This window comes from Papaver somniferum, chromosome 11, assembly GCF_003573695.1.
Source record: "Papaver somniferum cultivar HN1 chromosome 11, ASM357369v1, whole genome shotgun sequence".
Taxonomy (NCBI): domain Eukaryota; kingdom Viridiplantae; phylum Streptophyta; class Magnoliopsida; order Ranunculales; family Papaveraceae; genus Papaver; species Papaver somniferum.
In genome coordinates this window covers 110,262,567-110,334,655 of record NC_039368.1, presented here as the reverse complement: position 1 = coordinate 110,334,655, position 72,089 = coordinate 110,262,567, and the positions used below count along the sequence as shown (strand labels likewise).

General features: G+C 36.6%; 2 protein-coding genes across 7 annotated transcripts; both read left to right on the top strand.

Annotated features, from left to right (window-relative positions):
- The first annotated feature begins 23,755 nt into the window (after positions 1-23,755).
- Positions 23,756-27,810, top strand: LOC113323632 (protein STRUBBELIG-RECEPTOR FAMILY 2-like). 6 transcript variants are annotated; one of them, XM_026571954.1, is made up of 12 exons: positions 23,756-23,866; positions 24,816-24,925; positions 25,100-25,232; positions 25,312-25,383; positions 25,471-25,536; positions 25,615-25,683; positions 25,782-25,853; positions 25,962-26,033; positions 26,115-26,180; positions 26,301-26,363; positions 26,853-27,015; positions 27,273-27,810. In XM_026571954.1, exons 2-12 carry the CDS (start codon positions 24,832-24,834, stop codon positions 27,411-27,413), a joined length of 1,011 nt encoding a protein of 336 aa, XP_026427739.1. In that variant the 5' UTR covers positions 23,756-23,866; positions 24,816-24,831; the 3' UTR covers positions 27,414-27,810. The 6 variants fall into 6 exon arrangements, with proteins under 6 accessions (XP_026427739.1, XP_026427736.1, XP_026427740.1 ...); XM_026571951.1 differs by having other exon boundaries at positions 23,831-23,866; positions 24,820-24,925; XM_026571955.1 differs by lacking the exon at positions 23,756-23,866 and adding an exon at positions 23,873-24,184 and having other exon boundaries at positions 24,820-24,925.
- Positions 27,811-28,132: 322 nt separating this feature from the next.
- LOC113324902 (aspartic proteinase nepenthesin-2-like) lies at positions 28,133-29,332 on the top strand. Its single transcript, XM_026573178.1, has one exon. It carries the CDS (start codon positions 28,133-28,135, stop codon positions 29,330-29,332), a length of 1,200 nt encoding a protein of 399 aa, XP_026428963.1.
- Positions 29,333-72,089: the final 42,757 nt, after the last annotated feature.

Here is a 72,089-nt window from a genome sequence, read left to right as displayed (position 1 = left end):
ATTGGCTGGATACCCGGATTGAAGGAAAACAAAGCTGCGGGTTTTGGTTGGTTTTGTTTCTGGAAGTTTCATGGAAGAAAAAGGAAATAAGATATTCTGGGAGATTTATTTCTATCATAAGATCGATTCTGAGTGATATAGACAACTCAGATATGCGTAGAGAATCAACAAGAGAATGGAAAAGTCTGACACTTTCTGTCGAAGAAAAGAATAGATTAACTCGGGATATTAGGGTTTCAGTGGTGTATAAAAGGCACAATCAAGTTCCAGGGAACACACGTAAACTTTGGGGGAATTTTGGATAGTGAGAATAGGTGAAAAAATAACTGGGAAAATCTCTTTGCAGCTGTTGAAGACAAAGAACACGAAGTACTTAAGACCAACAGTAACTGTCGTAAGATACATTGATTGCAACATAAATCTTTTATCGTTTTCTCTGTAGTAGTGTATTTACAACACCTATATCCATTACAAATTTCAGTATTAGCACTTTTCACCTCTTTTAATCAACGCTTGAGCCATAAACATGTATTTTGAGCACACGATTAATATGAGGAGCTAAATCCCTTGGTTGAGGCGACGAAGGAAGCTATTTTTCCAAGATTTGTGTGGTAATTTTTAATTCATTATTGCAATTCTTGTTATGATTATTTTTCTTGATTAAAAAATGATTTATTGATTTTTGTTAAGCAATTGTGATTTCTTTTGATAGAGCATGCTTAGCCTAGGTTTTGTACAATAGTTATTTCAAAAAATCTAATTATTGAAATATATGAGAATCACTTGAATGTATGAGTTGCATGATTATTATTGATTGAACCACATGAAAATTGGAAAATAGTGGAATCCTAAGTCTCAGTGTTCTTACATTCTTGATAATAGCTTTCAATTGTGTTTCTTTATTTTAGTTTTAGAAATTTAAGTTTAAAATCAAAATCTCTACAAGTTCGAGAATCGAATCTTATTTACCACCACTTCTACAACACATCAAGCGCTCTATGCTTATTAAGGGAGCGAGTATTAGGCACAACTCTGGAATTTTTATGCGAAGACCTTATATACAGAAAAGCAAGTATTAGGAACAACTCTGGAATTTTTATGTTAAGACCTTATATACCAAGTTGATTGAAAATGCTGGTTTAGTTAACTTTCTTCATTACTTCATCTAGAAATCCGCGGTCCCTCCTAAGATTAACCTATAACCTATTGATGTGGTGTCTGGATCACATCAAGCTAAATTCGGTAGATGTTTTACAACATAAAGGAGTTCAACTGTATAGCTCTTGTTCTTTATGTGGTAATGACGTCGAGACTCTGGACCATTTATTCCTTCATTGCAAGATTGCCTTCAAATTTTGTGCATATAAGATGGAATGGCGGTATTACGGATCTCAGAAATTTTTGGTGTTCATGAGCCCCTAAGAGAACGGGAGAAAAGAAACCATTGATTTAATATCACCAACAACAAATATATTTATTACTAGGAATTGTTCAATTCACATGCATAAAAAGTGTAGGGTGCATTGCATATATTAACTGACTATGTAGATATATAATATTATCTCAGACGTTCTGGTATGCTCATATTTTATTGCAGTTTTTTGTTTTTTTGATCGATTATTTCAGTATGATTTAACATGGCCTGTTTACTTTTGCAACCATTTCTACTCCAAACAAGCTCTCTCTTTTTTGGTGCTGCTACTAATGCTGGAATCCCAGTTCTTATCAATCTTGGTGATACACCTCGACACTTCGACATTCATATATGTGCTAGTGAGGAAGTTATATCCAGATTCACGCCTATGTGTATCTCTTTAAATCAGTGAACCTCTTACTTTGATTGAATATTAGGGACTTCCCTTTCCAGTGTCAGTGTAGGTGTAACTTCAGGTGCTTCTACCCAAGATGAGGTAATTTTTTTCACAGTAAACTTGATTCCATTTTCAAGAGTACCTTATGTCATAGCTATGTACATAAAATGGCATTACCCTATGGAAATATGATGACATTTTGTGTGTCATGATATATGTGCTTGTATGGTTTGATTTGATGGCCCTGTGGCCGTACCTGCTAGTGTTTCTTGGTGGTGTGAACATTATCGATTTTATAGTATACTCGTTCTTATGTTTTCGAATGAACGTCTTCATTGTTATATCTGCAGAAAAGATGGCATGAAGCTGATAATGTTATGCATTGGTTCATTGCATCCAATCATTGTGCCAAGTGCATAAAAATAATCGAGGTACCTTGTACCATCTAAGTTTGTTGTTCAAGTTAGAGTATGGTTGGCTAGAGGCTAGTCGAAACTTGGGCAATTCCTGTAGTGTGCCAACAACGTTCACACTTGCACTATTTTCTTGTTGATCTAATCAGTAAAGCTAGGACCACTAGCACTATGTTCCTGTTGATCTAATCAGTAAAGATACGACTACTGTGAAGATCTTTGTACAATAATGTTGTAAAATGTTGCAAGGATGAGTGATTGTATTATCGGGTCAGGGTTCAATTTAATTTGTAATACTGGAATTTCGAGAATACCAATAAAAATCTTGCAACTATATTTTTTTCTAATTATGATAATATATTTTGCAACGGATATAAGAGTTCCTTAAATTATTATATACGTTGCATTATGTCTAATTAAAGCAACAGATGAAGCAACGTGTATAAACATTGCCTATAATTTGTGACGTCGTGTAGGCAACGTACATAAGCGTTGCTTAAATTATTAGCAACGAAAATAAACATGGTGAATTGGTTTTTTTGGTGTAATGGTAGACTAGAAATCAAGACTTATAGTTTTGATCACTGACATTGACAAACAAGCTTGAGATAGCAACGCTTGCGAGTTCGACCGAGCAGTGCTCTAACAATCTCCCCCCTTTTCAATTTTAGTGACAAAAGTATCAATACATATGGATTACAAAATAAATAAACTTTGTAGCTTCTCATGCAAATGCTTGATCTCCTTGGTTCTTCAACATTACTCGAAATCTTCATCACTTCCAAGTACTACAATTATTATAAATGTGTTCAACTCAGCATCATAGTTGTTGAAGATCCGTAGCTATAACAATGAGAAAACAGTTGCTCTCAATCATTGTTTTACAGTGTAATAGTATTATTACACAACATCAAAGTTCAATTGTATCACAACTTTGATAACAATACTATGGTGATATGTATCACTCCCCCTTAGTTAATACTTCATCTCACAATAAGAACCACTCCCCCTTACATAATGATCCATAAACCATATGTATTTGTAGTGTGAACTACACATTAATTCTCCCACTTTTTGTTAATATAAGTTGGCAAAGGTACGAAAACTAGTGGGGTCCTCATGAAATTTTCATAGAGATACTTCATGACAAAAATAGAACAACATACCAACTTGTTTCAATGATTTCACATAGTCGAAACTTAGTGTATTAATCAAGGAGTTTATAAAGATACAAGATAACTCCTACAATATTCCACAGCCGCACTCCCCACAAAGATTTAGCAATTAAGCACAAGTTCAATTAAGAACTCTCCCCCATAAAATGTCATTCCCGAAAGAACAACAAGAGCGACCTTACTATTATAAGAAAAGAAGGATTTCGTTGGACTTTAACAAATCACATGAAACATGAATTTGTATCCAAAAATCTCAATTAAATTAAACACAAGGAAAATGATCAATTCAATTGGCCATGCTCAACATAAGAGAACTTAAGGAGCCGCACAGTACATACACAAAGATGTGGATCAGGGAAAGACCAATACTACAGAATAATCAAAGATTCATTCAATTTTTCATCACTATTTGCACAATCACATATAATAGACTTAATCTTGGCAAACAAAAGTTCATCCTATCTTCCATTAATATTTGCATAATGACATAATATGCTTCACTTTTGTAGTCAAAAGTTCATTCTATCTTTTATCAATATTTTCATTTAAATATTTTCATGTCGACACATAATGGACTTAACTTTTGATCTCATATGGGACAGTCAAGGTTCACGAACCTAAACAACATATCCCATAACAATTTGCAATATATGAAACCATAAAGATTAATACTGCAAAAATCATCTTTCAAATAATTTAGAATATAAATAAATAAATCTAAAAACATTGCAAGATGAAAATGTTGGCAATAGCTATGTGTACTCACAATAATGGATATTCCAAACCCTAGTTATCTTTTTTTAAAACACAAGAATAAATTTTCATAAGAAGTTTTTCTAGATATTGAGACCTCTAAAAAATTCCTTGTCGTCCCTGAACTCCTTGTCGTCAACAGCCATGGGAACATAAGGTTCATGAAGAAAGGAGTCAATTCCAACAAACCTTTTGAACTGATGCCGAACCAATGCCTTCTGAATTTCAAGAGTTCTCAAAACAATATCCTTTATTTGCTGAATCTACTTCCTTGTTTCCTTCAACTCTTCAAGAAAACCAGAAAACTTCTGAGAATTTGAAGGAACAACTCTTAGCTTCCTCACATTCCTTCTTTTTCATTTCAAAGTTGGAGGTAACGGAGATTTATCTTTTTTCTTTATGATTGATGGATTAACAATCATATTAACATCTTTTCCATCAGAAGACATAATTCTTGGAGTATCCATATGTACGGAATTGTGAGAAGAAATCACAAGATAATCTCAACAAGCAGTCTTATGATAAAAAGAGTTTCAAGAGGAGGAAAAAGGAATGTAGGGTTACGAAACCTTTAAACACACAAGTTCATGCACGCACAACTCACAACCCTAAAGAGGGTAGAATCGTCGAGAATAACCCTCTTTTTATTGATTAAACAGAGAAGTCCCTTCCAATATCAATTAGATATGAAAAGAAGAACGAATTCCATATTTGCAAAGCATGGAAAAACTAACAAGAGAAAAGCAAAAACTAAAAAAATTCTCTTTACCTAAAGCCCGAGGTGTGCACAATTTTGTCTCTTTTGATCAGGCACATGAGACAAGATGCACCAACCAACACAATCAAGTTGTGCTGGGGTGAACAATAATCTGTCCACCATAACCCTTTTGAAAGGAATTCATAGAACCCTGTTTCACATAATGTTTAAACCATAATTTTTTTTTCTAGTGATCTAGTCTTTTCTTTGGAAACTAACTTCTTCGAAGAAGACATGAGTTTACATACCTCTGATGATTTTTGAACAAGTTTGAGCTTGTTTGCTAATCGATTCGCTCTTCGTTAAAGTTTGTTGACGTATCTTATTTTGTGTTTGTACTTGAAAAACTTTGAGAGAACAATAAGAGCATGTCAACATGGAAGATAGTTCAGACGCCCGAGATTTGTAAGCATCTAGACACATAGTGGAACCTGAAATATCAGACAAAGAGTTTCCAACAGAAATGTCAATTTTCTCTTTCAGAACGGTTGAGGTTTCTTATGAAAGAATATCAAGATTGATGTATGTATTGCTACAATTATCAAAATCAATATTTTCACAAAGAAGTGCAACACTTGACTTTTCATCCTCATTAGAATCATAGTGATCAGACATTTCATCAAGAGTTGTAGCAAGACGGCCTTTGTTCCCAGTGTATTTTCTGCGATTCAGACACTCATTTGTAAAATGACCAAATTATTTACACTCACTGTGGCATATCCTCGTCATCCGTTTCGTCAATATCCTTGTTTTTAGGAGGAACACGATTATGAGGTTTAACTGATGACTTAGGTTTATCTCTGGAGAACCGTTTACTTCTCTTCAAAAGAAGATCTCTAAACTGTCTATGATCAAGGAGACTGACTTGTCAAGATCTTCATCTGATGAATCAGTCCCAGAAAGATCGTCTTCAGAGACGCAAACACTTTTACTTTTTTCAAGCAATTTAGTGTTCTTTTGTTCTTTCAAACCAACATCCTTTCCAGATTTGGATGTATGCTCATGATCAAAGATCTTTGAATTCCCAACCATTGAATTTCTAGAAAGAGTTGCAAGGTTATTTCCCTCAATGATGCATGCTTCATAGAATCGTATCTAGATGGCAGGATCTGAGAATTTTCATTACAATGTCATTTTCAGGAATAGTCTTACCCAATGCAAAAGATGCTCAGACACTTTGTAATTAAACTCATCAAATGAATCTTCATCTGCCATACGAAGGTTTTCCAAATCATAATTTAGGTTTTAAAGCCTAGCTTTTTTCACAGGTATTCCCTTCAAATACGGTTTCTAAGATATCCTAAGCATCTTTAGATTTCGTGCAAGTAGTCACATGATGTTGGAGATCTGGGGTAATGGCATGGATGATAGCATTTAACCCGTCAAAATTTTTCTTTGCAGCAAGAACTTCTATAGGATCATACTCACCAATATCCTCTGGAGTAGTTACACCATTCACTGTAACTAAGGGAGGATCATAGCCGTTAACAACCCTAATCCAGGATTGAAAAATAATGCGCTTAAAGAAAGGCACGCATAACAATTTTACACCATAAGTAATTTGAGTCATCGAAGACTGGTGGTACGTTTATAGAGATAGCACTTTTGTCCATATTCAGATCGCTACAAACACAGACTTATAAGGTCTTAAATGTGTTTGCCTGCTCTGATACCAATCGAAAAAGTGGGGGTCTAACAACCACACCCAATATTTTCGTTCGGCAATCTGAGAGGACAAACTCCAATATACTTTCTAGAGAATCAACTAGACAGTCAGGATCAATCTATAGAAAAGTATATCAAAGAGCGATATCTTTATTTCTCAATTCAATCCGCAATCAAACAAATAAGAATTTGCGAGAGCGATTGAATAATAGAAATAACTTGAACGGTACCAAAGACCAATGTTCAAGGGTCAATCAGTTTATATCAAAAACCAAAGGTTGGATTATCTAATTGATTGATCCTAACGCACAACCTATGATATTTCTATTATATAACAAACTATAATGCGGAAAAGAAATAACACAGACACCAGAAGTTTTGTTAACGAGGAAACCGCAAATGCAGAAAAACTCTGGGACCTAGTCCAACTTTGAACATCACACTGTATTAAGCCGCTACAGACACTAGCCTACTACCAATGAACTTCGGACTGGAATGTAGTTGAGCCCTAACTAATCTCACACTGATCAAGGTGCAGTTGCGCTCCTTACGTCTCTGAACCCTAGGAGGATTCTACACACTTGATTCCCTTAGCTGATCTCACCCACAACCAAGAGTTGCTACGACCCAAAGTCGAAGACCTGATAAACAAATATGTCTGACACAGAAAAGTTTATTGGAATAGATAAATCTGTCTCCCGCAGAAAGACCTACAAGTTTTGTTCCGTCTTTTGATAAATCAAGGTGCACATGAACTAATTGATAAACCAAACTTATATTCTCGAAGAACATCCTAGTATTATCAATTACCTTACAATAATATTAATCGTATGGAAGTGAGACAAGATATTGTGGAATCACAAATGATGAGACGAAGATGTTTGTGACTACTTTTTATCTTGCCTATCGGAGATTAAATCTCGAGCAAATCTTAGAGAAGATAATACTAAATACGATAGAATACAACAAGATCAGAACACGCAACTAGAGAGAAAATATTTGGGTATAGCCTCACAATCCCAATGAAGTCTTTAAGACGTTAACCTAGTATCACACAGAAAGTGTGGGGATTAGGTTTCCCAGTTGCTAGAGTTTTTCCTTATGTAGTCTTCAAATTAGGGTTTGCAATCAATGTTACCTTGGTAACAAAGCATTCAATATTCACTGTTAGATGAAAATTTGATTAGACTCAAGCTAATATCTTTCAACCGTTAGATCGAACTTAGCTTGTTACACACAAATGGAAAGTGACTTCATTTATATATGGTAACCATACCTAAACGTGTGCACCTTGTTGGATCAACAATAGTTAACCGAAGTTAGCCATATGAACACTTTCATGTCAACCTTGTTCGTCTTAACACAACTAGTTCAAATCACTCAAATGAAATTAATTATAGAGTTGTTCAATTGTTTATATTCTCATAGAAGTATACAAGATACAATTGAAGCAAAATCGATTTTGATTCACTCGAATCAACTTATGAACATTGTAGCCATGGTTTGCAAAAGATTGCATTCCTTAATTTATAAATGTATTAGTTCATCAACAGACCAATTTTAGAACATAACATACTCAAGTATGCAAACAGGTACGCATACCTAAGTGGCCGGACTTAGTTTGGGTTCACCAGTACGCGAACGCATACCACCAAAATCAGTTGAATTCTCGAACTTGATCTTACGCTGGTACACATACGGGTATGCATACCACCAAACTCAGTTGAATTCTCGAACTTGATCTTACGCCGGTACACATACGGGTATGCATACTAAGTTTCGGACTTTCAACTAACCAACCAGTACGCGTACTGGTATTTATACTATGGTTCCCGGACTTGGAATAACTTGCAATAGTTATTATACAAGTACGCATACTATGCTATATCCAATCATGGTTAATTGTTCTAAACTCCCATTGCAATCATTGAAACATTCTTAGAAGACGACAATAGCCGTCTCACACAAACTATTAACTTCAACGTAATTTTCAAGTGATCAATAGATCAATACATTCCGAGTCTACATCAAATGATTGTCTCACACAAATCATGTAAGATGTTACCTGGAGATTTTCACATGATCATCTTTTGACTTTCGTCAAGAATATAAGATGAACTTGTTTAAAGCGAAAGCTTACCAGCACATATTTCGAGAAATATGTAAGCGAGTTAAACTCAGCTCGAAATATCAAATGTGTATAATCGAAGTCTATATAGCTATATGACTTTCGTCTCAAATAGAATATATAGTAGAAATATACTTTTGAGTGATAGATGAGTTCAAGTCTCCACATAACTTTGGTTGATGAAGATCCACAAGCTCCCCTTAGTAGTTATTCTTCTTCAATCGATGAACACCGTGAACTCTAAAGCTCAACTACACCTTCTATCCTAATCCGAGACTTAACTATAAGTAGACTAGAAATCAAAACTTATAGTTTTGGAAACTAAACTTGACAAACAAGCTTGAGATAGAAACACTTGCGAGTTCGATCGAGCAGTGCTCTAACAGTTATGCTTCGTAATTCAATAAATTCCTTGACACTTTGATAATAATGTCATGACCAAGTCTAACCACAAGAGTATTATTTATATACATCTTCGCATGTTATGTTTTCAATGTAATCCGACTTGAAAGATACGTTGGGAATGAAAACAAGATCAAGTCAATATTACTAACCTCAAGAGGAAGGATGATGTCGTCGTTGCAGTCGTTAGTTCTTCACATTCTTCAGGTCTTCAGAGTAATACTTGTACATCTCAATATTCCTAAACTTTCTATTCTAACCTAAACGAAGTTGACTCTAATATTTAATCAAGCGACTCTAGATGAGTTTTGATACTACCAACGCTTGGTGGGTTTAACCGAGCTATGCTCTAACAAAAAAAAAAACTTGTTGTTTTTGAAATGAAGAAAATATTATGAAATAAATAAGGAAAATATTATATAGGAGAGAGTATTAAGGTAATATAATTTTAAGTTGATAAAGTTTATAGAGGTTGAGGAGTATATTATAATGTTGCAGGGGTATATTCGAAGGTGTCCAAATCCGGGGGCATCTAATAATATACCTGTTTAAAAACCTCTTTACTATCGACCTAATTGACATGTCTTATCATCAACATAGGTTCAGTCGTAAACGCTTGCATGTTCATAAACCCTTGTATATCTGAAGAAGAAAATAACTTCTTTCTGATGATTCCCTCTAAGCATGAAATTCTTGATGTCCTAAAAAAATGGAACCCAATAAATCTCCAGGATCCGATGGGTCTCCAGCTAGCTACTTTAAAAATAACTAGGATATAGTAGGACGCGAGTAGTTTCCGTTATATAACAAAATTTCTTTTTCAAGTCCATGCATCCAGACATAAAGAACACTCATCTTTTCCTAATTCATAAGTCTAAACACCAGAAAGATCATAGTCAACTCAGACCATCCAATAAATCTCCAGGATCCGATGGGTTTCGACCTAGATTTTTTTAACATAACCGGGATACAGTAGGAACCAAGTAGTTTCTTTTACACCAAAATTTGTCTCTTCTAAATTCAGGCATCCATACATAAAGAACACTCATATTTTCCTAATCCTTAAGTCTAAACACCTAAAAGAACATAATCAAGTCAAATCTATTGGTCTCTGCAACACTACTTATAAACTAATAGCAAAAATCCTGTCCAAAAAATAAACCTTTATTAGGTAAAAAAATTTCCCCGTTTCAAGCTGTTTTGGTCTCTTCGAGGAAAATTTTAGACATTATCATACTAGCACGTAGAATTGTTCATTCTTTTAAAAAGGAAAAAGCCGTAATTCGAGGTCTAGGAGTTAAAATGGACATATTTAAAACCCTGTGTAGGATTAACTGATAATTTATTTTAAATTCCCATAAAGCTTTTGGCCTTAATCAACCATCATATAGTTTGGTGAAATAACGCATTTCAACTTCTTTTAAATAAAATCTCATGTGGAACTTATAAACCTACAACAGTCCTGAGACAAGGGGATCCCTTATCCCATCTATTCGTCATTTATATGGAGATATGTTTCAGACTCCACCTCTCATGAGAAAATAATAAAATCATTTATGATATCGACATCTTTTAAAAAAGTATAGTCTTATCCTTAATCATGGTGTCCTGGGCTTTGGAGGGGTGTGGACTAGAGCATCCAAAGCCCACTAAAAATAGGACTAAACACTAAAAATGGGAATAGTTCAAGTTTTTCACGGAGGGGGCCAATTTTCACGGAGGCGCGATCTATGGCGATTTGGAGGCGATCAAATAGTTATTGGTTTTCATCTGATCAAACCATCTATTTTTTATTCTTCCTCTTTGTTTTCTTTCCCGTTGCTTTTTATCCTCCTGTCAAGCTACCTTTTGATACCACTTTTGACTGCAGCACATCAGCATTTCCTCTTTTAGGGTTTATAACTTCGGTGCTCTATAATGCCTAGTGTTGTTCCTGTCACAGTTACTAGTTATGATGCTAATGTCCGAGTTGGAGAATTTCTCTTTCATAGGTTAGGAGTGGTCACTCAATAAGGGGTTGGAGATCAGCTTGTTGCTAGGCTTCCGACTAATTTCTTACTTGATGATAATTCTTCCGAGTCATTGTAAATGAAAATATTAAATAGACAATAAAAAAGTTTCAAATTTTTTTAAAAAAAAAACTAAAAAAAAGAAGCAAACGCACTATAATTTCGAAAAAACATTGATGTGATTTTCAATGATGTTGTAGTAATAAGATTCGTTCAAGACTTGTGAAAGCAGATTTTAGACTTAATTTTAAATAAAAAAATATAGGAAACTTAAATAAAAGTAATATGAAAAATATGGAAAAGACTGGGGTTATGGATTCCACTAATTACCAATATCAAAGTGATTTATATTCTCTAATTATAATTATACAAATTCTTCATTCAAATTGATTCTTAATATTGCAAAAGTTGATTTTTTAGAAATAACAATTGTAAATCGAAAGTATGGGACATCAAAACCCTAGGCTAGCATGCTCCATCAATTGAAATAACAATTGTTTAACAAAAACCATTTTATCTATTTATTTATCAAGGAAAATAATCATATAATAATTGCATAAATTAAATAAAATAGAGATTACCACATTTCATTGGAGAAATAGCTTCGTCCGTCGCCCCAGAGGATGGGTTTAGCTCATTATTGTGTAAACTTGCTCAAAATATTGATTCATGCTCAAAATTTGTTTAAAAAGATGAAATGGAGAGAAAATAATGAAAATTTGGTGTTTGCAACGTTTATAATTGTTGCAAAACATTGTTACAAATAACGATAAAAAAGAACTGTTGTTGTTGTATCTCTGCGACCCTCGTCTGATATCGTTGTCACTGTAGCATATAAGACTGCCCTGTGTGCGTCTTATGTTCTTCGTGTTCTTGGTGCCGCAGCAGAAAAGTTTTCTCTGCAACACGATCAATCTCCTCTCTTGTTACTCTAAACTCTCCCTTTTGACCCCAAACTCTCGACCTCCTTCTATGTGATCCTAGGAACCTATTTATACATCATTGCGACATTGAATCTCCCAAAATCTCTTTATTTAATCCCATTATTTCTTTTATTCGCGAAAATATATTGTTTCCAAAAATCGTTTTCCTACCCATCTGCAGTTGTATTTCTTTCTTTCTATACCTTCTTCACGCTCCAGAATATCGATCAACTCTTCCAAGCACGTGCAGTACACGTTTAAATTCCTCACAACTCGTGCAAGCTCATGTTTTTCCTCCAACTCCCTGTTTGGATTAAACCAAGTTATCCAGCCAAATTTGATCGAAACAAACACCCATACTCGCTCTGTTTGGACATATCACAACTACCCATGAAGTTTCAACGATTGAATCACACAAAAACTCCTTCAAACATTCGATCGAAATTTTGCCAGTGAAGTGAAATGTTTTCCCGCCAAAATTGTTTTTTTTTTTTTTTTTTTTTAATTTGAGAAGAAGACTTCCTCCCCCTAATCCTGTACGGGTTTTCCTTTAGCACTTGCCTTATGGGGTGCAAATAGTAATTTTTGGGCGTAAATAGTAATTTTTCTGGGGTTTCTCCGGCACATTTTTGGGGTGCTTCCGGTGCATTTCTGGGGTGCCTTTAGTACTTTATCCTGGGGTGTAAAACACCACTTTTCGAGCCAATTTTGCCGCAAGAGCTTATTTCTCTATAAATACCTACAAAGACATAAAATAAAATAAATACAAAATCGAGCACTAATAATACATACAATTGAGACATATTAGACACATAAATGCGTCTATCAACACCCCCAAACTTATTATTTGCTAGTCCTCGAGCAAATCAAAACTACAAAATAAAAATGACTACACTTAACACGTGCAGCAAGCCATTAAACCGCTAGGTGGTCCTAGCGGCGGAGTGTTGTCTCCGGAGGGTTTACCAGAGGTGTACCCACAAAACCTTTACTCCATACCCTAGCTATCTACGCAGAACCTTGGAAGGCACTAAAGAATCTCCTTGGTTGGCATACTCTCATTGACTACAGGAAGAAGCACCCTGATGCGAAATTCCAATTGATGTACACGAGTTTGCACTCAGCATACTAAAATTCATATATAAGTGACAGATCTCTACTCAGATAGTTTCTGTACATCATAACCCGAGTCAACCAATCACATGGAAAGATTAAGAAGATGGATAAAGAGATGGTTAAAAGTGAACGGTGTTTCCCATATCTGTCTGAAGGCCTCTGCCAAGGTGAACCTATCCTAATGGAATGAGATACCGGTCTGACTAATATCAACACAACTGGCATATACAAGGGCACCAGTGGTCGATAAACCTAACTCTAGGTCAACACAATTGGCATATACTAGGGCACCAGTGGTCGACTTTATTGAATTTATTCTGGTTGGTCTGATGGTCTGGTCTCGATTTTTTTTTTGTATCTCAATCACTCTATTTCACCTAGCAATGGTAACAACTTGAGTCGTGTGCCCAACCAAATCACTTAAGAAATAAAAACAAAAGGGATTAGGATTCAACGAGTTTTGGCGAAACTACCATGTTTTTTTTTTAATTCTAACACCTGAGCTCCGTGCTTTTATGAATAGACTCTTTAGATGTTTCCATCTGATCAGATTGGTTCCTCAACTCCTACAACCAAGATGTTCCCATCCACTTAGATTGGTTAGTGCCAACCTTAATAAGCATAAATTTCTAGGCTCTGGAGTTTATTTATTGCAACTAAAAGCTAACAAAAAGTTTCTTCCCCACTCCCAAACTTAAATCTAACATTGTCCTCAATGTTTCTAATGAAAAAGCAATACCAAACAATAAAGTAACATGAGGAATTAGTAAAGAGAGTAGTCGGGAAGATAGTACCTGGGTGAAGAGAGAAATCAAAAACTAATATACAACATACAATCGCCTCCATGGTCAATCAAGGGTAAACAGGATCCTCCAGAGGGACCTCCTCAATATCACCTGTAGGAAAGGACTCTAAAAAGGGTTTCAATATCTGACCGTTAACCTTCAAAGAACTACTACCATCCGGTGTCTCGGTCTCAACAGCTCCATGAGGAAAGACAGTGCGAACAATAAAAGGACCCATCCACCAAGAACGTAACTTCCCAGGGAAAAGATGCAAGCGGGTATCATACAGAAGAACTTTTTGACCTGGAGAAAATGACTTTCTTAAGATATTTCTATCATGCACAAGTTTCATTTTGTTCTTATACTCCTTAGCACTATCGTATGCATCTCTACGAATCTCTTCCAACTCATTGAGCTGGAGTTTCCTATGGGCTCCTTCCTTGTCGAGTGAAAAATTTAGCTGCTTAACAGCCCAATAAGCTCTATGTTCTAACTCAACAGGTAAGTGACATGCCTTGCCATAAACAAGCCGATAAGGCGACATTCCAATGGGGGTCTTAAACGCAGTACGGTAAGCCCATATGGCATCAGTAAGGCTAGACGACCAGTCTTTCCCATTAGGATTAACTGTTTTCTCTAATATACGTTTTATCTCCCTATTGGAAACTTCTACCTGACCACTAGTCTGTGGATGATACGGGGTAGCTACCTTATGTGTAATACTATATTTCTTCATCAAAATCCTAAAAGGTCCATTACAAAAGTGCGACCCTCCATCACTAATTATAGCTCGCGGTGTACCAAAACTTGTAAGTATATTATTTTCCAAGAACTCAATCACAACCCTATGGTCATTGGTTTTACACGCAGCCGCCTCAATCCACTTAGAGACATAGTCTACATCGACAAGGATGTATAAGTTACCAAAAGAATTAGGAAACAGACCCATAAAGACAATACCCCACACGTCAAAGACCTCCACAACTAAAATAGGGTTCAAGGGCATCATGTTCCTACGGGAAATGGTTCCTAATTTCTGGCAACGTTCACAAGTCACACAGTAACTGTGGGAGTCTTTAAACAACGAAGGCCAATAGAATCCACACTGCAATATCTTAGCAGCAGTTTTCTTAGCACTAAAGTGACCCCCACAAGCATGATCATGACAAAAGGAAATAATACTAGACTGGTCACTCTCAGGTATATATCTCCTAATAATCTGGTCTGGACAATACTTAAACAAATAAGGATCATCCCAAAAGAAGTGCTTAACCTCAGCTAAAAACCTAGAACGATCTTGTTTACCCCAATTTTGGGGCATTCGACCAGTAACAAGATAGTTCACTATATTCGCATATCAAGGTAATTGGGTAACAAAGAACAATTGTTCATCAGGAAAGCTATCCTTTATAGGAAGGGAATTATCAGGGGAACTAACAACTAGCCTAGACAAGTGGTCTGCTACAACATTTTCGGCACCCTTTTTGTCTCTAATGTCTGGAGAAAACTCTTGAAACAAAAGGATCCACCTAATCAATCTAGGTTTTGTATCCTTCTTAGACAAAAGATATTTCAAAGCAACATGATCAGATGGTCTTTCACCTATTTCATTATTTCCTCTAGGGTTGGGTTGAGTCTGACTATGAAACTTACCTCTTTCTCTTAAAGACTCATTTATCTGACTAACCTGGGTTTTCAACTCGGAAATAGCCTGAGAGTTAGCCTGACCTATTCTCTTATTTTATTCTAAACCTTGAGCAACATATTGCTGAAACTGCACAGTGTTACGAGTTAACAAAGCAAGAGGCTCTTCTAAACTCATAATCTTATTATCCGAAGGGTTCTGAAAACTGTGCCGGCGATGAAGGATTCTTAGTATATCCAAAACCTGGGGGAACCTGAGCATTACTGACTGACCTTGATTCTGGCCCTTGGACCAAGAAAGGTTTGGATGGTTTCTCCAGCCAGGGTTATAGGTTTCTGAATATGGGTCAAACTTCTGTCGGTTATCAAACCTAGTGTTGTTATAAAGAACATTGGCTTTCTCTTCAACAACATGGCCTTCCCGAAAAGGCTCATTTCTTCCACTACTACCACTAGAATGACCTAATTCTAAGGCTTCTAACCTTTTGGCTATAACTGCTATTTTGGCATCTGACTCATGAGATCCTTCTACCCTATTAACATTTCCTCTACTTAGAAGAATTATTTTCTGGGTTTCCCTACTATTTTCCCATTGTTGGGTCTTATCGGCGATTTCATTCAAAAATGTCATCGCTTCATTAACAGTTTTATTCTCAAACCCACATGTGCATAAGGACTCAACCATGGTTGTTGTTGAATAATCTAAACCCTCGTAAAAGATCTGAACTAACCCAAACTTCTCCAAACCATGATGAGGACATTGAGATATCAAGTCATTGAACCTTTCTAAGTACCTATATAAAGATTCTCCCTCTTGTTGGGAAAAAGTACATATTTGTGTCCTAATAGACGATGTTTTATGCCTTGGGAAAAACTTATGTATAAAGGCAGAAGTAAGTTGGTCATAGGTTTCAATTGACTCAGAGTCCAAACTATACAGCCAAGATTTGGCTTTATCTTTTAAGGAAAAGGGGAATAACCTAAGTTTCAACGCATCATCACTTAGATTTTTAATTTTCAGAGTACTACAAACCTCTTCAAATTCCCTAACATGAAAATAGGGGTTCTCATTATCCTTCCCTAAAAACAATGGGAGCATCTGTAAAGTCCCAGGTTTCAGTTCATACTTTGCCTCGGTTTCAGCTAACTTGATACAAGACGGACGAGAGGTCCTAGTTGGGTTTAGCAAAGCTTTCAAAGTTTCCATTTCTGGCACTACCAAAGGACTAGGAGTATTAGGGGTAGTTTCTCAAAACTGAAGTTTCCAAAAACGGGGCTCTCAAAAATTGATGTGATTTTCAATGATGTTGTAGTAATAAGATTCGTTCAAGACTTGTGAAAGCATATTTTAGACTTAATTTTAAATAAAAAAATATAGGAAACTTAAATAAAAGTGATATGAAAAATATGGAAAAGACTGGGGCTATGGATTCCACTAATTACCAATATCAAAGTGATTTATATTCTCTAATTTTAATCATGCAATTCCTTCATTCAAATTGATTCTTAACATTGCAAAAGTTGATTTTTTAGAAATAACAACTGTAAATCAAAAGTATGGGACATCAAAACCCTAGGCTAGCATGCTCCATCAATTGAAATAACAATTGTTTAACAAAAACCATTTTATCTATTTATTTATCAAGGAAAATAATCATATAATAATTGCATAAATTAAATAAAATAAAGATTACCACATTTCATTGGAGAAAATAATGAAAATCGTGTGTTTGCAACGTTTATAATTGTTGCAAAACACTGTTACAAAGAACGATAAAAAAGAACTGCTGTTGTTGTATCTCTGCGACCCTCGTCTGATATCGTTGTCACTGTAGCATATAAGACTGCTCTGTGTGCGTCTTATGTTCTTCGCGTTCTTGGTGCAGCAGCAAAAACGTTTTCTCTGCAACACGATCAATCTCCTCTCTTGTTACTCTAAACTCTCCCTTTTGACCCCAAACTCTCGACCTCCTTCTATGTGATCCTAGGAACCTATTTATATATCATTGCGACATTGAATCTCCCAAAATCTCTTTATTTAATCCCATTATTTCTTTTATTCTCGAAAATATATTGTTTCCAAAAATCGTTTTCCTACGCGTCTACAGCTGTATTTCTTTCCTTATATACCTTCTTCACGCTCCAGAATATCGATCAACTCTTCCAAGCACGTGCAGTACACGTTTAAATTCCTCACAACTCGTGCAAGCTCATGTTTTTCCTCCAACTCCCTATTTGGATTAAACCAAGTTATCCAGCCAAATTTAATCGAAACAAACACACATACTAGCTCTGTTAGGACATATCACAACTACCCATGAAGTTTCAGCGATTGAATGACACAAAAACTCCTCCAAACATTCGATCGAAATTCTACCAGTGAAGTGAAATGTTTTCCCGCCAAAATTGGTTTTATTTTTTATTTTTTTTGAATTTGAGAAGAAGACTTACTCCCCCTAATCCTGTACGGGTTTCCCTTTAGCACTTGCCTTATGGGGTGCAAATAGTAATTTTTGGGCGTAAATAGTAATTTTTCTGGGGTTTCTCCGGCACATTTTTGGGGTACTTCCGGTGCATTTCTGGGGTGCCTTTAGTACTTTATCCTAGGGTGTAAAACACCACTTTTCGAGCCAATTTTGCCTCAAGAGCTTATTTCTCTATAAATACCTACAAAGACATAAAATAACAAAATAAATATAAAATCGAGCATTAACAATACATACAATTGAGACATATTAGACACATAAATGCGTCTATCAAATATGAATACCTCCAACCCAAACCATGTTTGGCCTCATCCCTTAGCAGTTCCAGCCATCGAAGTTAAAGCCTTCCTTCAAATAAACATACAGAGGAAAAAAAAAACCCTTAAAAACAAAGTTTCATTAAGTTTAGGAATGAGTGATTTTATGAGTCTAGCTTTCTTATGTTAGTTTGGTTAGTTTGTGCTATTTTTGTTAATATTTATTGTACTATAGACTAAACCAAGACAACTGCAAGGTATGTAAGCATCTTGTAATTCTCTTTGATTATCTTAACATCCATGCATGCTGATAAAGAAAATTGTTGGTTAGGTTTCATTGTAAATTTTGAAAAATTGTTAGTTACGTATGCAAGCTTCTTTCAATGTTTACATTAAGATGATAAAAGGAATCTATTTGTTAGGTTTCATTGTAAATTTTGAACCTTTAGTTTTGACAACCACTTCCCAAAATCAACTACGAGTTGGTGATTTGAGGATTTGAGAAGGATTAATCAAGAAATTGTAGCAGTAGTCTTCTCTTTTGATAATGTTTTAGGGTTTGACTGATTTGCATCTGTTATTTGACATACATAGGTTGCAGGAGAACCCCCTATAATTATATATTTCCTCTAAACAATTATCCTCTCTTTAACTTTGTTGTTACTAAATCAAGACTATTTTATAATTATAGATTCTTATCTGTAAGAAATTGAGGCTGTATTGTGAAGTTTATGCTGGATAATGGAGCAAATTTCTTGTTTTATTCTTTGAATTGAGGATATCTTCTGTTATGAAGAAACCCTAAAACATACACGTTTCATCTCCATTGACTCAACTTTATTATTTCTCTTATTCTTGTCTACTCTAGTTACTTTTGTCTTCTTTAATCTTGCTTCCTTACTTAATTACTCGCACTTTAGGCAGGTTCTGGTAATAATGGCTAAATTATATTTGAGGATTTCAATTTATTGAGTTTTCCTAACTAGACTATCTCACTATGTAATTCCTCTCAGTATTTTTCTGGATTAGCTAAACTCTCGGGTATTTCTGTGGGAGACAAATTTATTCATTTTATAGACTTTTCTGTGTGAGATAGATTTGTGTATCAAGTTTTCGACTTTGGGTCTTAGCAACTCTTAGTTGTGGATGAGATCAGCTAAGGGAATCAAGTACGTAGTATCCTGCTGGGATCAGAGACATAAGGAACGCAACTGTACCTTGAATCAGTGTGAGATTTATTAGGGTTCAACTACAGTCCAGTCCAAAGTTCATTGGTAGCAGGCTAGTGTTTGTAGCGGCTTAATACAATGTGGTGTTCAAACCGGACTAGGTCCCGGGGTTTTTCTGCATTTGCGGTTTTCCTCGTTAAAAAAATTATGGTGTCTATGTTATTTCTTTTCCGCATTATATTTCGTTATATAATTGAAATATCACAGGTTGTGCGTTGAATCGATCAACTGGAAAATCCAACCTTTGGTTGTTGATTGAAATTGATTGATCTTTGAACATTAGTCTTTGGTACTGTTCAAGTTACTCCTCTTATATTCAATCGGGCTCATAGATTTTTATTTGATGATTGCAGATTGAATTAAGAGTTAGAGATATAAACTCTTTGATATACTTTTCTCTAGATTGAGTCTGACTGTCTAGTTGATTCTCTAGAAAGTATATTGGAGTAAGTCCTCTCAAATTGCCAAACGAATTTTTGGGTGTGGTTGTTAGACCCCCGCATTTTCATAAACCATGAATTTGAATGTTAAAATATGCATATTGAAACTTGTACTCGGATGGAAGTTTCTTAGGGTCAAATGGTTCCATCAGAAGTAGATCATTACTGATATTCCACGTAGCTCCATCTATAACAACAGTAAGATCACAACGGAGTTCAAATCTGACCATGTACATAGCCATGCCGAAATCCGTGACTGAGAATGCTCCAGAAGGTCTCCGTCTTCTTTTAAGAAGATCATACAAAATTCCTAAGCCATATTATCTGTCATTGATGAATTTGATTATGATGCAGAACTTCAAATCTTCCTTTGGTTCAGAACAGTCATCTGTAATCTCAATAGCAAGAGATTCTTCTTCAGTTTCAAGCAGATGTGACATCCTGCCTATTAGTTCATCATAATCATGAGGATTCGATGAGGATGGGGATCCCGCAATAAATGTGAGGGGGGATCACACAGAGGAAGAACATGCAAAATAGAAAGAGAATAGAAGAATAGAAAGAGCAAGAAGAAAAAAAGATAAAAAAAATTAATCCAGAGAATAAGAGAAAACTTGGTTGAAAGCAGACACACTCAAGGAATAATCATTGGGAAACGAAGAGAAAATCGTATAGTAACAAAAATATAATCACTCTACGGTAAAGAGATAATCGTCGACTCGGAATATGTTAATGTTAACACAAGTATGTTGAACAAAGTTTCGGGATCGGGTACCGAAAGAGAAGAAGGAGATGCATATCTGGTACTGTGGTGGTATTGGACATGCTCTAGGGGAATAATATCTTTCTTTCCCATGACGACTAGAAACTGGCAAATAAAAAATTTCACTTCGAATTTTGAACCTCAATATCCTGCTGCTCATGGTGTTTCACGATTAATATTGGAAATGAATGGAGAAGTAGTATAATGTGCGAAACCACATATTGGATCACTACATAGAGAGACTGGTACAAAAGTTATCTTCGGGATTTACCTTATTTTGATTGTTCAGAGGGCGATCGCGGACTCACTGAATGAAATCTTATGTTTATTTCGGAGGTGTTGACTCGCAGCGAGGCAGAAATGACTAAGTGACATATTAGATATGACGACGACAACAACATGTCTTAGAAGGAGATAAGAGGTAGATCCAAGGACCCACTAAGAAGACACAAACGTATCTAAACCACATCCTCGAGCGGCAGTCAAACAGGGACGTGAATGTGAGATGCCAACAGAATGATTGGCATGACAGAGGCTGAGTCTGCTTTCTTCCTCTCAGCTTACGTCGAGTACCTCACCCTAACAGGTAAATGCCTTCATCCCTCTCCTCGCACCTACGTACGAGTACATAAAGTCCTTAACAGTCTTCGGGTTGGGTGTGGCCGACCTAGCGGTCTAGTGATGAGGTCTCACCCCTTACGGGTCCCTCTCCTTGACACATACTTAAGTCTAGTACTAATGTAATGTAATCTGATACCTAATGTAATAGATAAAGTTAAGTGGTAATTTTTGTTTAACTAAGATTCAAGCTGTTGTTGCTTCTATGACTCAATTTCAACTGGGGTGTCTCAAAATTCCAGAAAAATCAGCAAGGAAACTTGAGGCATTGCAAAGAGATTATTGGTGCAATAAAGCTTCGAAAAAAGGTTGTAAATTTATAGGATGTAAAGAATTAAGTAAGCCTAAAAGAATGGGCGGTTTGGGTTTTAAGAATACTAGAATTTTCAATGAAGCCTTCTTAACTAAGTTGGCTTGGAGAATGCTTTATGAGACAGAAGCTAAATGTGTTCAATTGTTGCAAGCTAGATATTTCAGAAATATGGATCCTCTTTATGGGCATAACAAGAAGAAAGGTACTTGGATATGGCAGGGAATTCACAAGGATTGCATTGGATAAGAAAGTTTCACATCTGGGAGATAGGTGATAGGTCTAGAGTTGAAGTTGTTGAAGCTCATTGGATTGGTACATAGTCTCTTCAATAGATTATGAATTCTACAAATGTAACTCAGGCTAATCTCGAGGTTTCTTCTCTTATTGATCACCAGAACAGGGTTTGGAGGGAAGATATTCTTCAACAGATGTTTAATCGGGATCTGATTTCTGGAATAGCCACAATTAAAATCCCTCCTCAACCCGCAGTAGATAATTTGAGATGGTCTCTTATTAAAAGTGGTTCTTTTTCAGTGCAATCTACTTATAATGTTATTTTAAAGCAGAGTACTCAGCAGATGTTTACTAGAGAGCAAAAAAGAATATAGATTCTTATTTGGCATTTGGATATTCCTTTTAAATGTTAACTGTTTATCTGGAAGATAACTAGAAACATTTTGCCAGTGGCAGCAAGGGTTCAAATACTAGTTGCAGTAAACAATAATAATTGTGTAATGTGTGATGCTCAACTAGAGACTAAAAATCATTTGTTTCTTCGTTGTCCTTTTGCTCAACAAGTGTGATCTTATGTCTCTCAAGATATCTTTCAAGATGCTAATAATTATCATAGTCTACAAGACTGAATTCAAGCTTGGATTGAAAAAGATCACCTAGTTTGCAGGAATAGGAAAGGCTTACTAAATTTAGCAATGGTCACTATGTGGTAGTTATGAAAAGTTAGATGTGCATCCTATGGCTGTCTCTCATCAAATTTTTAAATTTTGTCACCAGTCTCATATAAATATTCATGATAACATGCATCAGGCCATTCAGCCTAGTTTTAATAGCATTAGATATTGGCATCCTCCGTATGTGGGCTGGATTAAAATGAATGTAGATGCTTCCGTTATTCCTAATTCTAATCTTGCTGGTGTTTCTTTTGTACTCGCAATCATTCAGGAGCTTTTCAAGAAGCCATGACCTTCACAATGGAAGTTCGAGACATTGACCAGGCTGAAGCTCTTGCGGTCTTACATGCTGTCATTTGGATTTCTCAGAGGAGTTTTAGCAAGATTATTCTAGAAGGGAACAACATGAGCTTAATGGAAGCCATTCAATCTGGCTCAATGAAAGGAATAAAGTGGGAAGATCAGTCTTTGGTTAGTGAATGTTGTAGTTTGCTCAAATTGTTATCTCAATTTCAGACCCAATTTCAACCTAGAACTTGTAATAAGGAGACAGATAGGTTAGCTAAGTGGGTGATGAAATATCCTCATAATAATCATTGGGTTTCTATTCCTCCAAAATTATTATACCCACTCTTTTGCAAGAACAGTTTAATGTTTGCTGGAGTGGTTTTCTAGAGGAGTTTAATTTAGTCTCTGTTGTTGTTTTGTTTTCTCTGTTGGTTCTTGTTATGCTTCAGTCTTTGTAAGTTGGCGCGGTTAGTGGAAGCTTGTTTTTTGTTATTGTTTTTAATTTCAGCCTGTTGAACTGGTTAGATGGTGTCCTTGTAGTTGTATTTTCTGAATTAAATAAATTATGGTATTCCTATTGAACTAGTCAGATGGTGTTCTTGTAGTTATATTTTCTGAATTAAATAAATTATGTTTCTTTAAAAAAAAATAAAAAAAATCTTTCACTAATAATTTTTTTTTATTCAGAAAGGGGTTGGTACTAAGCTTGTTGCTCTGGTGCCAAAAACCTATGGAGTTTGAATTTCTTTCATTAAAGGATAATTTTTGTATTTACATAGAAGAAAAAATAAATCTTTAACTACTAAAGGAGGGTTCCAATATTTTAGGAGCAGTACCAATCTATATGAGAAAATGGTACCCCCAGGCATGTTTGGCATCAGCCCTGCCTTGCCCCTTATTAGCAGTTCCAGCCATCGAAGTTAAAGCCTATTTATCTCTTAAAAGTTAAAGACCTACCGAAGATGCCTGTGTTTCCTTTGAAGGTAGAAATTTGGCGTTTATGAAATATATATGTATTTTATCATTGTTTTCATCTTTGAAAGTTAAAGACCTACGGGATGTATCCATTCTTGTTATGTTAATGAAATCAAGATGTTTCCTTGAAAAAGAAAGAAATTTGGCGTTTAAATACAAAGTTTCATCGGGTTAAGGAATGAGTGATTTTTTTAGTCTAGCTTTCTTATGTTAGTTTGGTTAGTTTCCTGCATTAAGTTTGTGCTATTTTGGTTAATATTTGGTTTACAAGCCAAACTATATAAACCAAGTTCAGAAATTTGAGAACCAAACAAATCAACTGCAAGGTATGTAAGCTTCTTGTAATTCTCTTTGATTATCTTAACATCCATGCCGATAAAGAAAAATTGTTAGTTAGGTTTCAATGTCAATTTTGAAATATTGTCAGTTAGGTATGCAAGCTTCTTTAGATGGGTTTCATTGTAAATTTTGAACCTTTAAGTTTTGACAACCGCTTCCCAAAATCAGCTACCAGTTGGTGATTTGAGGATTTGAGAAGGATTAATCATGGCATTGTAGCAGTAGTCTTCTCTTTTGGTAATGTTTTAGGGTTCGACTGATTTGCATCTGTTAATATTTAACATACATAGGTTGCAGGAGAACCCCTTATAATTATAGATTTGCTCTAAACAATTATTCTCTCTTTAACTTTGTTGTTACTAAATCAAGACTATTTTATAATTATAGATTTTTATTTGTAAGAAATTGAGGCTGTATTGTGAAGTTTAAGCTGGATAATGGAGCAAATTTCTTGTTTAATTCTTCGAATTGAGGCTATCTTCTGCTATGAAGAAACCCTAAAACATACATGTTTCAACTCCAATGACTCTCAACTTTATTATTCCTCTTATTCTTGTCTACTCTAGTTACTTTTGTCTTCTTCAATCTTGCTTCCTTACTTAATTACTCACACTTCAGGCAGGTTCTGGTAATAATGGCTAAATTATATTTGAGGATTTCAATTATCATGTATCTCAGCTCGGCAGTTCTGTTTCTTCAAGCTTTTGCACTGACAGATCCTTCGGATGGTAACACGTTCATCTCTCGTTCTGTTTATGTTCTTTTAACTTTCATGTCTCATTCTTCTTCTTCCGGTGTTACTCTCTTTATTGATTCTGGTTTGAGTATTGGAGGGAGAAGAATCCCGTACCTTTTCCTGACTTTCTAGTTGAACTCGTCTCACTTTCCTGGTGGATTTTCAGTCGCAGTTCTTCAAGATCTGTATATGTCACTGAAACAACCACCACAGTTGGTTGGATGGAATTTAAGTGGTGGGGATCCCTGTGAGGAGGCATGGAAAGGCATATCGTGCTCCGGATCATCGGTTATTATCATGTAATATTAAGCTCTTTCATGTTATAAATAATTAATTGTCGACGCTTTTCTTAGTTTTGGGCTATCATTGTTCAAGCAGTAAACTTAATGGACTCGAGCTAACTGGAAGTCTGGGTGGCAATCTCTCCGACCTTTTGCAATTGAAGCAGCTGTAAGTGGTTTTTGTAGGATTTACGATGAATCAATCTTTAACTAAAACGTGATGGAAGCTCACACACTTTGTTTACTATGGCTACAGGGATTTTAGTCACAATTACATAGAGGGAGAAGTACCTATGTCTTTACCCCCTAATGCAACACATATGTGAGACTTTTTTATTCATCCGTTTTCTTCCTTGAACACCTCAAGTGTTTTTCTGACTCATTTGTTTCTATAAAGCAGAGACTTATCATGTAACAATTTCAAGAATACTAATTTGTCGCTTGAATCTATGAAGTATCTGGAGTATCTGTGAGTTTCTTGACGCAATGGTGTTTAGCTGACACATTTAATTGTACATGTATGAAGTTATTGTCCGCCACTTTATCTTACTTTATCTTTGTATGCAGGAACCTAAGTCATAATTCCTTATCGGGACCATTAGGCAATACGTTTACAGGTTTTCCGAACCTAAAACAAATGTATTGTTTCTTTACCTTGTTAATTTGGTGCATAGCGCAATTGGATTCCTCTTGTTAATTTTTGTCTAATGCCCTCTACTTGGATTTTTATTCTCCCACAAATCTCAGGGATCTGTCGCATAATAAATTCACCGGTAATCTACCAAGCACATTTGAAAGTTTGACAAATCTTAAATCACTGTAAGTTGCATGTGATCAACTGGATTTGTTATTCACACTGCGTGTCTTTATTCTGCCATCTTATAGAATTTTATATTCCAGGTTTCTACAAAATAACGAGTTCAATGGATCAGTAAGTGTTCTTGTTCCTCTCGCTCTCCATGAACTGTAAGTAACATCTTTGACATGTGTAGTATTTTTTGTAATGGTTTTAATTTCTTTCAAGTTTTTATTTTCCTTCACATAGTGTTTAACTAACTGTATTTTCTCTTATTGAACAATGCTCAGGGACTTCCGTACAAACCGTTTCAATGCTCGGCCAGGGGACTTGTCTCTATTACCAGAGCCACAGTAAAATTTCAAACTCAGTGTTTTATTTTAATAAATTTTGTTTGGGGATTTTCTGAAACTATGCAGTTCATGTCTTTGGTTGTGGTAATAACTGTTTTGTTTCATCTGTTGATCCAATCATCTTCTGTCTAGATACCCTAGTTTATTTTCCTCTACCACTAGTTTTATTTCCTCCGGGCGTTCCATATTCAAGTCACGTGGGAGTAGATAAACTATTAGACAAGCAGTTGGACAATAAAGATCAGGGACATGACATTTGTACATGGTAGTTAAGATTTTTTAGGGTTATTTCTCAAGCTTTACGAAGTTTAAATATCGAACTTTTTGTATTTATAAGTTTCAAATTTCCTACATATGCCTAAAAATATATTAGTTTTCATTTCCATTTATATTCACAGGTTTCGAATTCCCTACATTTGCGTAAAAACATATTAGTTTCCATTTTCATGCACAAATATATTTTTCAGGATTATTTTTTTGTCTTTTCAGGATGACTGATTCCGAGATTGCTGAGTTCAATTATATGTTTGATCTCAAGGAACGAGAACGCAGATTTAGAGGAAGACACAGCATCTGCCCAGTACTTCCAATCCCCAGGAGTGAATATGAAAGAATGTGGCCGGAGGGGATGAAGTTTGCAAATGCAAAAGAGGTTAGTCCTCCCTTTGAGCAGCTGGATCCTCAAATTCTAACACGCCAAAATCCTAAAACATGTAGCCTTTGGCTATTGCTAGATGGCTAGAAAAGCAAGCTCGGAAAGCCAAATGTGAAATTCAACCTAATTTAATTCAAAAGATCTTTTCTGAACTCCAAACATGATTTTTTTAGAACATCAACGTGCTCCTGTTAATTACAATGGAGTTTTTGCAGCATCTATTGGAGGTGGACTAATCTTAAGAAATTTTGCAGGCAATACAGTTTCAAATAGATAGAGCAAGAGCTAGAGAAATAGATGCAGCAAGAGCTAGAGAAATAGATGCAGCAAGAGCTAGATCCCGAACAGGCCGAAGCCAAGGCCCTTCTGGAAACGGTTTTGTGTGCCGAAGATAAGGGAGTTGCGGCTTTACACGTTGAAGGAGATTGTCAAAATGTTATCAATGCTGTGAATGGCACCTTGGAAGCGATTTCAACTAGAAACTTTTAATAATTGGAAATGCACTTTTGTGAAAAGAGATGTAAAACACGTGGTGCCTTGGCTAAACATGGTATTTTAAGTCTTCAAACTGTCTTCTAATTTCCTTGCTTGGATATCTGAATGTAATCTCCACCTTTATTAGACCTAGTAGGCAAAGCGGGAGAAACCAGATAGCCAGCAGGACTGTTGTAGGCAACTCCTCCATTGGTTGTGTTTCCCATGCTTAGCTGAAGTTTCCCACTCATATACTGCATAATCATACCTTTTGCAGAAGAATCAACATATTCAATTCTACTCCATCTTTTCTTTTCACATCACCATCAGTCTTCTCTTAGACTATTTCTTTTCAAATTTTAAATGGAATGGAAATTAAATAGTCATTATCAAATTTTACCCAGTCTTCAAACTAGCTAGTTTTACCATGTGCTACTATCCCCTTATTTGGGTAGAGATTGTGACAAGAAACAGACACTCTTCACTGCAAAGCTAACAAACAGGCTAATTTTCTGACCGAGAACATAAAATGCAGAAGAAAAAAATACCCTAAACTCAAGATCTATTTCTTCATCGTTTCTACTCCAATTCTTCACAAGTTGTACAACAACTAGAAAGAAAACCTATGATCGGTACAAAAATGAAGAAGGCAGATGTCTTTATGAAAGTAAGTTTGTTCCTAACTCCTTTTCTACTTCTATCTCAGCCATCTGATTCCAGATTGCTTCAAAGCAACAACACTATAAACACTCTCACCTTTACTTTGCATCACAAAAAGAACTTGCCATTACCAAATGTCACAACTAGAAACTTTGTCAATCCTGTTTCTTATCATAGACAAGACTCGTACTACATTAGATTCTTCATTGGATCTCCTCGCAAGCTGTTTCTATTGGTAATTGACACAGGCAGCCCTTACACATGGGTAAGGTGCAATCCATGTGACGATTGTTCCACTTCAGAGTACTTTGATTATCAAGATTCAACATCCTTCTCAGCTGTTATATGTGCATCGGATAGGTGTCCATCCAAAATGTGTGGGGAACATTTGGAATGCCCTTTTCAAACAGGATATGAAGATGGATCAACTACAAACGGGATATGGGTTGCGGATAAATTTACTCTATTAAAAGATGATTATGCTACCTTTGTCGCAATGAATGATATGCGTTTCGGTTGTGCATCTCACACTGATGCTGTTCCACATCTTGACGGGGTTTTAGGGATGAGTAGGGGAAGTTTATCTTTGGTTTCGTCATTAGAAGTTGCTTATGGATTCACTCAATTCTCGTACTGTCTAAACCCAAATAGCACAACAGCTTTGACTTTCGGAGAATCTATCGATGATACGGGCCTTGTAATTTATACGCCATTGGTAGCACATCCTCAATATTATTTTGTTCGCCTTCAAGGAATAACAATTGGTAGCGAATCAATCGAGAGTACCGATTTTCCAATCGAGATGGCTCTCGATTCGGGTTCGACTAAAAGCTACTTTCCTACTTCTCTCTACAACATGTTAAGGGACAGGTATCTCGGCATTGTCAGCGCACTTGGTTGGGTTCGCTACTATGGTTCTAAGGAAACATGCTACTATGCAAGTCCAACCGAAGTTGATAAATTACCACTTGCAAACTTTCGTTTTGATGGTGATGCCAATTTAAATCTAAAGCCAGACAATATATGGATTCCATTGCACGAGCAGACTGAGGTGGTTTGCCTAGCGTTTGGAGAGTCCACTAACCATGCACCCATTTTTGGGAATGCCCAACAGAAACAGATTCTAATGATACATGATTTTGGGCGCTCTCGAATTGGTTTTCTCCCTGCGGGATGTTGATGGAGGCAAAAAGGTAACACTTGTTGGTTCTTGTACTTGTGTTTGCTTGTAGTGCAAGTGTTACAACCATACTTATGGGTATGTGGTAGTTGTCACAAATATATGTTATTTCAACTATTTTTCATTTCCTTCTAATTATTGTAGTTCGTGTGTAACCAAATTTAACCCCTACTCCCAATTACGATACGGAAGACATGAACCAATTGTATCCCTCCACTAAAAGTCCTTTAGCCTACACGATTATGGTACTTTGTATGTTTTGCAGGACACGCTATAGTTATTTATGGTACATTTTCAACCAAGTTTTCATTCAATTTGCATTAGACTCTGGCGGTCGAATGCTGCCAACTTGAGTTATTGATGATGGTTTACCTGTTACGCTTACCATCAGAATTTCAGTTTTGCCCATCTTCGACTTGAGTGTTCTTCTTAATAAAGGAATTGCAATTTTTGATATGATCCTTAATTATTTGTTGCTACGGGAGAATCTTTATTAAATGTTCATACTCGGGACTTTTTTTTTTTCGTTTGATTATTCCAAATACGTTGCAGGTTTGTTAACAAGTTGTATAGTTTAATCAAACTTTATACGCACCCGTCATCTTACGTTAACAAGTTGGTCATACAGTATGCGGCAATTTGTACTCAGAACGCTTAAATTTAAACCTTATCTAAATACTTTGATACCAAATTCACTGGACTGGATAAGTTTGTCTCCAAGGTTTGGATGCTTCAAACGGATGCAATTGGAAGGTGTAGTAATGTTGGGCTTTTGGCACAAACCCAACTACACGATTTAGCAATTTCATGTAATTCCTACTATCTATATTGTTTTCTTCTTTTGTTTGCAAGTAAGATTTCATTGATATAAAAACCAAGCAGGAAAAAGGTCTCCGTTACATTCAAAGCAGAGCCTATCTAATATCTTGATTGGCACCCTTTTGATATTAGATTTATCTGCTAAAAATTTTCTCCCGATATTACATCCCTATCAATTGAAGTGGTAAAATGTTTAGCTTTATCGAATACTCATCTTTTGAGGTGTTCATGGAAACGGCCCGGCCCTGTGTTAATCCATTGAATTATACCGTTGATGAATGTTGTTTTTTTTTTCTTTTCTGAAAAGGAAGGGTATATTAAAGATAACAAGAAGAAATACAAAGTATGGAGACCATCTACAATATCTTGAATACGTAGAACAGTCTCCCAATTAAAGAGAATTTGATTTACATTGTACTCTCTAAACACATCCTTCTCAAAAAACCACGAAATAAAAGTATGCTTAATCATCAGAAACATCTCCTCAACTGTTCTTCCCCTGCCACCAAAATCCCTATTGTTTCTCATTCCATAAGTGCAAGAAAATTGCATAGATCAACTTCTGACTTGCTTCCTTGCATCTTCCTTTGGGATTCAGCCCACTCCAAGCATTAAAATGATGTAGAACACATGCAAATGATACCCAATCCATCTTCAAAGCTTTGATAAAATATGACCAAACAGAATGTGCATACTCACAAAGAAAAAAAAAATGATCAACAATGTTTCCTCCCTTTGACAAATACTGCAAAGAACTTCCTGCACACGAACACCTCTATGATTCAACATAATAAAAGTAGGAAGAAAATTGTGAAAACTGGTGCAAAGCATGAAGTACACTTTAGGTGGAATTCCTTTTTTCCAGAATTTTTTTTCAAAATTACACTCCCCGTCGTGTTCTGGATTTGTACTTCATAACATTTTTTGACTAAAAAATCATCTTCCAAAATGCTCGTCGTATCGTCTTCATCTAAGAAATACAAACTACACCCAATCATTACACAAAAGATCCCATTATAATCGCTCTTGCACAGAAAATTTTCTTCTAGAGTTGCATCTGAGCCTACCATTTACCATCATATCCACAATTGAAGGATTCTTATCACTACATGCTTTATAAACGTTGACAAATGTTGACTGCAAGCCCTTTGGATAGTATTCCAAACAACAAAGGAATAATCTATTTGGTAACCACTCTAATCAATCTTGCTAAAGATATAGATAAGTTGTTTACAAAGACTCTTATGATTAATCTAATAAACTCTTTTGTCTGGTTAGATCAATCTAACTATAACTACCGAAATAGTCAAGTCCAGATTTACACTCAATCAACATACGTCTCAAAGAGAAATATACAGAATTCTGGTCTCACGCTATTAATCAATCATATTTACCAAAGATAAATCGATTCTAGTTGGATCTCATCCGATTAAGGTTTGTGCACTAAATCCACAAGATACGAAAGCTAATAAGAATTCTTCTTCGTCTTCAAATATTCTATTGCCTTCAAATACCTGCACAACACCACTTGAATCTCTTGTGATTAATCACACATAGAACGGAGTCTGCTAACAATCGATTATCACAAGATGTCTTTAGATCTAACAACAGTTCTAAATGTCCCGTCGATACTTTGATATGTTAGTGAATCTTATATCAGAAGAGAAGATTCTCAAGAATAAATAAATAAGGTGCAGTCAAAATTTCAACAACCGTTAGTTAATCGAATCAAATTGAAAACTAATAACATTGCAAGTATCCAGTTTCCCACCAACGGTACTCGTAGAGCTTCTTGATCCCACAGTAGCCATTAAACGAGCGATCGTGAGAGATTTCACCTAATTAGGATAATTTCCCTCCGAATAGACGACTCCACCACAAACAACAAGAAATGAAGTTTTCCTGGCTCTTAGGATAGTTTGCTAGAAATGCAAACTTAAATATTTATAGACTAAGGATGTTTGGACACCAAGGAATTTTCAAAACCTAAAATATTATCAAGATGTGCAATGAACGCCCAAGTTCGGTTTTCATAATTCCAATAAATGCTGGTCCATATTTTCCAAAATCTCTCAATAAAAAATCTCCAATAATTAAATGCACATTACTAATTTTTATTCTCTAAAGCTATGAATTAATTGCTGGTAATTAAAGCATATAAAATCAAAAACCTTAATTAAAATATTCTTAATTTATTTCGGCACAGGATCACCTTGAGTACCAAATAATATCTTTGAACAATGAATGATAAGAGTTACTGCTCGTGTTCAAAGTATGTTGACATCTTTTCACTGCAAATCTTTATTTCATATTTACATGGATTTGCTTCTTGGAGTCGGTTCTACCATACTTCCAAACAAGTTTAGAATTGGTTTTCCAGTATTCCAAGACTAGTATGTGATTGGTCGTACTAAACAATTCATTTTACATACGCTTGATTCCAAGTTTCAACAACACAATAATCTGCATATATTCAAATAATAAATGTCGTTGTTGACATTTGAATAACAAAAGCTTTTACTCCCTCTAAAGGTAAGCTAGGTAAATATTCGATCCGAACATCTTTGTTATTCCCTTTTTGTAGTAAGAAATACTATACAACAATATGATATGTTTCTCCCCCTTAGTCAACGCTTTACTCTTTTGTTAGATATAACGTTTAAGCACAATTGTCCTTTCCTTAGTGATTACAAATCACTTGTTTACTCCATATATTTCTCCCCCTTTTTGTCATAAAATGACAAAGGTTTGAGCAAATAAAGGATAAACCAAAAGTATCTTACAAATCTAAAAGACTTGTAAACAACCTAACCTATAAGAGTTAAGCATGAAGGTTTCACATACCACTTTAGATAACCAATATTAAAACCGAAATTACAAAGTAATTTAGTTATAATATGTTATCAAGGAAACAATTGCCCCAAACAATTTTCCCTAATAGTCTAACAAATTGACTAAGAAATTTAATTCCCTTGTTAGACCGATTGCATATGCACAATTCCTTATTTCGATAAGACCAAAAATAAAGATCATAATTAACTTTATTTTCTCTCATCAGGCTCTAATTATTTAGACAATAACTTAGATCTTTCCCTTTAGACAAGACAAACACTAGGTTAGTTAACTAGTTTTTCTTGTCAAGGCATTCGACTAGACTTGAATAATCGAATCCTCCAATTTGATAAGTCTAACTAAGATTAGAATTAACTTAGTTTCTCTTATCCGAAATCAATTGGACTAAACAAATGATCCCGTATTTTTTAAGCCTTAAACAATACATGCAAACCAAAATAAATTGACTTGCACGATCATTTTCTTAATCGAAAGCAATTAAAACAAACATACACAATATAGCACCGCAATTGCACCGAATTTCGTTAAGTAAAAACACTTGATACCCAACAATAAAGAAGATACCAAATAATAAGCCAAATAAATTGACACGTTTTTTTTTTAATTAGAAGCAATTGAATCACACACACATCCATACACAATATGATGGAACATATCAATTGTACCGAAATTTTGTTAAGCAAAAGCAAATATATGCAATATAAACAGACTTTTCTTAAACAAGAAAAAGATTAACTAACAAATTTGTTACCTCAAATTCCACGGCCTCTTCTCCCCAAAAAGATATATCATTAAACGCAAGTTCAAATAAGAACTCTCCCGCAGTGTGTTGTCATCCTCTCACAAGAACAAAAGAACAACAACAAAAGCAACCTACCAGAGAAAGGTCGAATCAATTTTAACTAATGCGTGCCAATAGAAAAAGTTGAAAACCCGAAACACATATGTTATGCTAAACGGAACTCATGTAAACACAAATTGATTTAGCATATTGTGACTTTTCACAAATGATTTTCAATCAGAATGCCTTATGATCCTTTGAGTTTACCAACATGGGCTAGAACTTAATCCCGCTAAATCAAAAAGCCACACAAATCATAAGGGTTACATTCATATGAGATCAAATATTAAGGTAAATAGAAACCGAAATCAAACATCTCGTAAACCGAATACACATAGCAAAAATATAAACATTCATTCACAGGCTACGTAATCGGTAACTATCACAGAAAATTATAAAATAATAATTGTATTCATAAATAATAATGATAGTTTTATTCAAAATAGACCTTATACAATAATTTAAGTAAATCAAAACATTGATGTCTATTTTCTAGATTAAGTATTACAGCATATATCTTAATTCTTAGTGGTGCTCCGATTGTTTACTGAGGTTTCTTAAGTGTTCAAACTCTTGAAGCATGTCTCGAGAGACTTGTCAGCAACCACTTCTTGTTTCTCAAGCTTTTCAACTTGTTCCTTCATGTCTACAAGATCAGCTTTTGTTTCTTGAATCCTAGCCTTCACCCAATCTTGATTTCGAACGGTTATTATGAGATTGGTTCTTAGTTATTCAAACCATGGATATAGTTTACCATACTATCAGAAGGTATCCACTTGGTTTCTTATGGATCTTAAAGGTTGTAAGCCAACATACATGACTCATCTTGGGATCCGGTAGAACTATCAAAATCATAATCAGACATGATTTTTGGTATGATCTTCTTCTTCCTTTATGTATTAATTCCTTGACAATAATCAAATCTTTGAGCTTCCTCCTTATTTACCTTTGTAATACTGCGAGTTATTGGAGGCGTGCTCAAGGATTTAAATAAGAATTGATCAGGTTTTCTCAATACAAGCAAGAGAAAGTTTTTTTTAAGAAGATACAACTTTCGAACCGAAATATCCAGGAATTTTCGAAAATATATTAAGAGTATATTTTGTTTCACGTGTCAGAAATTCTCATGCTGGAAGGTTTATTAAAATTCGAAAATTTAAAATAAAACCTAATTATGGAAGATCATGATAAACATGCGAACAACAATTTTTTAGGACAAAGTGGATTCGCAGAGTATCCAAAATTTGTCACCAATTTATTTCTTGATACAAACAAAAAAACATGTGCTCTCATTTTATGTGCTTCCTCATCCCAAAAGTTATGAGCATGAACTTGGATGAGGGTGCACATCCTCCATACAACTAGGTTGTATCGGAGTAAGCTTTATCATGCTTACAACGGGTATCAGAAACATAGTTCATGTTTTTCTTTGGAGGTTTCTGCCCAAAGTATTTTCTCCCAAGAAGGTGATCCTTCCTTGATCTAAAGGCATAATCATGAGGAGAAATTATACTAATGTGAGAATTTTCAGAGATAGATAGATCTCTCTTAATTATATTAATGAGAATTTTATATGATTTTCTCATTCTAAGGATTTCCTTATTATGCACATCAGCTTGATCTTCATAAACAATTATTGGAAATCTTCCTTGATTGTTTCTTTCGCCAGAAATTATTTCCTTCCCTTTCTTCTGGAACCGTTCAGTAGGTGCTACCTTCATGTAAACAGATATTGTTTCGACATGAGTGAGGTCGAACTTTTTTCCAGAAGTGATTATCAACTCTTTCATCTGAAATAATAATTGAGTTGATTTTATCGGGTTGGGGTATATTTTGTATTTCTACTGAGGAATGATCTTTCAGTTTTTTAAGACAAGATACTTCTTTTAATACTTTTACAATAGTAATTTGAAGAAGTATAAGTTTCCTGTTAAGTGACTGAAAGCTGTATTCCTTAAGATCTTTCTCACGGAATCGGTTCAAAGTTTCCTTTGGACAAGATTTTATTTGATCATCAGTAGTTTTAGAAGATGGTTTTTCATTCTCTTCTGACTTGATGTAGTTAGGCAGACTACCATCATCATGATCTGTTTCAGACGTGATCAAACAAGTCTTGTTATCACAATCTGTAAAAGTCAAACAAGGACTATTGGTTTCCTCATCAGAAGAAATTATAACATAATCATTAGTCAGAGTCATAGGATGAACCTCTTGTTCTTGAGTAAGAGATATACCAAGAGCTTGTACTTTGACAGTGAGATCCATATTCTCTTTGGCTAGAATATTTAGTTGAATGTCCTTTTCTATGATCTCTTTCTTAAGAATATTAGATTTTATCTTTAATATTAACGTCCTTGTAGACAAATATCTTATAGCCTTTAGGAGTTTCACCAACTCTTATCAGCATCTTCTTTTCCATCAGAGATAGACTCAGATGTACTCTTAATTTTCGTAACTCCTGGATTATGAGTTATCAAAGTAGTAACATCTCCAACTTTTGAGTATTCACAATCTTGCATAACGTTAACTGAATCATCCATTAGATTCAATTCTTATAGTTTTGATCGCACCAAATGTAGATTGTTAGATCTTCTCGTGTTTTCCTGTTGTGATACCAATTGAGAATACGAGGCGTACCCAGTTACACCACAATCTTTTTGTTTCAACCTATAAGTCCTCTCCAAAAGCTCTTTTAGGGTTTAGCGACTATCAAAAGACAAGAGTAGTTATGTTTTATCTTGATAACTTAAGTATCCCGATTTTATTCGATTGTTGATTTATCACTTGAACAAGATAGATAGTAATCACAAAGTTCTCTTCGTCTCAAACTTTGTGATTCCGTAAGTTTTATACTTGTGAGGTGAATAATAATCTATGATGCATTTCGGGTTGCATAAGTCTGGATTTTGAGGATAGCCAGACTTCTGTCAAGTTGCTATTGATTTCCATCACCTGGATCTTTCGTTTGATCTGATCATCTGTTTAGATCGTAAATCAGGAAATCAATTATAAAGGCTTAATATGTGGGAGGCAGATATGGTTTAAAGTCTTCAATTGAGTCGAAGCAACTCTTAGTTGGTGTCACGTCATCTAAGGGAATCAATTGTGTGGAGTCCTGCTGGGATTCAAGAGGCGTAAGGAATGCGACTGTACCTGAATCAGTCGGAGACTGAGTTCGGGCTCAACTATATTCCAGACCGAAGTTAATTGGTAGTAGGCTAGTGTCTGTAGCGACTTAATACAATTTGGTTTTCAATCAGGACTAGGTCTCATGGTTTTTCTGCATTTGCAGTTTCCTCTTTAACAAAATTTATGATGTCTGTGTTATTCCTTTTCCGCATTATATTATTATCCTTATAATTGAAATATCACAGGTTGTGCGTTGATCAATCAAAGTAGATACGTACGACCTAGTTTGTTGGATATGACTTGATTGATCCTTAGACATTGGTCTTTGGTGCCGTCCAAAAACTCTCTTTGTGATTAGGTTCACGGATTCAATTCTGTAAACGTTCTAATCGCAAGAGATGTATAGATATAACTTATACACTTTCATTGATTGGGTTTTAACTCTCGGAGTTGTGTTGAGCTTGTCCATATAGATTTCCTACGAAAAAGTTGGTGGTGTATTTTGTGAAAAGACAAGGGTACCCAAATACACCGCAATATTTTTGTTTCAACCTATAAGTCCTTTACCGAATGTGATCGTTTATGGACAGAGTCGAGACAATACGACAATTCGGTTCACACTGCGTGTGATTGTTTATGCATATGAGATCGAGACAAAACAACAACAAGATAACTTGTGATTGACTATGGATACAAGATCTAGACAATACTACAACAAAGTGTATTACTTTATAATAGGTTACTTCATTATAATAAATAATTATAATGCGAAAATCAATGTTAAAGACACAACAATATTTTGTTAACGAGGAAACCGCAAATGCAGAAAATCCCGGGACTTAGTACAGTGTTAAATACTCTCAGAATTAAGCCGCTACACAAAATCTAATACCAACTTGGTATAGTTGAGACCAAGAGGACTACCCCTAGCTACTTAGTTCCATCAGTATCCATGCACCTTTCAATTCTAGATTCACGAATGTGAATAGCAAGTCATTTGGATCGTATTATAAACAACAAATAAAGAATCTGTTTGGTAACCACTCTAATCAATCTTTCTAAAAGATTTAGATGAGTCATTGACAAAGGCTCTTCGGTTTAATATAATAAACTCCTTTGTCTGGTTAGATCAATCTAACTTTAACTACCGAAATATTCAAGTATAGATTTGCACTAAATCAAAATAAATCTCAAAGAGAAATATTTCTAATACCGATCTCACGCAATAATTTATCGAATAAATATGATTCTAGTTGGATCCCATATGTACGATCAAGGTTTGTGCACACAATTCACAAGATACGAAAACCAATAAGAAATCTTCTTCGTCTTCAAATCTTCTTTAATCTTAAATAACCTACACAACACCACTTGAATCTCTTGTGATCAATCATGCACAGAACAAAGTCTGTTAACGATGGATTATCATAAGATGTGTTTAGATCTAACAACATTTCTAAAGACTCCATCGATACTTCGATCTTGAATCTTATATCAGAAGAGAAGATTTTCAAGTATAAACAAACTAGGTGCAATCAAAGTCTCAAAAACTGTTAGTCAATCAAATCAATTGAAAACTAATAACATTGTAATTATCTAATTTCCAATTAATGGTACTCGTAGAGCTTCTTGATCCCACAAAAGTCTTTAAACGAGTGGTCGTAAGAGATTTCACCTAATTAGATACTTTCCACTCCGAATAGACGGCTCCACCACAAACAACAAGAAATAAAGTTTCCCTGGATCTTTGGATAGTTTGCTAGAAATGCAAACTTAGGTATTTTTAGACCAAGGATGTTCAGACACCAAAGAATTTACAAAACCGAAAGTATTCTCAAGATTTGCAATGAATGGAAAAATTCGGTTTTCCTAATTCCAATATAAATGCTTGTCCAATATTTTGTGAAATATCTCAATAGAAAATCTCCAATTAGTAAATGCACATTACAAATTTTTATTCTCTAGTGATATGCGTTAATTGTTGGTAATTAAAGCATATAAAATTAAAAACCTTAATTAAAAGATTCTTACTTTATTTCGGAATAAAATCACCTTTAATACTAAGGAATATCTTTGAACAATAAATGATAAGAGTTACTGTTCGTGTTCAAAGTATGTTGACATCTTTTCACTGCAAATCCTTATTTCATATTCACATGGATTTGCATTCTTGGAATCGGTTATACCACACTTCCAAACAAGTTTAGAATTGGTTCACCTGTTTTCCAAGACTAATATGTGATTGATCAAATACCAAATCACATACATGGGTTCAATCGATTCTACCGATCACTAGGATCGGTTATACCTAATTATGGAAACACTTGTGATCGGTCACTAGGATTGGTTACACTAATTACAAGGATCAGTTCCATCTATACATGGTATTATTTGTGATCGGTCACACCAGTTACCAGAACCGGTTACACCAATTACAAGGACCGGTTACACACACACTTATGATCGATCACACCAATTACTAGGATCGGCCACAACAATTACAAGGATCGAGTGTACCATCATATGGTGATTACTTAGGATCGGTTACACCAATTAACAAAAACCAGTCATACCAAATCACAAGTCAGGCTTTGTGATTAGTTATACCAAGATACATAACCTAAGTTAAGATCGGTTCTACCATTTCACACATATTGGTCATCCAAGAATTTGCAATGAATAGCCAGACGAATAATCCTAATGATTTCCCTTTCGTTTCACGAAACAAGTTCATGAATGTTATTCCTTTAAACAAATAAAAAATATTGTTTCCTAGGATGAAATCTTCACTATAACCTATTCACATAATCATAACAATATATACAATATTATGTCGATGTCATATATACGAAGTTCAAAAGATAAGCGTTATTCTTCGTAGTCTAATTCCCTGATACTATGATCATACTATTATGATCATGTAACATCACTAGAGTATTATACAATATGTACAATATATACAGCTTCGCAGTTATGTTTTCAATATACTACTACCTGAAAGATACTTTAGGAATGAAAATGTTCAAGTCAAAATTAATAACCTCAAGTGAAAGGATGATGTCATCGTTGTAGTTCATTACTTCTTCACATTCTTCAGGTCTTCGGTGTAATACTTGTATGTCTCAAGATTCCTAGAATTTCTAGTCTAACATAAACGAAATTGACTCTAGTATTTAATCAAGCGACTCTAGATGAGTTTTGATACAAAAATATGACAACCAAACGTGACATACCAACGCTTGGTGAGTTCAACCGAGCTATGCTCTAACATTTTGATACCCCCAATGTTTTCACTTTTGAATATTCGCAATCTTGCATAACCTTAAGTAAATCATCCATTGATTCAAATCTTATAGGTTGGATCGCACAAAACACAAATTGTTAGATCTTTTCGTGTTTTCCTGCTCTGAACCAATTGAAAAGATAAGGGTATGAAAATACACCACAAATCTTTTATTTATATACCTATAAGTCCTTTACCAAGTGTGATCGTCTATGGACAGAGTCGATATAATACAAAAACTTCGGGACACACTTCATGTGATCGTCTATGGATATGATCTAGTTTGAATGACCCTTATGTCAGAAGAGAAGGCTCTCAAGAATAATCAAACTAGGTGTAATCAAAGTTACAACAACCATTATTCAATCAAATCAATAATCAAAAACTAAAATAACAATGCAATTATCTAGTTTCCCACCAACGGTACTCGTAGAGCTTCTTGATCCCACAGAAGTCCTTAAACGAGTGGTCGTATGAGATTTCACCTAATTAGGACACTTTCCTCTCCGAAAATACGGCTTCACCAGAAACTACACGAATGAAGTTTTCCTAGCTCTTAGGATAATTTGAAAAAAATCCAAACTCAACTATCTACAGACTAAGGTTGTTTGGACAAAAAGGAAATTGCAAAACCGAAAATATTCTCAATATATTAACATTAAATTACCTAATTTCGGTTATCCTATTTCCAATTAATTACCAAACCATATCTCTGAAAACTCTCTTTGAAAACTTCTATTGTTCGTCTAACATATTAACTTATAATATTTTCCATAGGATATGCTTTAATTGATGGTAATTAAAACATATATTGTGAAAATCATAATTAAATGCTTTACAATTTTTCGGTATGGGATCACCTTGAGTATCAAGGAATATATTTGAACAATTAATAATATGAGTTGTGCACATGTAGAAGCTTCTCATCTTGGCAAACCCTAAACCCTAATTCACACATATCATGAAGAAATATGTGAACCATGGAAACTTGGTTTTTTCATGGGACCGATTATACCATCACTCCAAAATATGTTGTGACCGGTTATAACATGATTCCAAAGATAGTTTTAATCGGTTACACCTTGCTCCACAAAGTAGCTTATGACTGGTTACACCTTGCTTCCCAAAGTAGCTTGTGACCAGTTACACATAACTTCCCGATTCATATTGTGACCTCTTATACCTTGGATTCCAAAGTAACTTGTGACCAGTTACAACTTGCATCCCAATATACCTTGTGATCGGTTACACCTTGATTTCCAAAGTAACTTGTGACATATTATAAATAGCTACATATCATAGGATTTGACTGGTTATACCTCATCTCTCAACCAAATCTAAGATTCTAGTCATCTTGTATTGATCAATAAAAATATTCAATGAAGAACCGGATCAACAAATCATGGTTTCCCTTTAGATTATGAATCAAGTTCATACATATACTTCCTTAAACTAGTGTAATAATACATAATTTTCTAGGATGAAATCACACTTATATAATGCACACATAATCAAGTAACCAAATACAAAAGATTATGTTAATGTCGTATTTACGAAGTTCACAAGGTAAACGTTATACTTCGTAATATAATTCCTTAATACTTTGATCATACTATTATGCCCAAGTCTAACACTAGAGTTTCATATGTATATATCTTCGCATGTTATGTTTTCAATATAAAACAACTTGAAAGATACGTTAGGAATGGAAACAAGATCACGTCAATATTACTAACCTCAAGAGGAAGAATGATGTCGTCGTTGCAGTCGTTACTTCTTCACTTTCTTCAGGTCTTGGGAGTAATACTTGTATGTCTCAACATTCCTCGACTTTCTAGTCTAACCTAAATCAAGTTGAGTCTAGATGAGTTTTGGTACTAAAATATGATAGCTAACATTGACATACCAACGCTTGGTGGGTTCAACTGATCTATTCTCTAACACAAGATATCCTTGCTAAGAATCAAGGAGGTATGCTTACTAGAGTTACTCAATTTTCTCAAGCCTTTGACCGAGCAACGCCGGACAGAGCAAACCAAGAATGCTTCAAGAATGCACCAATAATCCTAGAATCTCCAAAGCTCATATCCCAGAATACTATGAAGCGCCGGTTGATATTGCTGGTCGTTGGTCATCAAAGGATCAACAAGCAATACAACCTTCGACTTTATGTAAGAACTGAAATACCAAAAGAAAAACCACCACCTCAGAGTAACTTGCTGCACGTGTAGCCCCACCAACTCCAACTCTAGTACCACACTACACCATATCTGGCTTAAAGCCAACAACATCAACAATATATATGCTCCCAGACTTTCCTATCCCCATGAAAGAAGTAGTTCAGTTGCTGGAGGTGTAGATTCAAGATAGTGCAATCAAGTGACTTCCTGTCAAGCGACCATCAATTGAATAATAAATGGAATATCCTAAATTATATCATTTCCATAAATTCGCCAGTCATCTCACAAGTGAATGCAATTGATTGAAGTGTATCTTCAAGGAAAAGATTAATTATGGAGAATTGTACTTTGGGACTAAAGGAGTGCACAGACGCCTTCTCACTATCAGGAGCTTCACAGTGTCTGCAGAACTCATCAATCAAATTGTTCAGTATATGATGGAACAAGACTGTGTTTTCCAGATGAAGATGAGACATACTTTTGAACCTGCTCAGACACAAAGGCAAATAAAAGTGTGACTGGGGACTGCTCGCCTCAAAGATATTGAATTTGGAAAGACTGGTAGGCTTTTAAGAGTGTAAGAAAATAAGACAATGAAGAAGCCTACTTGTTAACCGCAAGTGCACGGTGTCGATTGTATACAGGGAAAATACGGGTCATTTCCACAGGGACTTGGGTGTGAGTTGAAGCTTTCCTAAGCTAATCTAGTTCTCTAATCTAAGCAGTGGCAGTGAACTAATGAATCAATGATTGTGACAGTGGCAGTGATAGTGACAGTGGAAGTTAAACAAAGGAAGTGAGCCTAAGGCAGTGAACTAGTGCAGTGAATGAAAAAGATGCAGAACTGTGTGAAGTTACTAAGGCATTGAATCCACTTCTTGGTCCTAAGCTAAGGCAGCATCTAATCGAATCATATCTTGTTTCATCTCAGGAAATACTATAATGGGTGATTTATCAACTAATTTTACTAGCATACCCCTAGCATCAGCTGTCTTTCTACAGCACAGCTGATCACAGGCTTACTTGTAACAACCAATTAATCTATCAATCCTAAGGCATTTGAGCACAATCCTTCTAATGGGATGAATTCTTAACCATTATCACTCACTTACCCCTAGCATCAGCTGTCTTTCTACAGCACAGCTGATCACAGGCTTGCTTGTTCAAATGGCTACTAGCAGTCCTAACTCATTTTTAGCACTACAAGAACAATGACATGATTACTAACTATCTTAACATACAATCAAGAGTTTCATCTAAACCCTAGCACATGAAATTAGAACATGATAAACATAAAGAGTAATTGAAATTGAAATTTAGAATTAGAATTAAAACAGAAAATTACAAAACCTAACAGTGGAGAGCACTGGCTAATCCAGGCCTCCAAATGGTGCTCTGGCTAATCCAGGCATGCCCATTACAACATCCCAAAGCATCTATTTATACTAAATTACACTTTACAAGCAAAACCCCCAAAACAGTAAATTAGGGTTTCTGAAAATTGAAATTCAGTTTACCTAATCTTTGATAATGGCTTCTGTACGTCGACCCATTCTTCTTCTGACTCTCCTGCTCCTCTCCATGCCTTCCAATTGCTTTTATAACTCGACCTATTCTATTGATTTCTTGCCTAGGGTTACAAAGACAAATCAGGGAAGAAATCGAGAGAATAGATGGCTAGAAGTTTAGGGGAATGATGGGTTTCGGTGAGGGATGGCCATGATGGCTTTTGGTGGTTGATTGTGGTGGTTGAGGCAGTGGAGTTGGCGGAGTTGGTGGTGAAGGCGAGGCTGTTGCAGACGAAGGTGAGGGAGGTGAAGTCGATGGAGAAGAAGGAGGGGAGTGTTTGGTTGATGGGTATAGGTATTAGGTGCTTGGGTGTTGATTCGCGAAGCTGAGCCGTGGGATGCGGAAATGATAGATTGATCTAACGGCGAGATAGAAGGGAGCTTGTAGCGACCGTTGGATGTATAATACATCAAAATTAACGGCGCAGATTAGAGTTAGGTGCTGTAGTGTGAAGCAGGATCTTCAGATTTTGATGCACGACGATGAGGCGACCGTAGGATGCTGAGATGATCCAATCTGACGGCTGAAGATGAAGGCGGGTATGGATATTGGAAATGGGTTTGGGTGAGGGTTTTGGGCCTTGGGTATGCCAAGCCCATATCTTCTTTAAGGACAATTCTTCCTCTTCAAGACCAGTTCTAGCCTTTTGGTCTTGTGCACAACATTCCTCGCGGCTTCCTTGTGTAATTCCTCCAGACTTTTCACTACTTTTCTGCTCTTTTCGCTCCGTAGTTCATCCAAACTTTATTTGGTACCTAAAAATGCAAAATTAATTAATAAAAATATTTATTCTTGAAAACAATGAAAATACAGAATATGGGATAAAATGTAGAATTAATGCACAAAAGATGAGTTAAATTCCAAGAAAAATATATAGAAATATGCACTTTTTAGCACTCATCAAATACCCCCAAACCTGAATTTTACTTGTCCTCAAGTAAAACAAACTAAGGAAATCCTACCTATACCACTGTCGCTGGTCTCTCGAATGCATTTAGCGTATGCACTAAGCCTTTTAAACCACTAAGTGTCCCTAGTGGACGAGTGAAGTCTCGTGAAGGTTTGCTTAGAACGTACCTACAAAGTTCTAGGACCAAATATAAGCTCATATTCCATGAAATGTGACATGTGCAAGACAGTAGAAGCTCATAGCAAAATGGAGATGTCAATCTAGCTATCAAAGGCACAATCCTAGCACTGATAACAAATAAAGACATGTGATAAGAGTGTAAAGTGTATCTACACATGTGTCTAGAATGACCTGAAGTTATGACTACTAATCACCAAGAGATAGTTTTTAGGCTAAGAACCGAATTCTAAGCCAAGCTAGCTGTCCGGCTTTACGAGAATTGTGAATGTTCACCCAATGAGTTGGTGATATTTCAGTTTACCCGCGTTATACATCGATGGCTGCACCCTCCTTGCTTATTACAAGACTATTTACAACAAAAATATGACTCTTATTTACATTGATTACTCTCTTTTATTTTTGGAACAAGAGAGAACTATTGTCTTTAACATGACAAAACATGGAATAAATAAATACTTGATAATTTTTATTTATTTTTTATTTTTTTGATATTTTTTTTCTGATATTATTTTGATTTTTCTGAATTTTTTTTTTTTTTTTTTTTTTTGAAGAAATAACTTTGATCTTTACAACATAGTGACACTTTTGATACATGAACAAAAAGAAAAACATAATTACATGACTCTTAGCAAGAGGTGGCCCTTATCGAATGCATCCGGTCAAATTCTATGGTTGCTTTTCTTAACGTATCCTCCAACTTCTATCCCAGCCAATCAAAGAACAAGCTAGTCAAGTATCATTCAGTATTCTAAAGTGATTGGCAATCTAACTTCCTATCAAACACCTTGAAGATCGAGGCTATACATGTATTGGTAGATTGTGCGTGTGCAAGTTTCTTATCACATGTGAATTATGCTAGAATCAGGGTGCCTAAATATCTAGACTAAGAATCCTTATGTTTACATACATGCACAAGAGTCAACATTTCAAGGTAAATGGGCTCCATTTTTATGATTTTTTTCATTTTTTTCATTTTTTTTTTACAAAAAGAAAGAGTTCAGTTTTCAATTATAACATGTGATCGTGGTATCTACTCTATACCCCCAAACCTAAACCAAACATTGTCCTCAATGTTTCAAAAGATGAACAAAATTATACTACAACATACAAGAGGATCATGCTGAGTAGAGAAAAAGGAAAGAGAATACCCGATTTGACGAAAGAAAGAACCGAACTCCGTTTTCCAAGGCAAAAATCCAACATATTTCAGCCGAGATCATATTGGATTAGCAAAATATGTACAAAAGAAACAATTTTTTTTTTTTACTGGATTATATACAAAAAATTTTGGTTTTGTCCGAAGACATTTTGGAAAAATTTGTTTTTTTAGGGAAAAAGGGGGGTTTGCAGTTTGTTTGAGGCCCAAAGTTCAGTTTAAAAAGTTGGCCTAGATTTTGGTTTTCAGAGTTACAATTACAGGCCCACAGTAAATTCAAACAAGCCCAAAACAGTTTTGAACAAACTCAAAAACAAATTAATCAAGCCCACAAACTGGGTTCAGGAGCCCAGTTGTGTTTTTGGCTGTTGGGCTCTCAGAGATTAAAAGTACGAGGCCCACTTGGGCTTGGAATTTTTTTTTCAAATTTTAAATTTGGGTCAAACCCAGAGTTCAGAAACAAAAAATTATTGCAAGCCCACAAATTAAACACAATTACACAGCCCAGTTGGGCTTTTAGTTTAGGCTTACGATTTGATTAGGGGAGCTCAGTTGGGTTTTAAAACTTTAAAACGTTTTTCAAATTTTTGGTCCGGGTCTAAGCTCACAATGTAGGGGTTTAAAGTTCAGTTGAGTCTAAGCCCACGAATGGTTGGAGCCCACAGTTTAAACAAATTTCAGTTTGAGGCCCAAAATGTAAATAAGTCCACAGTCCAATTCACAAGCCCATAATCACTTTTAGAATTTACACAGCCCAAAAAGAAGTGCAACTGGGTTTGAAAATGGTTGTCAACTTTTGTTTGGGTCAAGCCCACAGTTCAGGCTTACTCTTGTAGCACAGCCCAGCTGTTCTGTTTTAGTTGCACAGCCCAGTTGGGCTTGGTTCACAGCAACAACAACTTCAGCAAGAGCACCAAAGGCTCATCAGCAACAACAACAAGAAGAAGAAGCAGCAGCAGTAGGAGGCAGCAAGACAGCAGCAGCAACTTCACAGCATAAAGAGGCAGCAACGCCACAAGCTTGATCAGCAACACCTCATGTACCCGGTGATCAAGGAGAAGAGTTAGTTCTCACAGTTTGGAACTAATTTCAAGATGACAGCAGCACATTCAACACAACTCAGGAAAATTCCAGCACCAAATTTCAGGCTGACAAGCTGACAACACCACTTCACATTCACAGCATGCAGATTCAGGCATTCAAGATGACAATGACTATGAGCTACTTTTACAGCTACAGCATGAGATGCAGGTGGAGCTGAAACAACATGGAGATGTGCAATAATGCAATGATGCAGATGCAGATGATGCAAGGTATGCAAGATGAAATATGCTAATGATGCAAATGCAAGGTTATGCAGATGCAGTGAATGATGCAATGATGCAATATGAATGCAAAACTAAGTTACAGCTAAAATGCAGATGATGCAGGTGATGATGCTAATTACAACTAAGTTACACTAAGTTACAACTAAGTTACACTACACAGCAACTAAGTTACACTAAGTTACAGCAGGTTGAAAACAGAAAAGCAAGAGCAATTTTTTTTCTTTCAACTACACAGCACCAGTCCCTGGCAGCGGCGCCAAAAACTTGGTAGGCTTTTAAGAGTGTAAGAAAATAAGACAATGAAGAAGCCTACTTGTTAACCGCAAGTGCACGGTGTCGATTGTATACAGGGTAAATACAGGTTATTTCCACAGGGACTTGGGTGTGAGTTGAAGCTTTCCTAAGCTAAGCTAGTTCTCTAAGCTAAGCAGTGGCAGTGAACTAATGAATCAATAATTGTGACAGTGGCAGTGATAGTGACAGTGGAAGTTAAACAAGGCAGTGAGCCTAAGGAAGTGAACTAGTGCAGTGAATGAAAAAGATGCAGAACTGTGTGAAGTTACTAAGGCATTGAATCCACTTCTTGGTCCTAAGCTAAGGCAGCATCTAATCGAATCATATCTTGTTTCATCTCAGGAAATACTATAATGGGTGATTTATCAACTAATTTTACTAGCATACCCCTAGCATCAGTTGTCATTATACAGCATAGCTGATCACATGCTTACTTGTAACAACCAATTAATCTATCAATCCTAAGGCATTTGAGCACAATCCTTCTAATGGGCTGAATTCTTAACCATTATCACTCACTTACCCCTAGCATCAGCTGTCTTTCTACAGCACAGCTGATCACAGGCTTGCTTGTTCAAATGGATACTAGCAGTCCTAACTCATTTTTAGCACTACAAGAACAATGACATGATTACTAACTATCTTAACATACAATCAAGAGTTTCATCTAAACCCTAGCACATGAAATTAGAACATGATAAACATAAAGAGTAATTGAAATTGAAATTTAGAATTAGAATTAAAACAGAAAATTACAAAACCTAACAGTGGAGAGCACTGGCTAATCCAGGCCTCCAAATGGTGCTCTGGCTAATCCAGGCATGCCCATTACAACATCCCAAAGCATCTATTTATACTCAATTACACTTTACAAGCAAAACCCCCAAAACAGTAAATTAGGGTTTCTGAAAATTGAAATTCAGTTTACCTAATCTTTGATAATGGCTTCTGTACGTCGACCCATTCTTCTTCTGACTCTCCTGCTCCTCTCCATGCCTTCCAATTGCTTTTATAACTAGACCTATTCTATTGATTTCTTACCTAGGGTTACAGAGAGAAATCAGGGAAGAAATCGAGAGAATAGATGGCTAGAAGTTTAGGGGAATGATGGGTTTCGGTGAGGGATGGCCATGATGGCTTTTGGTGGTTGATTGTGGTGGTTGAGGCAGTGGAGTTGGCGGAGTTGGTGGTGAAGGCGAGGCTGTTGCAGACGGAGGTGAGGGAGGTGAAGTCGATGGAGAAGAAGGAGGGGAGTGTTTGGTTGATGGGTATAGGTATTAGGTGCTTGGGTGTTGAGCGGTTGCATCAAGTCTCGATGATTCGCGAAGCTGAGCCGTGGGATGCGGAAATGATAGATTGATCTAACGGAGAGATAGAAGGGAGCTTGTAGCGACCGTTGGATGTATAATACATCAAAATTAACGGCGCAGATTAGAGTTAGGTGCTGTAGTGTGAAGCAGGATCTTCAGATTTTGATGCACGACGATGAGGCGACCGTAGGATGCTGAGATGATCCAATCTGACGGCTGAAGATGAAGGAGGGTATGTATATTGGAAATGGGTTTGGGTGAGGGTTTTGGGCCTTGGGTATGCCAAGCCCATATCTTCTTTAAGGACAATTCTTCCTCTTCAAGCCCATTTCTATCCTTTTGGTCTTGTGCACAACATTCCTCGCGGCTTCCTTGTGTAATTCCTCCATACTTTTCACTACTTTTCTGCTCTTTTCGCTCCGCAGTTCATCCAAACTTTATTTGGTACCTAAAAATGCAAAATTAATTAATAAAAATATTTATTCTTGAAAACAATGAAAATACAGAATATGGGATAAAATGTAGAAATAATGCACAAAAGATGAGTTAAATGCCAAGAAAAATATATAGAAATATGCACTTTTTAGCACTCATCAAAGACACATGTTGATGCACGCGCTGATGTCAGTATCATCTCGCCGAGACACTCAAAGTCATAGTGATACTCAATAGATAAAATGTATTGTCAACATCCAGTGACGTTCCTGACCACCTATGAAGTGCAACGTACACGTGAGGAATTCTCCATGATTGACAGCTCAGACGACCCTCATCAATATTAGATTCAACTCCAACTTTCATATAAAATATTTCTCCAGACCCAGCTCGTCAGTACCAACCAAAAAATATAGGGATCCTCTATGAGAGAATCAAGAGGATAGAAGCACGATAACGATATCAAAGAATCTCATGTTCTCTGGTGAGCTATTTGGGGACTGATGTCTACCCAACATAGTCATCAATTTCAACTAGAAGGTCCTGACTACCTACATGTGTTCAACTCTGGAGTTTATCATTCATCTCCTTGATCACGCCAAGAGTGGAAACTACACCCATGCTACCTACTCCCCTGAATAAACGGTAATCTACTTCCAAGGACATACTTTACCAAATTTGAAGTTCTGACCATCGTTGATAACAAGGCATCCACAAGCATCTCCATCCTCAATACTTATGATGATGCCATCCTCGAGACTTCCTTCGTTAGCTCCACTCTCACCATCTCATGAAATGAAGAAAGCCTTATATTGTACATCCCAACTTAGGACTGGGGATTGGGTGTCTACGTACTTCTTTTCTGAGCGCCTAAATGATAAGTGCTTTATTTACATGTTTTGAGTGTCAATTCCATTCTTGTCTTAGCTATATTTCTTGTATATTATCTTGTATTACGTTATTTTCTATTTATTGTCTTTTGTTAGGTGAATCATCCGAAAAGAAGTGAAAAGAGGTACAAAAGTGAAGTCTACAAGAAAATAAGGGCCAAAGACCAAGTAAAACTTGCTCAAATTCAGAATTTCTTATCATCATCATGAAGAGGATGAAAAGACTAAGCTAGCTGTGAAAGAATAAGGTCAATCGGACATCGTATGAAGAATTTATGTGCAAAACGAGAAGTTAGGCTTGTCGGTTCCCCATAACTAACAGTATCACTTAGAATTTATAAAGGCGTCAGCTGTTTTACTATGGGAAGCCTCTATCACTATTTGGAGCATCTGGATTAAGGAACCCTATTTCTGTTAGGGCATGGCACCATCTTCCTCTTCATCACGTAAGCAGTAGCAGAGAGTCTACGTCTTTAGCAGCGTAGCCGGTTTTGCGCAATGATTAGCTGAGGTAAGATGATCAAAGATGGTGAGTCAAGACAGGAGAGAAATATGATGATCATGAGGAGTTAGATATCATGTTGGTGATCACGAGTACTGACAGAAATGGACGGAAGAATGAAAAGGAGGTCCTGCTAATGGGTCTTGAACAAAACATGAGCTCGAGTTGAGAAGTTGAACTGTGGTGACGAAATGGTCGATGATGAATGACACTGTGAAGATGGCTTAGTGACGGGATTCAGAGCCAGACGAGACTCGATCTTGGCATTTGCAGGGACAAATCGGTGATGTTACTTCCGTGATTGATGATAATAATGTAGTTGGTTGTCAATGTGTTGAGAAGAATTCGATGGTGGTGTTGACGAAGAGATGCCTTGAGACTGCAATGATTATGAATTGATGCTGGTAATGGTGAAGCCGAGGTATGCAGGCGTGATAGACACATTTTTGTGTCTAAGTTGTCCTTAATTTTCTCTATGTTGGTACTCGATTTTGTACTTATTATGGTGTTTTGTGTGTTTGTAGGTATTTTTGAGAAATAAACATTTTTGGAAAATTCGGCTCGAAAAACTACTAAAGGCACCCCGGAGGACACTTGCTTTACGGACCCCAGATTTGGCTAAGGGCCACCCAAGGTTATGCGTAGCCCAAATTCATCCTCAGCACCCATCTTCTTCTTTTGAGTTTCATTTTGGCGGGAAAATGAAGAACAAAACTGCGTGATTTTCGATCGAAGTTTGAAGGAGTTCTGGGTAGACTAAACGGCTGAAATTTGTTGGGAAGTTGTGACATGTCCCAACAAAACTATCATGAGTGATTTGGTCGATTAAAATTGGTTGGATTCTCGCGTAGAAGTAAACAGAGCAACACTTTGTCGGGAAGAATATCTCACGGGTTTTGGAGAGTTTGAACATGTTCTGATGACTCGATCAACATTCTGGAATGTATATTGACCTGTTCATAGTGTGCTGGCAGAGAATCAATGCATGAGGAGGTAAAATAGGGAAGAAAATATTCCCGAGAATATTTTTTTTCACTGGCGAGTTATGAAGAGATTTCCGGAGTTAATGCAGAGATTGGATGACCCTGTTGAGTATAAAATAGATGCTCGGGCACCACAGAGGGGGTAGAGAGAGTTTGGGGAGAGTTGATAACATTACAGAGCCAATAAATTCAAGTGGCAGAGAATCACCATTTCTGATGCTGTGAAGAAAATTAGACCCTAGGAGACAGTCGTTGTGCTACAGTGCCAACGACACTTCATTCATATCGTTCTCTGTAACAGTTTGGTTTGTAACAAATATAATTGTTACAAACCCGGTTTTAATTATTTCTCACCTTTTCCATCATTAGTAAACACCTTTTTGAGCAATGAAAAATTCCTTTGAGTGTGTTTTCACCATGCGGAGCTAGAACCCATCACTGGGACGATGGAGGAAGACGAATTTCATTCATGGGTAAAATTATTTAATTCTTTTTAAGACTTTTGCATTAATTTTAATTGAAATATAATTTGAATTAATTGGTTGTCATTTAATTTGATGAGGTATGCTTAAATTAAATGTTTTGATACATCATTCTTAGGATTTACAACTAATCTTTTGAGAATCTACCTTGGCAAAATCTGAGTCCATGTTAATTTTATTTATTGAGCTTTAATTGTTGAGAATAAATAAATTGAACCATATGTTATGAATTCGACGAAATCCTAGTCTCAGTAACTCTCTTCATCCTGTGACAATATTTTGTATATATTTTTGTTTTATTTTAGTTTGGTAATCCTTAAAATCAATCTCAACAAAGTCCGAGTGAACGACAACTCTATTTACCACTATATAAAATTCGATCAATTTTTGGCGCCGCCGACGCGGACTTGTGTATAGATTTGTTTTTAGGTTTTATTTTTATTATTTTTGTTCTTATGCCTTTTGGTATTTCTTGTTTGTTTTCAGATTTGGAGCTGAGCTAAAGAAAAAGGGAGAAAGTGCTAAAAACAAAAGCGAAGCCAAAGAAGGAAAGAAATGAGGAATCCAAAAGGAGTAAAGAAAAAGATTTTTGTATATAGATATTTTATTTTATTTTTAGAAACTGTAATTAGGATTTTATTGCTGTATTTTTTTTTCTTCTTTTTATTTTTGGACATTTTTTGGACTTTATTTTTGGACATTGGACATTATTATTTTTAAAAACCTTAAGGAAGGGTTCATTTAAATAAAACTGTTGCAGGGAAGGACGACGGTTACGATAGCGTGTCGGCCCATCGGGCGTACACTGACATTGGAGTCGGTGGCCTGAGTCGACTTCAACGGTTCATCGCCCGTCTGGTACGGTAGATAAGGATCTATCCACCCATGAATCCCCTGTCAGTGGGTTTATTTTGTGTTGAGAATACCGAACTGGTATTACAATAGCCAATACAAAGAATATCCGACTGATTTTCAAAATGGACATTACTTTGACCATAGTGTGAATAGTGGTTGGGAACGCCAACTTTTCGAATATTATGGCTCATACCATGGTGAGCCCAATTACTATTCACATGAATACCAGTCATACGAGCAAAATTCCTATAATTCCTCTTCTCTAGATGAGGCACGTAAGATACTTGAGTCAACGCATAAGTTACATGAGTCGACACATAAGTCAGCGGACACAGATGGCTTAGTTATAAACGAAATAACTGTAACAATGAGTGAACCTTATTTAGAAGATAACCTTAGGAAATTAGCTGAGTCAACATGTAAGTTAACTGAGTCAACACGTGAGTTTGCTGAGTCAACACGTGGGCTTGAGTTAGAGACGGGAGAAAGAATTGCTCGAATTACACTGAATTGCCAATACATTGCTTCAAAAATCAACCTTAAATGTGAGGAAATTTTTTATTTACATAATCAAGATGACAATGATATAATTGTAAGCAATACTTTAGATGAGGTTCAACCATTTTCATGTTATTATGATTATGATGAGGATAGTGCTGATGAAGAATCTGAAATATTTAAGCATAGTGATCAGGAATTTGTTACTCCAACTGAGATTTATAATGATAATATTATTTCTAGTTAAAATCCAAATAATTTTAATAATTATTCACCTATTCAAAAGGATGAGGATTTGACTAAAGATAAGACTTCCTTAGATAATATAGTATTTCCTTTTGATTACGAAGGCGATGATAGTTTAGAGGAGAAACATTAGTCTTAGAAAAACAAAATGAAATCGTAGAGATGACTGAGGATGTACCTGACTTAGAAGAATCAATTGATCATTTTCAGGAATCTGATGACCTTGAAACTAGGGAAGTTGTGACTAGTCTTTATAGAGACACTGAAAACTCTAAGTTTGGGGGTGATTTTTATTCTCCATGTGCTTTAACTCTTACAAAGGTTCCTCACTTGGAACTTAACATATATGCCTCAACCATTTTACAAGATTATCTTCATACACGTTTTCCTGAACCTAATGATGTCCAGAAAGAAGTTCAGTTGTTAGAAACCCATCCTCTGGTTGATGTGGTTAACCCAGGCTACGATACCTCGATTGACTTTGTTTTCCCACCAAAAACTTTTTCTCCAATTGTGGGAACTTATGAAATTAAAATGTGTCAGATATAAAGTTTCGAGACTAAACCTAATTACTTTAGGAGATTAGGGTCGACATATTTGTTTAAGGAAGACCACCACTCTCTTTGTGGTCAGTTGTGTAATTCAAATTTGATTGAATTTAAGGATCCACAATTATTTAGGTTATTATTATGTGCTTCTAAGTTTTTATTTGAGTTTTTCCAGACTCTAGAAGCTGAACATTCGGATCTAACTTTTGAGGAAATGCAACCCAGGAAAATATGTTATCTAGACCCAGTTATAGAACCTGAACCTGAACCACAACTAGATGTAGTTGTCTTAAACATGAAACTATACAAGGGTGTGCTTTATTTGTTAGCTTTCTTAGCATGGTGCAGATTCCTTTTACTTGTGATAGCTCTATTTGGTTTTGGTGATCCGCAGTTATTCTGACTATTACTTTATGATTATATAAGGTGACTAATCCTTTCTTAGTCTGGATAAAGACTTTAAACTTAGCACTTCTTGGGAGGTAACTTATGCTCTTGCAACACGGTAATATCTTTTCTTAACTCTTTTGCTTTAAATGGTAACAGTTTCTCCTTGTTCATGCTTTTAATTTTATCTTTAGAACATTGAGGACAATGTTAGATTTAAGTTTAGGGGGATGGAGAAACTTTTTAGATGCAATAAATAAACTCCAGAGCCTAGAAATTTATGTTTATTAAGGATAGCACTAACCAATATAAGTGGATGGAAGCATCTTTGTTATAGGATTTGAGGAACCAATCTAATTAGATGGAAACATATAAAGAGTCTATTCATAAAATCACATAGCTCAGGTGTTAGCATTAAAAAAAAAAAACATGGTAGTTTCGCCATATCTCGTTGAATCCTAATCATTTTGTGTTTTTTTTAAGTGATTTGGTGGAGCACACGATTCAAGTTTTTATTATTGCTAGGTGAAATAGAGTGATTGAGATAACAAAAAAAAATTGAGACCATACCATCAGACCAATCGGAATAAATTCAATAAAGTCGACCACTGGTGCCCTTGTATATGCCAGTTGTGTTGACCTAGAGTTAGGTTTATCGACCACTGGTCCCCTTGTATATGCCAGTTGTGTTGATATTAGTCAGACCGGTATCTCAGTCCATTAGGATAGGTTCATCTTGGCAGAGGCCTTCAGACAGATATGGGAAACACCATTCACTTTAAACCATCATTTTTCTCTACATCCATCTTCTTAATCTTTCCATGTGATTGGTTGACTACGGTTACGATGTACAAAAACTATCTAAGTAGAGCTCTGTCACTTATATATGAATTTTAGTATGCTTGAGTGCACACTCGTGTACAACAATTGGAATTTCGCATCAGAGTACTTCCTCCTATAGTCAATGTTTGTATGCCAACCAAGGGGACTCTTTAGTGCCTTCCAAGGTTCTGCGTAGATAGCTAGGGTCTGGAGTAAAGGTTTTTTGGGTACACCTCTGGTAAACCCTCCGGAGACAACACTCTGCCGCTAGGGCCACTTAGTGGTTTAACGGCTTGCTGCACGTGCTAAGTGTAGTCATTTTATTTTCTAGATTAATTTTGCTCGAGGACTAGCAAATAATAAGTTTGAGGGTATTTGATAGACACATTTTTGTGTCTAAGTTGTCCTAAATTTTCTCTATGTTGGTACTCGATTTTGTACTTATTATGGTGTTTTGTGTGTTTGTAGGTATTTTTGAGAAATAAACATTTTTGGAAAATTCGGCTCGAAAAACTGTTAAAAGCACCCCGAAGGACATTTGCTATATGGACCCCAGATTTGGCTAAGGGGCACCCAAGGTTATGCGTAGCCCAAATTCATCCTCAGCACCCACGGATATGTATAGCCCAAATTCATCCTTAGCACCCATCTTCTTCTTTTGAGTTTCATTTTGGCGGAAAAATGAAGAACAAAACTGTGTGATTTTCGATCGAAGTTTGAAGGAGTTCTGGGTAAACTAAAGGGCTGAAATTTGTTGGGTAGTTGTGACATGTCCCAACAAAACTATCATGAGTGATTTGATCGATTAAAATTGGATGGATTCTCGCGTAGAAGTAAACAGAGCAACACTTTCTCGGGAAGAATATCTCACGGGTTTTGGAGAGTTTGAACATGTTCTGATGACTCGATCAACATTCTGGAACGTGTATTGGCTTGTTCAGAGTGTGCTGGAAGAGAATCAACGCGTGAGGAGGTAAAATAGGGAAGAAAATATTCCCGAGAATATTTTTTTTCACTGGCGAGTTATGAAGAGATTTCAGGAGTTAATGCAGAGATTGGATGACCCTGTTGAGTATAAAATAGGTGCTCGGGCACCACAGAGGGGGTAGAGAGAGTTTGTGGAGAGCTGATAAAATTACAGAGCCAAGAAATTCAAGTGACAGAGAATCACCGTTTCTGATGTTGTGAAGAACATTAGACCCTAGGAGACAGTCGTTGTGCTACATTGCCAACGACACTTCATTCATATCGTTCTCTGTAACAGTTTGGTTTGTAACAAATATAATTGTTACAAACCCGGTTTTAATTATTTCTCACCTTTTCCATCATTAGTAAACACCTTTTTGAGCAATGAAAAATTCCTTTAAGTGTGTTTTCACCATGCGGAGCTAGAACCCATCACTGGGACGACGGAGGAAGACGAATTTCATGCATGGGTAAAATTATTTGATAATTTTTAAGACTTTTGCATTAATTTTAATTTAAATATGATTTGAATTAATTGGTTTTCATTTAATTTGATGAGGTATCCTTAGCTTAAATGTTTTGATACATCATGCTTAGGATTTACAACTAATCTTTTGAGAATCTACCTTGGAAAAATCTGAGTCCATGTTAATTTTATTTATTGAGCTTTAATTGTGGAGAATAAATAAATTGAACCTTATCTTATGAATTCGACGAAATCCTAGTCCCAGTAACTCTCTTCATCCTGTGACAATATTTTGTATATATTTTTCTTTTATTTTAGTTTGGTAATCCTTAAAATCAATCTCAACAAAGTCTGAGTGAACGAAAACTCTATTTACCACTATATAAAATTCAATCAAGGCGCTGTTATGAAGATGGGTTTTGATCGAGTTTAAAAACTCAGGAAAAAATAAACTCACTGAGACGTGACTATTCGCGGCTGGAAGAAAGCAAACTGTGACGTCAGTTCCGTGGAACTGACAAGCCATTGATAAGCTCACTTGGTTGTTTATCCATTCTATGCACGACCATGTTTGGGAAGTTATGGGATTTTGACGAGTTTTTGGCAACCGACTTTTCACGGGATTTGGAGTACAGGCACTTCTATAATTTGGAGACTATAAAAGATACTTCTTAACCTAAGTTTCGAGGATCCTATATCTCATGATACACTTTTTGTTCTTCATTCATATTATAGGGTTTACCCATTTTAGGGGGGACCATGTAATTGTGTAATCATGGGTGCCCAATTCTTGTTCGTTGAGGATGAATCCAATGTTCTAAACGTGGAGATTCATTAGTTATATAAATCTATTTGGGGGTTTTGTCATCATCGTTTTTTCCCCCACTACATCTAGGGTTTATGGGTGATTAATAGATTGATTTGGGTGTGCAATTATATTGATCTACTGATTGTTCAAATGCTAGTATCGAGTTATGAGATAAGCAATAGTCATCGTACACGAGTAGAATTCGCGAGACCTTGCTGAAGGATTATGTGGAGCAATTGAGAATGAAGACAACATTATAAAGTGAACCTTGTTCTAATAGTTTAACTACTAAGATCAACCTAATTCACAATGCCTAAAAAACGTTCGATTAGATTACACCTTGAGTGAGCTACTACTACTTGGTGGTTCGGATGAATAGAATCTGGTATTGGAGAGCTTCCATATCCGTGGTAAAGGGAATTTTGGGGATAACACTGAGATAGCTGCTATCCTACGGTTGATGATGAATGATTCCGACGAAAGATAAATAAGTATACTAATGCAGTTATAGTTTGGTAACGGCGAAGGATTCATTTATCATCTTATTACTTATTATTTATATTTCTTTTATTTATTTCACAAACAAATCCCCCTTAGTGTTTTCCATTTATTCTAGTTTTGTTATCCAAATAACATATCAATTACACAACTCTTTGTGGGAACGATCCTTACTACCGCTATATTACTAGTTAATTAGTGTGATATATATCGAGTAATTTGTTGCACCTACCACACGCATCACTAGACCCTCGTATCAAATGCTTGCTTCACCACTTATCATACCAATAAAGTCTTCATTCGAAGCCTTTAGGCATTAGTTGGATTCCTTTTATTTATCTTCTCCGCCAGCAACAAAGTTCTACCAAGTTGAAAGCTCCGCGGGCATTAGTTGGATTCCCTCTTTTCAATTCCTTCCATAAGGTTATCATCAGATCCTCTACCAGCACCGAGGCTGACTGATCCTATTGCTAGTAACGCCTGCCTTACCATTCTGAGACCATCATCGAGATTAAAAAAGACGGTGAGATTTCATGCTCGACTTTATATCATATTGATAGAAAAACGTTATTGTATAGTTGAAGTAGGCCCGATGGTATAAACATCTGGATGATGACATGACCTTCTCCTTCCTCCTGAACGCATGTCGATGCATATCACCACCATCTACTATCAGCCCCAACTGCCGATGATGTTTATTTTGCTCGCTCCTAATGTACCAGAAGTGTATAGTCTTCCAACGTTGGAGAATCCTAATGCGTCTTATACGCTTCAGTCTACATCAAGGAAGCTACCGGGTCTATCACCAGCTTCTACGGTTGCCTCAGCCGTCATTTTGTGCCGATGTTGCCACTCGATGCATGTCCTACCGCTCCTAGATCCAAGGAACGAGATGAGATCTAACACTATATGAGAACTAACCTGTTGATGCCCATCACTGCAACGAAACAAGTAAGTCTATCTGCACCTTTATGTATATACATATCGTTTGTACATGGTTTTAAATCTAGAAATGATTTAGACTAAGAACATAACCTATATTTATAGGCATTCTAAGCCGATCACATAGCCTCTTTATAACGCATATACATATGTATAAGTATTACAACTTCCACCGGTCGAACTCTCGATATTTTATGAATATGCAATATAAATAATGTATGCCTTAGTATCTACATACGTATAAAATTATCAGAATAGTGCTGGTGCATGCTGAAATACTCCCAGATATTCTGTAATTTTCTACATTCATATAAAATTATCAGAATAGTGTTGGTGCATGATGCAATACTTCCAGATATTCTATAATTTTGCACAATAAATTTCAAGCTCCTAAATGGATTTCCCACTAGTAAGAGCGACTTTTTCCTCAGAATGACATTAGTGCTTGGTGCAATTCCTTACAAGATGTATCCTGACTATGCTAAATAAACTTTTTGAACCGCTACGATGCTATTACCATCCTCTACCTTGTTCTCGAATCAATCCATAGCTCCTAGATGGATATCCACCAGTACAGAGCGACGTTGAACCTGTTATAAGATGGAATAATTCCGTAGTAAAACTATTTATACTAGTTTCATATATTTAGACTCAGGAATATCGAACTTGCTTCAAGTAGCAAAACTTCCATGGTTGAATTCTTTGAACTTGTTCTTTATACCAATGCTCAGATTCCAAATATCCTAGCATTAATGGCATATTTCCTTAAACCTCATCTCAGTGTTCTGACGACATTATTTCCTAACACTCATCTTCGTTTTTGATGACAGAAACATCACTGCATCAACACGTCACCCTAGTATTGAGACGATCAACATCACATCCTCAACATTCACCATTGTGTTTTCAGGCTTCACTGTCTCAACACATCATCCTAGTGTTGAGACGCACTATTTCCTTAACACTCACCACTATGTTGTCAGGCTTCACTGCCTCAAGACATCATCCTAGTGTTGAGACGTACTACTTCCTCAACACTCACCACTATGCTGTCAGGCTCCACTTCCTCAACACTCATCATAGTGTTGACGGCTCCACTTCCTCAACACTCGTCTTAGTATTCAAGGCTCAACTGAAAAATGAAGAAGTAGTGAGCATATTAATACCTTGTCCTCATTGAGGAACTGCATCATAGTTTAATTAAAATCATATTAACTAACTTGTTGTTTATCTGATATTTCAGAAAACCATTGCTCAAGCCCAGTTTATTAATTGAATAAACGGAAGAGATTTTAAGCATTTTGAATATTATGAACTAAGGTTTATGTCCTTGGATTTCAAAACAGTTTTGATGTTATTATTGTCGTTATGAAATCAAGTTACTTCATATGCAAGTCTAAATGTAACAAGTATCATTTACTATAAAATAGAAGTCTAATTTAAGGTTTAAATATTTTCATTGATTAATATTAATGCCACTTATTTTACAAGATATAAATTTAGACAATATAAGAACTTAAATATTGACATTAATCAAAGTCTAGTAGAATATTTATCCTCCTGGTTTTCTTCATTTGACGTATCTGCCATTCAATGCGTTCTTGAATTGTTTCTCCTTTGTTTTTGAAACTTTGGTTGTTAACTTTCAAAACCAGAGCTTTTCTTTGCCTTTTAGCAAAACCTCTCCCTGGATTGACTTCTAAAACTTGCAGAACTCTTTCATTTTTACATTTTCAATTTTTTTTAAATTACCATATATCTTATTGACAGCAGCCTCAAGTTTAGCTTCACATAAAAAGGAAATAGCCTTATGAGGCATTTCAAGAGAAAGATTAATAATGGAAAAAATTTAGAGAATATTGAATTTTGTTATGAGTTGAATGTTTGAATGGATTGAATATTTATAGGGGAAGAAATAGTCGTTGCAATCCAACCTTGCTGGATCAACGATTGGCATGAGCCAAATTGGAGAAACATACCATACATAGAGGACTTGTTTGTTTTTTCTCATGAGAGACAGAGTTACAAATACGAGGTTGGAAAATAAACATACAAGCATTTAAACTAGAAGAAAAAAATTGAATGTCTTTAAAGATTGCATTTGTTCTAGAGTCCCCATCGAACACACCAACATAAAATTGGTCAATGAGATCCTTAACATCACTTTCAATGATGATATGAAACAATTGTTGCTCCACAAATTTTTTTAGGACTGCCCAAATATCTCTAGTGTAACACATCGTGTTTTTAGCATGACGCATGCTAAAAGATGCGCCATGGCCTGAGATGAAGCTTCATCCAAAGCTTCTGTTTCGTGGTAAGGGGTAGAATGGCTTAAGGTCAATAACACATCAAAATGGAGCATTATGTTTGGCATTTGGCTAAGGGACAAATCTCGCATCAAAAGATGCATTAGGCCAGTTGGGTAGGTGGCCTCGAGATTGCAGCGTAATCATTGCGCATTATTAAGGCTATTGGCCTAGAGCCAATATCGCACAATCATTGTGCATCAGGCTTGAGAGGGCTGGTCAAGAGAATATTGCACAACCATTGTGCAATACGCCAGAACGAGTGTTGCACAATCATTGTGCGACAGTAAGAACCAGTGTTACAAAATTATTGTGCAACATCCAGTACGAATAGCCAGAACGAGTCGTGTGCAATTATTGTGCGTAATCATTGTACACAATCATCGTGTGTAATCATTGTGTGCAATTATTGTATGCAATCATTGTGTGAAATTATTATACGCAATCATTACTAATTAATAGTGAAGCAAGCATGTCAATATGGTCCCCTTTCCATGCAATTTAACATATATAGGGAGGGGTAGTTGGTTGAAGGTGCATTTGCGGACTATGTACCAAGTAAGCTTCATAGCTTAGCCGAAAGAGTATAAATGATTCCTAAGGCTCATTTATAGTTGCGAAGCTTTGCGAAAAGGGAATTTGATGCTTAGGCATAATATTTCGGTTCGTCACATCTAGCTTCAGCTTCTTCAGCAGACTTTACTAAAAAAACTATAGACGCGCAAAAGGAGGCTTTGCTTGAATATCCCTCATCACATAGCATGCACCATTATTCCCAGAGATGTCACCAAAGATACCATCAGTGTTACAGTTTATCCAACCAATAGGTGGGGGCATCCATTTTTCACAGTAATCAACAATAATGGTGGGAGATATGTACAGGTTAAGCTTCCTAGTTAAAAGCATGGCTCTAGCTCTACTCAAAACAACAGTATGAGTTTCTTTTTTGTTTTGAAAAAACAGGCTATTTCTACTTTTCCAAATAGACAGAGGATAAAAAAAAATAACTGCCGAGCCTCATGAGGAAGCTTAGAAACAGGATCAATAAGCCAAACATCATCCAATCAAGAAAAGATTTATTACTAAAAGTCTGGGTATTAACACTCAGAGAATAAAGAAACCAGACACGACTAGCAAAAGGACAAAGAACTAAAGCATGCATAACAGACTCATGAGGATCATTGTATCTAGAACAGTCAACAGTATACATGGGCATTCTAGTATTTAAAACAGTCATATGAGGTGTTGCATTCCTAGTAGTAAAAAAATGGATTCTATAAGGTACTTTGATTTTCCAAATTCGCTTCCAAAGATCACTACACGGGGAAGACCTAAGTCCTCTGATTCCCAAGTGTTTTAGGGTAAAAACTGATTCTGCTGGAAATGGTAAATTTGGGTGTTCCGCCGAGAAACTAATCTAAACCCTAAACAAATGCACTGCACGAGAGTAGTTTAGATTCGAGAGATCAATCAGTACAATCCTGGTCTAAACCAACAAATGATCGTTCCGGTATTGCTTCGGTCACAAAGTGAAGGAGAAGGGTTGATCTTAGGGAGGGAAGCGAAGAAGGTGTTGAGATCAAAATATTGAATTTTGAGGGTGTGGCTGTTTCATGACTTGTATCAGAATTTGGAACTGGCTTGCGTAATGTGAGCTATTAGTTCTTTTTTGTGTTTTTCTGAATAACTGTGTTGTTGTTAACCAAAACTCTCTTGTTGGTCGAAATAGGTTGAAAACTTATTTATACAAGTCATTAAGCACCCCTGATCTCGTAGGAAGTGGAGACAGTTAAGTAGTGGAGAAGTGGGGTTGTGTAAAAGCGATTATCATCACGTTCCTATTGTGAGGGGAAACTAGTTAGCCTTACACCCGCTATTCTCTTACTGCTATTATCCGTACGCTCTTTCCTGACACTTTCTTTTAAGGGGCGCGTTGCACGTCGCACACTGTAAACCGCCAAACTAATACCCTGATGAGCATCCCCCAGTTTATGACATGTTTGATGTCTCGAATGGATCTGATGTCCAAGACCTAGTTATTTTGACCAATCACACGCAAGCTAGGCGGCATAATGGCATAATGGCGCCTGCATAATGGGATAGTGGAAAAGTAGCACCTGCTGGCACAATGGCAAAGTGGCGCCTGCTAGTGGCGAGGTGGCGCCTGCCAATGGTGTGGTGGAAAGATGGCAAAGTGGTCTTAACCAAATTAGTGTTTGGCATGTCGAAGCCCTAATTAGTGTGTGCGGATATGTTGACGCGACGAACACTAGGTGTTGGTGCGGTTTGGCCTCATTCTAAATGCGTGTGGCGCATTTAGAACGACCTGATTGGTCGATGAAAAGGGGGCCGGCAAGCAGCATGGGTCCGGCCTCATTCTAAATGCGTGTGGTGCATTTAGAGCGACCTGATTGGTCAATGGAAAGGGGACCGACAAGCAGAATGGGGCCGGCCTCATTCTAAATGCGTGTGCCGCATTTAGAGCGACCTGATTGGTCGTGAAAAGGAGGGCTGGCAAGGGAAACATGGAGCGTGGCCATCCGGCTACAAGTGGTGCGTGCTATGGCGAACTGGCTAGCCATGTGGCGCGGGCACGCCTCTTCTTGTTGCTGCTCCTATTTACCGCAACTCCTCTTTTATTCTTGCTTTCTGATTTTTAGTAGGACTTTGCTCTTACTAGTCCATGGCGGATTAATTTCCTAGCTTACCTAGGTTTGGTTTCGACCAATAGGGTTCAGGATATTGCGCAGGGCGCTAAAAACCTAATTTTTGCAAATAGGTAAAATTAGGTTAGAAAATTGAATTTCGTGAGCTGACACAAAATTAAACAATTTTCGATAAATTATTTGTGCGTTGGCACAAGAAATCTCTTTATCAGAGAGCGGTACAACTTGCGTGTTCCTGAGTATTTTCATGCAGATCTTAATACTGAAACTTCGGGAAATTCAGCCTACTCCGCTGCGAGTGAACAGTAATCGTCATGTCATACCAATTTTAAGAGTTCAGCTTGGGAACATAGCATAGGAAAATATTCGACCGACTTTACATTAGTGAATAATGCAAGCGGGAGTTTAATAAAATTTATAGAATATTTGGGATTGTTGCTACATGTACCATTCTGGATAAATGTTATATACATATATTGAATTGCTCAATACATATGTAAATAAAGAGGCTTGGGCGCTCGTCACTCTTAAATGGCTCAGCTTCTTTACAAAACGACGGCGCATTTTATACATAGTTTTACAATCTTACCCCTGAACTAAAAACCACCATCAACATTAAGTCCCATGCTTAGGACGTAACAGTGATATTGTTGCGGGGTAAACACTAGATGGTGAAAGTCAAGATTGAAATTGAAAAGATAAAGCAGGTAGATATTATCGGGAAAATTCTAATCGTCCTTCAGCAGCGAGACCGCGCGGCCAGTGATCTTCGTAGTAGCATGTTGCTAGCTAGGCTATGGAGCATGAGTGATATGGACCCATCCATCTAATCCCGTTAATGGAGCAAGAAGGAATATTTCTTCTGGAAACTCTGTTCGTATAGAAAGGGTATCAACCGTTTTTCATTTTTGTTGCTCGCCTGGATCCATGTTTTCGTCTGCGGAATCCGGCTCCTCTTCGTCACTATCAGAAGCTCCATCACGAGCGTGCCAATCATCGGCATCAAGGTGAGTGTAATATCCATGAGTAGTTGATCAAACTTAATTGGATATTTAGCTCGGTGTGAATGACGTTCTTTGTTAGCAGCGGAAGAGTGAGCATCAATGGCAACAAAGAAATCTCCAATAGTTATAATCACCACCAAGGCGAGCTAGGTGAACTCAAGGTAGGTGCTCTTTTCTCTTTTGCGCATGTATCCAACAGTACTATAGATCTTCTCCAAAATGTGTAATAAGGTTCTGTCTCCAGAAGAACGAGTATCTAGCCTCTCCAGTGGGTTTCAAAATATACTAAACTCCACTGCACTCCTGGGATGGATGGATGAAATATATGTTTGGCAATGATCATGTTAGTGCTAATCTTGGAGAGTGTAGCTGCGTTATTGATCCGTCCTTGACTTTAAGTTATTTGGTGTATGGACCACTGAATCGGTGTTTGGAAGGCTTATTCTTGCCTTTATGATTGAGATGATGATATGTTGTGGATGCTTGTATGGTAGAAATATTTCGGAGCCGTTGGGTGAAATAGACGAGCTGAGAGGGTTCCGTTGCCGACGAGCTGCTATCAAGTCTTCAAGGACTTCATTCCAATCGACATCCTTTGAACCATCTTCTTCATCTTGGACTATTCTATCAAATGGGATGCGATGAGCAGTCCCCGGGTACATGTGAATATCTCTGTGGCGTGCTTTTGGAGTCTTTGATGCACGTGTACGGCTTCATGTTGAAAAATTCATGCGGCTCGTAAAGCTTTGACAGTGACGATGTTAACATCAGAAATAACCTGGTTGAGGGAAGTGAAGGCATACCATGCTGGTAGTCTCTAAAAATGCGGGGGTACAACAACCACATCCAACAATTCGTTTGTCAATCTGAGAGGACTAACTCAAATACACTTTCTAGAGAATCAACTAGACAGTCAGACTCAGTCTAGATTAAAGTATATCAAAGAGTTCAGTATCTCTGTTTCACAATGTAATCAGCAAATCGAACAGATATAAATCCGTGAGCCTAATTATTATGTGAAACAACTTGAAAGGTACCAAAGACCAATATTCAAGTGTCAATCAATGTAAATCAACAAGCAAAGGTTGGATATTCTAATTGATTGATCTTAACGCACAACCTGTGATATTTCAATTATATAACAAAATATAATGCGGAAAAAAAATAACACAGACACCAGAATTTTGTTAACGAGGAAACCGCGAATGCAGAAAAACCTCGGGACCTAGTCCAGATTGAACACCACACTGTATTAAGCCACTATAGACACTAGCCTACTACCAATTAACTTCGAACTGGACAATATTTGAACCCTAATCAATCTCACATTGATTCAAGGTACAGTTGCGCTCCTTACGTCTCTGATCCCAGCAGGATACTATGCACTTGATTCCCTTAGATGATCTCACCCACAACTAAGAGTTGCTAAGACACAAAGTCGAAGACTTGATAGACAAATTTGTCTCACACAAGAAAGTCTATAGGATTGAATTAATCTGTCTCCGAAATACCCAAGAATTTTTGTTCTGTCTTTTGATAAATCAAAGTGAACAGGAACCAATTAATAAACCGGACTTATATTCCCGAAGAACAACCTAGTATTGTCAATCAACTCACAATAAACTTAATCGACTAGAGAAACAAGTTATCGTGGAATTACAAACGATGAGACGAAGTTTGTTTGTGATTACTTTTCTATCTTGCCTATCAGAGATATAAAATCTCGAGACAATTATTTCAATTGCACTCAACACGATAGAAACAACAAGATCAGATCATACAACTACAAAGATAATAATTGGGTCTGGCTTCACAATCCCAATGAAGTCTTCAAGTCGTTAACCTACAGGGTCTCGAGAAGAAAACTAATGTTAAAGGATAACCGACTCTAGTTATGCAACTAGTGACACACATGAGGGGTGGGGATTAGGTTTCCCAGTTGCTAGAGTTCTCCTTTATATATTTTTCAAATCAGGATTGCAATCCAAGTTACCTTGGTAACAAGGCATTCAATATTCACTGTTAGATGAAAAACCTGATTCAACCAAGATAATATCTTTCAACCGTTAGATCGAACTTAACTTGTTACACACAAATGAAATGTACCCTCATTTAGGTTTATGTAGACGTACCTAAACGCGTACACCATGTTGGTTCACAAATAGTCAACCGAGGTTAGCCATATGATTACTCTCATATCAACCTTATTCATCTTAACCATAACTAGTTCAAATGACTCAAATGAAAATAGTTAAAGTGTTGTTCAATTGTTTTGAAAACACAACTGAAATCAAATCGGTTTGATTCACTTGAATCAATTATGAACATTATAGCCACGGTTTGCAAAGATTGCATTCCTTATGATTTAAATGTTTAAGTTCATGGACTTGACCGATTTGACAAAGTAACCAACTTAAGTATGAGTACGGGTATGCATACTTAAGCAACCGGTTTTGAGTTTGTAAAGTTTCCAAACTTAGCGGAAGTTTTTAAAGTGACTGGTTTGTGAGTTTTGCCAAAACCAAACTCAGCAGAAATTCTCGGTTTGAGAACTTCCGCCAGTATGTATATGAGTACGCATACTTAACCTGTCTCCTTCACCAAATCCGTATACACACATATGCATACTCTTGGCTTCCGGTTTATGGACTTATACATTAATGTGCGAACACACTATATATGCTTATATCCAAAGATGGTTACATCATCAACTCTTTATTTCAATCATTGAAACATTCTTCTATAATGTTAATAGCCGTTTTCACACACTATCAACATCAAATCAATTTTTAAGATATTGAAATAATCATTATTGAAACCTTCCAAGTCTTACACCAAATGATTGTATCACACAAACCATGTAAGACATTACTCGGCAATTTTCTCATGATATAAGATGAACTTGGTTGAAGAGAAAGCTTACCAACACAAATTTCGAGAAATATGTAAGCGAGATATACTCAGCTCGAAATTTCAAATGTGTATAGATAAAACTATATCGTAACACAACTATGTCTCAATATAGGAGATATTAAAAATAGACTTTCCAAGTGATAGATAAGTTCAAGTCTCCACATACCTTTTGTCGAAGAAGTTCCACAAGCTCCCCTTAGTAGTTCTTCGTCTTCAAGAGATGAACGTCGAGAGATTTAAGCTCAACTATACTATCTATGTCCTAGTCCGAGACATCTACAAATAGGCTAGAAATCAAGACTTATAGTTTTGATCACTAACATTGACAAACATTCTTGAGATAGCAACACATGCGAGTTTGACCGAGCGATGCTCTAACAGTCCCCATGTGTAATTATCCTGAGCCTATTTTCTCGTGGAAGATGTGCTTCTACTGCATTTGCTAGTAAGGTGGTGACTGAGTTTAAACTTCTAAACATGAAGGACGCTTCAGTACCCAAGTGTAGCCTACTTTGATTGTATAACATTTAATCCACGCCTATGGGATTTGATACAAGATTATTGTACTCTCCTGGATGAGATGTTGGGATGCTTGGAACATCACATGGATGAAATATTCTGGATAAAGAAGAGGTAGAAGTGAGAGAGTTATGTTTTTAACCATGGATCCCCTGTTTCTTCAAGAAAAATGTTTCAGCCACATCTATGGAGTTATCTCATGAATCTTTGATTGTTGTCGGGGATAGACTGCGATAAGCAGTCCCCAGTCGCACTTCTCTTTAGTTACTGAAGTTGTTTTCTATGAGTAGGATTGGGATCCGTCGCGGCCTCGTAAAGTGCTGCAGGCGCCTTCCAGACAGAGAGGTGATGATATCCTTACGCTATACCTTTGAAGAGTATATGACCTTATCGTGTCTATGACTTTTTGGTTGACCGTGTCTTCTGAGCTTTGACAATGAAGGGATTCCGTGTAGAGCCTCAGTCCCTAAGTGTGGTTTACATGTTTCTATCTTGTATGGTCGGTGGCTTGACCATGATAAAGATATCACCATCTTGCATTTATACTGGTGAATCTATTACTTCTTCCATGTGAAACTAAAATATGGAAAAGTACGGATTACCTTTGTATTGGTTGTCGTTGTGGTGAATCTCTTACTGGTATCAACAAATGAGCAGCAAAGGTTCTTGGAAGCAGCTGTGATCAGAAGAGAATACATTATCGTGGGAACAAAATAGGTTGGCTGGAATTGCATGGGCGTCCATGGAAGCAAAGGGATTGGCTGGATGTGTAAGAGAGTAAAACTGTCCACGACCACGAGCTTTGGCGGGATGGGACAAAAAGTGGCCACAACTACGAAACTTCACTGGCTGTGATCTCGATCCTTGACTGGGAGGAGTGTGGCGTCTACGGCACAATCCTTGGCAGGAATGAGTGTCGGCAATAGTACTATCCTTGGCAGGAAGGAGTCGCGGATACGTCTCGATCTTTGGCAGGAAGGAGTAGCGGCTAAAGGCACGAACCTTGGCAGGAAGGAGCGGCGGCTAGGGGCACGAACCTTGGCAGGAAGGATTGGCGGCTACGACACGAACCTTGGCAGGAAATAGTGGCAACTACGGTCACGAACCTTGGCAGGAAGGAGTGGTGGCTGGGGCACGATCCTTGGCAGGAATGAGTGGAGGCTACGGCACGATCCTTGGAAGGAATGAGTGGCGGCTACGGCACGATATTTGGCAGGAAAGAGTAGCGTGGCAGCCACAGACACGGACTGGTAACACACAAGGATTTGCTCGGACATTATGGCCAAAAAGAAGGATTCCTCCTTTTAATATAACTCATGTCCGTGAGGTTATTTCTTCTTATCCTTCTCTTTTCTTATTTCGGTGAACTAGCTCTTCCATGATTCTATGCGTGCGGCAGCTTGCCTATTGTTGCTTGCCTGCGACCTTGGTGTATTGACTCGATGAAAATTTCATATTCGTGTCTTCTTGCCAAAACGACCGCAAAATCTTCGTTCGATATCGGAATGAGGTGATTAACCTATCATTCTTTTGCTAATAGGAATATCTAACTTTTGTAAAAAGAATTTATTTATTCGGAGTCCGTTTGGTGGGTGAAAAGTACCTGACACCGAGAATTCAGAACTTTCCAGGAAGAATTCTGTAGGTTTTCAGCTGTCACGTAGTCGAGAGTTTCGGATTCTATATATAGCTCATTCATAGGATTGATGTTCCCTTTTAGTATGTTATGGAAAACTTCCATACGAATCGTTTGGTATATGTATCACTCCCAGATTATTCACCAATTAGCACCAGTTTCAATTCTTCCGGAGGGAAATGTAAAAAAGTTTCTGACGGAGTTCTTGCAAAATGACCCGTAACCTTTCTAAACCACATGCTATATCTGTGGGTGACGTTGTTGATGAGGTGTCTCTCTTTGTGATTTATCTGTTGATGTGTTAGCACCAGAATTGTACTTGGAAATCGAGGGCTTCAATTCTGGATCTCTTGACGTAGTCATCGAGATGCCTGTTATTTTGCTGGAATATCCCCGTGTAAGTTCTTCCGGTAGGTAATTTGGAGAACTCTTCAGCATTAACTGCTTCCCTGGGCAAAGGAAATATGGGAAACGTGGATCCTTTTTGTGCAACAACTTATCGAATCTTCCTCTGCGTGAAGTTATCTCCGTTGCGGATTCTTTCCTGACATGATGGTGAGGGCATCGTTATCTTCTTGAGGCTGCTCTCTTAACATGTCGGCTCCAGTAGATCTGAAGATGTCCCGGGCTTGCTCTTTCTTGGGTCGGCATAATAGGAGAACCCCTATGAACGATTTGAAGATGTGTCAAGCCTCCTTTTTATTGTAGATGTACGAATTCCTAGAATTGCGCTATGATCTGGATCTACACATTTTGCTGATGAAGTGATAGCGGATACTCCTGACCATAAAATGGTAGTAGTGGTGGAATGGAGATAGACCCTCGCTTTCGTGATCTCTGCATGTGCCTTTTTAGGACTCCACTGACGTTGAGATTTGTTGTCAACTATCTCCATACTGGAACAACGGCTATGCGAATCTTCCCTTTATCTCTCTGATTGTGGACCCTGAAGACATTAATATCAGTGATAACTTTGAGGCGTTTCCGTCTTGCTCCATATAACACTTATGGTGTTGCAGATATGGCTGCTCCATTCGGACCTCGAGAGAAGCCATTGTGCCCTCCTAAGTAGTAATCACGTCTTCATGTGTCTTCACGAGGCTTTATGGTCCTTTCATCTGGGAGATTTACTGGTGCTCAACTATCCAAGGAATTTCTTGTAGCATTGCTTGAAATAGCATTTTTTTTGAAGATTCTTAGCGAACGTAACACCAAAATTGAAATTGGTTGTTGAACCTAAATTGAGTTTAATGATTGAATTGGATCTAAGATCCACCCTTTTGGAATTGAGAAAAATGGAATGAATCCTGAGAAACTGATTTTGCAACCGAGAGATTAATCTCCCACTATGGTCGCCAGTTATTTTGGGGTAAAAACTAATTCTGCTAGAAATGGTAAATTTGGGTGTGCCGTCGAGAAACGAATCTAAACCCTAAACAAATGCACTGCACGGGAGTACTTTAAATTCGAGAGATCAATCTGTATAATCCTGGCCTAAACCAAGAAATGGTCGTTCCAGTGTTGCTTAGG

What these genes read in the sequence shown, in the direction of transcription:
- LOC113323632 (XM_026571951.1), top strand. Translation starts at nt 23,846, where the DNA reads ATGCCTGTGTTTCCTTTGAAG. An exon ending in CTTTTGCAATTGAAGCAGCT is followed by an intron (nt 25,384 to 25,470) that starts GTAAGTGGTTTT and finishes CTATGGCTACAG; the next exon opens with GGATTTTAGTCACAATTACA. An exon ending in TTTCCGAACCTAAAACAAAT is followed by an intron (nt 25,854 to 25,961) that starts GTATTGTTTCTT and finishes CACAAATCTCAG; the next exon opens with GGATCTGTCGCATAATAAAT.
- LOC113324902 (XM_026573178.1), top strand. Translation starts at nt 28,133, where the DNA reads ATGAAGAAGGCAGATGTCTTTATGAAAGTAAGTTTGTTCCTAACTCCT.